Source organism: Prosopis cineraria, unplaced genomic scaffold (genome assembly GCF_029017545.1).
Source record: "Prosopis cineraria cultivar Desert tree isolate PC_DT_omini unplaced genomic scaffold, ASM2901754v1 PC1, whole genome shotgun sequence".
NCBI classification, from domain to species: domain Eukaryota; kingdom Viridiplantae; phylum Streptophyta; class Magnoliopsida; order Fabales; family Fabaceae; genus Prosopis; species Prosopis cineraria.
In genome coordinates this window covers 31,700,198-31,772,286 of record NW_026555332.1, presented here as the reverse complement: position 1 = coordinate 31,772,286, position 72,089 = coordinate 31,700,198, and the positions used below count along the sequence as shown (strand labels likewise).

Genomic DNA, 72,089 nt, shown 5'->3' with positions numbered 1-72,089 from the left:
ATGCAACCCGCTTTGCTTGAAGAGCAAATCTATGAACAAGAAACATTAAAGGACAACCTTCAACGACTTTTGAAAAGGGCTTCATAGCGATGAATTCAATTTTTTGCTTTCATACACGATATATATCCAGGTAGTCGTTTGTTATAGAAAGTAAATAAAAAGAAAAAAGATATAGAATTATAAAACTCTAAAAAATACAATCAAATCACATTTAAAATGTGTTTTTGTCAAATTTAATAAATAATTGAATATCTTAAATAGATTGTTATCACATATAAAATGAAAACCAAACACACACATAAATTGTGCTATGCCAGTTTGAATCAAATTTCCCATTCTAAATAACTTCAATATAATTAGAAATTAATAACAAGCTTCAAATATTTCCTTGAGCAAATAAATTAAAGATCTCATACTCATCCAGAATAAAATATTATATTCGTTGGCATCATTTTGACTTAGAATAGTTTCATAAAATTGGCATGAAATCTCATATCTCTAATCCCATATATATACTCCTTTTATTAAAAAATGCAAGGCATTTTTAACTAAATCTCATTTCCTAATAAAGTAATTACTTGTCTTCAAACTAATTCTATCTTTTCATATTAACTCCTATTTAATATGGTGTTTCGCCCTTAAAGAAACATAAAGTGATTTATTTAATAGGGATACTTTAAAAAAAACATAATAATTATACCTTAAAAGACTAAAAATGCCTTATATTTTTGAACATTCAACCTCACAAAAAATGCTTTATATTTTTTAATAGTGGGAGTATATATAACACATTAAAATTGAGACACTGCAACCACATAATTCAAACTAGGCTCTTATGCCACATATTAACATGATCTCAATAAATCAAATAAATAAAATGAGTAAAAGATTTAATCAATGTACCTATGAATCCATTGATCATCTAGAAGAAATAATGTAAGTAAAAATTTCCATTATTTTGAGAGCAAACATATTCACAACTTAGTAGATTCCCTTAGCCTTAAGGAGGTTTAGAGAAAATACAAGAGTGTAGAACATGATAAGTTGTGAATTTATGTGAAAACTAATGCTAGATGTGCTTATTGTAATACCACAGTAATATCTACCTGACATTACCCACACTATCACACATATCTCACAAAAACAATATTAGATGTCCGTCAAAGCTCTTTTAAATCATAACCAATAATTATATAATAAGGTAAATAAATGTTTAAAAATTGTTTGGGATCCTAAACCTTTTCCAAACCATTTGAAAACATTGAAATATAAAATATAATGCATAACAGAAGCTAATATGTTGCATACTTAGCCCTCAGTGCATAAAGTAGAGCCAAACAATCAATTTCAGGAGAGGGATCATGTGCCGTGGCATGTGTGACATGCACCGTGACATGTGGCCCCTCTCTATGTCATGCATCGTAGCACATATGACATATTTTCTACTGTCATGGTAGTTTATAAACGTGAAGACGTCTAATTGAAGTGATTCAAGCATCCACATAAAACATTAGATAGGCTATCTAATGAGATAAGTTTGGATACAATCCAACGGTTTGATCTCAGATTGGATACTCGAGTGTAAGACATCACTTTTCTTAAAAATTTAGGCACTCATGTGTTCAAACTATACACGTTATCTTATTGAATTATTTTATGCCTTGAACCAAGTCTAAAATGATCATTTACACCTAATTGAATAGTAATATCATCACAATTACACATGCGCACACATTTGACCATCAAATCATCCTTTTCACACTAGATGGCCCCTTTCACAAAATTCTTGTTTTCACAATGTTCTTGGTCAAATTTCTCACACATTCACAACTTTTTATACTCACCCATTTACAATATAATCACAGTTTTATCATATCAAATATATTTCACCACATATTATACACATTGGGCTAAGATATATAAAATTACCTTATATCATGTCAAATATATTAATGCATCCTACAACAACTTAATTCATTTACAAATTCACAACAAAGTAAACTCATTACACAATTTCTTTAGTCAAACGTCAGTAACATAATAATCGGGCTTAAGTTTTTTCCTTTGCCCTACTTACTATCAGAACCTATAAAAATATAATCATAAGGTAAGATAATAATTTCAGTAATAGAATAACTCGCATTTATTAATTAAAATGCATAATTATAAATAAGTAAAGATTATATAAATACATAGATATATATATATATATATATTTCCAACTTCAAGAAACCATTTTTCACATTAAATTATTTTCTCTAGCATGACCGTCTACCATTTGATCCTTTATATCACCCTGATTGAAACCATAGGCTCCATGAGGCCAATCACACTCAATGACCCAAGCACACCTTTAGTAATAGAATCACCTTGCCAAATGTGTTTTGTTTCATTTTTGAACTATGGTTTACCTTATCACTCACGATCGGGGCATCGTTACTCTAATACTACATCACACAGATGCTAAAGAGTAGAGATCTCCAATGCCATACCCCACATGGGTATTAAGGAGATAATATCCAACACCACATCTCACGAGGCACTGAGGAGATGAAATTCTCTAACACCACACCTCGTCGAGTACTAAGGAGAATAAATACCATATGAACTTTCACTGTTCTTCCCTACAGGTGAACTCCATCCCCTTATTTTTATCATGCCACATATAAACCACATGTTTGTAATCCTGACATTCCGATCCATTTTCATCCACTTATTGATATATTTTTATAAATTCATTTTCCTAAAACCATTTTCATGCACAAAACCAATCTCATAAACATGTGCAACTTTAAAACAATTACAACTAGTAAAGTAATTACTCCTAAACATTTAAGCTAGATAATTTAATAAAATAAGTTATTCGGTCAATTCAACCATTCTATCACCAAAATGATTACTCGTGAATTTTCTCTAATTGCTTTGTGTTACCACACACTTCCTTCTCCTCAAAATACACACACAACAAAACAATCTACACAAATTAACACTATTAGTCAAATAATCAAATTGACCACAAGTAGTAATTATCACTAGTGATCACCACTAACTATTATTTCCTTTCCCACAACCAACCTAAGTCTTATGCATCCCATTCAACCTTCCCAACTCATATGCATGTCCTAATATGATCCATACACAATTTCACCCCCTTTTCTCATATTAATTAAGACTAACTTAAACCTACCACTTCAAGGCTTTATTGTTAACTTTTAGACTAGTTATAAAACCTTAATTTGATTCCCGAGAATCTTTTTACTACTAAAAAGTATGAAACAAACCCCTTAAAACTTTTTGATTCAATTTTTCTAGCACTTACTAAGAAAAATTTAGGGTGGAATCGGTGTTAAAGGTGGCACGAAACTTACCATGTAAGTGACTAGTCGAAAATGTCTTCCAAACTTCTAGAAATCAAAGCCTTAACAAAGACTTAGCTTCTTCTCCTCCCTCTTGGGGTGTTTTCCTCTCCCTTCTAATGCACGAGCTAGTCCACATATTTATCAGCCAACATTTTATGTAATGCGCCATAATGCATGCTACGTATACTGCGGCGTATGACACTGTGAGAGAAATTTTCACCATGCTCGGATGCTTTGCTCCACAACACCATTTTTCCACTCAATCCTATTCATTCAATATCCTAAGAAATCAAAACATCAATTTATTATCCAAAATCCTAATCAGTCACTGATGTACTAATTTACCTGTAATTAGCAATTAATTTCAAAATTAAGAACTTAGGTTATTACAATTATAAAATATATGATTAATTAATTAATTTTAATGCTTTAAAATTCTATCAACATGGACTGGGGATCATCTTAGAAAATTTATGATTAATTATATATGTGTACCTTCCCTTGCTTACTAATTGTCAATGAGAAAACATGATGCAAGTGTTTTAGTTAAAATAATAAGTGGAAGAAGTAGATGTCATTTGGCTTGCCCACTAAGGATTTCTTTCATAAGAAAAGAAAAGGTTTGTCAGCTCAAACTAAATGGTAACTAATGATGTCACATATTATTATGTTTATCATTACTAGTTATAGGAGTAACTAATAACTTTTTTGATTGACAAATACCTATATAACCTATAATAGTATAAGCAAATATATAACATGTAACAAAACCACCAGTTGATCATTACTGCAAGTTGACAAACTTTTCTTTATTTTATTGATGAATACTTAGTTGGTAAGCCATGTGGCACCTTGAACATGATGCAACATGTTTTCATAAAGAAAATGGAGGCTCAGATTGTTCCTCATTATTGAACTTCAGGGCCAATTATTCATTTATGAATACTTTAAAGATAAAAATGCTATTTAACCCAAAGTTAATACAAAGTTAATGGTCATTGTCATTGTCCGTTATTCCATGGATAACATTGTAATAAGTTTTATATTTGAGGGGCGACATTACTCTAATGAATAGTTTAAAATAATCAATGCTTCAAGCAAAATAGTTTAATTAAGTAAAAACACTTTTTAGCCCTTATTCATTATACACTCATGCATTAATATATTAATCTCATTTATTTAAATTAAAATTTAACAAAAAATATTTTATTTTAATAATATATATAATGTAAATTTAAATTTTTTAAAAAATTAGCCAAAAGACATTGTCTCTACTATATATTGCATGTCTTGAAATGAAGACGGATCAACCTAGTTTTAATTGATGAAGTCACATGATGTTGAAGGGTGCAAATGCACTTCCTTACTTTGAGAAAAATTATAAGTAGGGTATTGTAACTTTGCATTATCTATTTTTGATATTTTGTATCATCTAAATTAAATAAAAATATTAATTTATTATTCTTTAAAAAATATTATTTTTATTAAATAATCTTGCACCCTTGGCTCCAAATCTTGACTAGAGGCATTTTTTTATATCAAGAGCTATTAGATTAAATTTGAGTATTATTTAACCTAATTAAGAACAACTTTTCTAAAGATATATTTTGTATCATTTGTATTCGAATTCAAAACCTCATATTTAAATGGTCATAGCCCCTTTAATATTATATATATATATATATATATGTTCGAGAATATTTTATATGTTAATAGATTAAAAATATGAGTAATTAATAACTAATGAAATAGTAAATGATGACCACCACATTTATGGGGAAAGGGTTAGACTCAATATGTTACTATAATGAAATAGTTTGAAATTTATAAAAGCATATTAGATATTAAAAATGGGATCAACGTACCCCTATTGGTTATGTGGGTGTGTGTATAGTTTATATCTAATTTGTTGATTCAAGTAAATCCTTGACCAGGTTGATTTAATTATGCATGGTACTGAACTAGGATCATTCACCGACACCGAACACTTTTTATTAACACGTGTGTCTGTATTCATCGCTTACGATTGTTTGGCTTGAGAGATTTGAAAAAGGGAATGATGCTAAAGGAAGGAAATTATCCCTCCAATCCCTTCCAACTCATCTTTCTCACTAATCTGAAAAAATAAGCAAAATTGAGGACATGGATGAAGCTAACCTCGCTATCCATGTGATAATTCCAAGATATCCTTAGCTCTAATATTTTTTACATTATAAACGAACAATTTAATTTCTACAATCTCCATTATTCTATGCAAAATATGAGTAGGTATAAATTTCCCATTCATCCAAGAAGCAAAGCATGCACCAATAGCTTGTCTATTTTCCTTTTTCTCTCATCACTAACCTTTCTATAGCTTGCTTCAATGGAGGTAGTTTCCATTGATACCCTCCTAGCCCTCATCCATATCCTTGAAATGGATGTGGTGTTTTATGCTTGGAGAATCATTCAGTTTCAACTCAGTCGAGACCTACTCCTCATTCTTAAGCAGAATTACGAGGAGATGATTTGGGCCCTCGAGGCTGTGGAGAAAGCAGTCTCTATGCCTAAGCTAGCATTCCTTCACACCTAAGTCTTAGTGTGTTACGGCATCATCAACCGCTATCGTAAGGAGCTCTCACTCCTTTTAAACTACTTGATAAATAATTTGTCTGTAAGGGATAAGTACCTCGCTGTTAAGGCCAAGATGATTGCTACCAATGATCTAGTCCAGGAGATTGCTCCTCTCCTGAATCATCTTCAGGCACTACAGGCTAAGGTGGTTGACTTGAGGCGTCAACAAGCAATTGTCGAGGAAAAGCTAGCACGGGCTGAAGTTAAAGAAGGTCTTGTGGAGTCTAAGCTAAAGGTGGCAAATAAAGCCTTGGACGACACACGGGCCATCTCGAATGAAAAGCTTCATTCAATGCTTGAATTCAAGATGGCCTTTAATCCACATTAGTCCCTATCTGCTGAGCTAGATACAACTTTAGCTACATAAAAGATCCTCTAAACTTATTGTAAATAGTAGACATATGAATTTTTTTCTTTATTCTTTTATTCTTTGACTTGTACTATATGTTCCTTGTAACATAATTCTTATGAATAAAAGAATAAAAATTATTTTCCACTTGTTGTATGGTTTGATTTATCTTGAGGCCATTCTAGGCCTCAGGTCTTTTTTTCTTTGCTTTTAGACTTTGTTATTGTGATGGCTCACATCTTTTTAAGTATTTTTCATTTATAGCCCATTTATGTGGAATCCTATCGAGGCTTGATAACCAATATGCATTTCCCTTAAGTATTTCACTAACTTTGAACGGTCCTTCCCAATTAGCGAGAATTTACCAAGCGTCCAGTCTTTAGAACTAGGTGGTAACACAAGTTTCCACACAAGCTTGCTCACTCAAAGCTATTTCTGTTTTATTCTTTTGTTATATATTCTTGAAACTTCTTTCTTCTGGATGATAATATGATCCAACACTTGTAAACATATTTCATCTAACTGAATGAACTCGTTCATCATAGCTTAATTGTAATCCTCAGATAATCTTTTTAAACTATTCGTAATGTGTAAGGAAAGGATTGCTATTTTCATATGTAATATGGCTTCGTGCCCATATATCAACACATATAGGCTCATGCCTATAGCATCTCTCTTTGACATCTAATATGCCCATAGTATCTCAAGAAGTTGTATGTACCATTCCTTAATGTTTTTCTAGACTATCTTCTTTAGAATTATAAGAATTATTTTGTTAGAAGCTTCAGCCTACCCATTTACCTAAGGGTAATATAGCGAAGATGTTAATAATTTAATCCCACTTTCCCTATATAGTAATAGGAGAAGGAACATGTGGGTATCCCTTAGTAACAACACTCTCACAAGGAGCTATTATCCTAGTCCTTGAATGAGGAGGTTCACCTTATACCTAACCTGACAAAATTAACCTCAACAATTTCCTTAATTCCCTCACTGACATCACCACCATCTTCCTTTGCCAAGCACTTCATATCTATTGATGGGATCCTCAATGGTTAGGCCCAAGCCTTAGGTAGAGGCTCAGTAATAAATGCTAGGTCTTACTTGCAAGTCGAGCCTTGGTTCGTGAGGGAAGTGAGCTGGGACGAAAGGCTTGTGAAGAAGTTGTATGAGTGGCTGGAGAAGATAGTAGCGATAGAGCCGATGGTGAGGCAATGGCAATCGACGATGAGAGATAGGTCGATGGAAGTAGGGAAGTTGTCTTATAATAGTTTTAGTTTTGATCATTTGGTTAGGACTAAAGTTGGAGGTACCATTTTTTATAACAAGAGCAATAAGCATACTGTTACTGATTTGTTAACTTGTGCTAATCCTAACTCTATTTCTGTTTACCTTCACGCTACTGTGCAAAGGATTCTATTTCAAAATGGTCTAGGTAATCATGATTCTTAATCTAAGTTGTTATTTGTTCTTACACGACACATGTTTGTTACTTGAATCAAAGTAGTTTAAATTTCAAAAGACATGAGCACCATCAACATGATGAGATCTCATGCGACCTTCCAATTTTAAAACTTTCTATTTTTTATTTTTATTTTTTATTAAAATAAAAATTATAAAAAAATTAATAACTCTACATTATCATCATCCTAAACAATGCATATTTAATCTGTATGATCTAATTAAATACTAAAATTTTTTAAAATATTTATAAATTGACTATCTAGATATTCTCTGGATAGCCTAGATTTAATATTAAAATTTTTTAGAATTTTATAAATTTTTATTTTGGTAAATATAATATTAAAAATAAAGATAATATCTAAATTAGCACTTTCAAAAAATACTTTTTTTAGAAAAAAGTTGAGAGTTAAAAATTTAAATCTAGACTATCTAGAGTATATTTAGGTAGTCAATTTATAAAAATTCTAAAATTTTTAATATTAAATTGGACAATCTAGATTAAAATTGCATTATTCAGATTAGTGATAAAATAGATTTATTAAAAATTTATAATTTTTATTTTAATAAAAGAAAATAAAATAATAATCCTTTATGTTGAAAGACTTTACTTTGGATGATTCAGATCTCATCATCTTGATTAGCTCCATGATATTCATTAGAGTGATGAGCAGTGACAACCATTCCCATTACCTCATCACGTTGATATTTTATAACTTCATGTTGAAAGAGTTTTCAAGGAAACGATGACTATAAAAGAAGTAACTTGTAGGTAGATTTATTCTTAAACATGACCACAAAAAAGTAATGTTTCAGGCGCAGAAAACATAAGGCCACAAGCGTATGGAGTAACATGTAAAGACAAGGACGAGATCTCACATCAAGCATACTTGAAAGGGAAGGGTGAGACAATATTGTTAGCTAGAACAATAGGAAGCTCACATATGCTAATGTTGAGTGGAATTGGGCCAGCCTAACATCTACAAGCCCATGGAATCAAAGTTGTGTTAGATCAGCCCATGGTAGGTCAAGGCATGGCTAATAACCCAATGAACATTTTGGTTGTGCCATCTCCTTTACCTAGTGAAGTCTCTCTGATCCAAATAGTGGGCATAACCAAGTTTATTTCTTACATTGAAACTACTAGTAGATTGAGCTTAGGCCTTTCTTGGCCCCAAAGGCTTCAAAGAATATATGAGATTGTTTCCAACTAGGTTAGTCTTATAGCATCTCATTTTTGGCTATAAGTTCAACAACTTTTAAAGCATTTTATTTGGATGAGGAAAAAATGGAGGGATAGGAAATAAAAAGGGGAGAAAAGCAGATAAATGTGAAAAAATAAAATAAAATGTAAGCCCACATTTTCTCCCTCCTCTTAGGAAATTTTGGAAGACATGTTTTTTCCATTAAAACCTCCATACTTTTTAGTAGGCAAAAACTTTGGAGAAAAAAACATGTGGTCTCTATATATATCCTTTTCTCATTTACTTTTATATCCCTCATTTTCCTCTTGCCTTGCAAATAGGGAAAAATTACTTTTCCCCGCTGATTTTTTTCTTCAAATTTTCCTATTTCTCTCTATCCATAAAATTTCACGGGTCATATAATGGTAAACATGGTCCAAATGGATTTGTTAGTAACCTCTCTCTCATTCTACACCTACACACAATAAGTGATCGATCTTGCTTTGCATGAGAAATCTAGAACTTTATCTTTGAAATGAGAGCTTAACTTATTTTTCTTTTAAGATCGGCCAACCATATACTTTTTCCCCCAAGGCAATTGTGAGCAAGTGGATGAAAAACATTAGATACTTTGCAAATCTAAGTCTTACAGAAGGAGTGATAATTCTCAATAGGTCATTTAGAACTCTTAACCATTAATCCAAATGACAATCCATCAGTCACATTCAACTATTTTAAGGAACATGAAGACCTTAAGGCTTGTGTGGAAGGCATGAGAATTATTATTGATGTGATAAATTCCAAGGCTTTCTTAAGGTTTTGATATAAATACATACTGATCCAAGTTCTAATTGACTTGGTCTTGAGCTTACCATTGAATTTGAGGTCAAGATATGTAAGCAATACCTTTTATTTGGAATAATATTGCATAGATGCTATCCTCACAATATGGCATTGCCATAGAGGTTGCCATGTTGGGAAGGTCATGGATCGTGATTATAAGGTTATAGATGCTGGTTCTTTGAGAGTTATTGATGGCTCAACCTTTTTTGGTTTGCCTAGGACCAATCCTCAAGTCCGTTGTTATGATGCTTGGAAGGTATATATGTAACTACACTAACATGCATTCATAGTCTTGTAAATTAAAAAAAAAATAGTCTTACTATCCATTAAAAACATATTCAATCATATATTGTTATGTTTTATTATTTTAACAATCTAATGACAAAATGGCTAAGGAACTTATCAATATTTTTGTTCATTTGAAAATTAACGGGTATATGAGACAATGGATTTTATTAGAAAGATTTCACCATAGAGGGTAGAAGAGATTTCTTTAGTCTCTTACTATGCTCTATATATATATATATTGTCACATCCCAGATTGCTTAATGTGTGTGCTTCCCATCTGAATAATTACTTAGAAATCAATAATGTTAAATTCATATATAAGATGTCTTAGGAAATTCTTTTGTTCCTAAAGAAATGTATTGGTTTTTTTTTAGGGCTAGGAAATGTATTGGTGTTAATTTGACAAATATACCATGAATCTTACAATCACAATTGCTGTAACATTCTAAAAATTTTAAGACTCAAATTTATTTTTTAAAAAATAAAATATCTATAATTAAATTAAAATTAAGAATAATTTGATAGAGATGCGGAGTTTGAATTTAACTCAGTAAAAGTTTAGTTTTATTTTATTTTTAACTATAAGAAAATTACCAAAGTTGACCTGAGCTTTTGTGCTATAATAAAAAAATATTGGGCTATTTTTTGTAATTTTTCCCAAAAATGTTTTAAGTTCAAGTATGAGGAAAACAACACGCAAAAATGAAAATGAAACAAAAAAAAGGAAAGAAAAAAATAAGACAACAAGATGAAGGAGAGGAAGAAAGAGAGTTAGACTTGAATTTAGGAGGTTTTACGACCGTTGCAAGTTCAGCTACACAGTAAGTAAACTCCCTACTTCAATCCTCTTCCTTCCTTCTTGGTTTTCTTCAATTTTTAGAAGAGAAAATTTCTAAAATTTGATCTAAAAGGTTTTATTCTTATAAGCTTTAGTTTTCTTAGGTCCTTAAGAGGTTGTTTTGAGTTTCTATATGATGCCCTAATGTCTTAAGCAGGTATTTGGATGAAAATAAAGTTTTAGGGCAAAAGTCAAACCCCAAGAAGTTGGGTTTTGCTCCTCAACGATTCAAGCCTATTGATTTAGTTATAATTTTGCTATTTGAACCCAATAAGATTTAAATTAAAGTTTGGTTTTCATTATAAAAGCTAATGATGAAACTTGGTGACACTAAATGAAGGTTTTTAATTGATTAAAAATTATATGAATTAAAAACTAGCCTAATAGTGGCTAGTAAATGGTTTTGGTGGTCAAGTGATACTATGTGAATGGTTGGTTTAATATATGAACCATTAGGATGGATTATGGCTCATTGATCCAAATTGTGTGATACGAGTTATAGTTTTCATTAGTGCTGCTTGTCATGAAAAGTGATATGGATCACTTATATGTTGAAGGGAATTATGGGTGGAACTTAATTGGAGGATAAAGAACAAGCTAAGTTTCATTCTGTACAAGGGGAAATTCTTTTAGTATAAAAGATTAAGGTAATAGGGAAATTTATATTTTTTATTGCTTTGTTGAGCTATTTTTGAATAAATATTACTAGCTATCATGCATTACATGTTTTAAATGATTAAATGCAATTAATTGTGTTTTATAAAGACTTATAGGAAATTACTTGGATAATAGTACATATATATTTTATATTCATTTAACAATATTGTTTTTATAGAAACGAGGTTGTTTGCATGCATTGAAATTATAGAGAATGGAAGTTGCATTTAAGGAAGTGTAATTGGGTTAGGTGCCTTAGAGAGGCTAAAGAACTATTTAAGGGAGGAGTGATATTTGTTATACTACCTTAGAGTATTGAAGTGGTTAGTACTTGGAAAAGGTAGATAAGAGTGAAAGGCATGATCTCGGTGGGAGTTCACTAATGGGGAGATGTGAACTTGTGATATTCTATGGTACACTGCCAGTACTCAGTGTTGCCTTTCGTATTGTAGGCTTAGTGTATTAAAGTGATTAGTAGATTGAGTGTTCAATACCTTTCAGTAGGGGAGGAAATCTGACATATGAAGTGTGAGGTTGAGTGCCTAGGCCAAGGTAGCCCTCACACAGAAAGTAAGTTAGGCTAGCTTTGGGAAGGAGTTAGCTTTGGCTACTCAGGATTCATGTTAAGGAGCACTGGTGATTAGGTAGATTCGATCATGCCTTAGATTATATTTTGTGCCTATAGAGGTACAAGTGGGTATAAGTTTACCTGCATGCTAAAGAGTGCCAGGGGACATGTTGTTGGTCAGGAAAGACCATACTGCCTATGTCATGTATTCATAGATTTGAAATGACTAAATGATATACCATGTTGAATCTATCATTCATTTATTCGATTATGGCTTACTTGGTAATAATTAATGTAGATTTCTCTATTACTGAGACTGTGGTTATCTTAACCTTTTCTTTTCAATATTTCTAAGTCTAGGCGAAGGAACCAGTGGTGAACAGGGAAAGGAACAGAGCTAAGGGTTATTTGTGGATTGTAAGAAACTACAACCCCTTTCTTTTGAGCAAATCTATTATGATGTATTTAGGATTAGGGTGCCAGTATGATGTGATTATGTATATATGTGTGTGAATATGTGTGAATTGTATGGTGTGCATATGAATTTTTGTCTGCTTGTAGACTTGTGGCTAGGAAACTTGGTTATCATGTATGGTTTTGATGGATTTATTTAGTAGACCAAGTTTCACTACAAGAAAATATTTATTTTGGTATATATATAATTCTATAAGTAAATGCAAAGTGGTTGCATATGGTGTTTGAATTGGTTTTTAGCTACTTTTGTGTGATTTGTGAATTTTGGGGACTTAGGATCTATTTTGGGAAATGGCACTCGGGCGGTCAAATTTTGGTATAAAGGATTTTTCTATCATTTAAATGTTCTATCAGGTGTTTTTAGTCCTATTTGATGTGTCCAAAGTGTTCCCACATGTTTATGCCCATTAGGATGAGATTTGGACAATTTTGAAAATGGTTTTTACCAAAAAGCTACACTTTTGCATCCGGGTGTACAAATTTCAATCTGACCACTGGATTTTTCTAAGATTTGGGTCACAAGTAAAAATTTTTATAATCTTTGTGTGGGCTTTAGAATCACCTTGCTCGGACATCGTATGGAGAAACGGTGTACTCAAAAAGTTGGTCCGAAGGTGTTGTTATGGCAGCTATTTAATGCTATCATAACAGCAAAGTTGCTAAATTTACAACATGCATAAATTTTGATCCAACCGTTAGATCTTTTTGAAATTTGATAAACTATAGTACCCTTTAAATGTGACATATGGGCTCTAAAATTGCTTTGATCGAAGGTTGAATGACAAAATGGTGCACTCCAAAATTCGATTTGAATGTGCTATCATGATAGCAAAAATGACAAACTTGTAATGTGTTCAATTTTTAATTTAACCGTTAGATCTTTTTTAAATTTAGTGTAATACTAGTAATCATTAAGAATGACGTGTGAGCTTTAAATTACTTTAATTAGAGGCCGGACGATGGAACGGCACCTCCCAGAAGTTGGCTCGAGAGGGCCATCATGACAACAATTTAATGCTGTCATGACAGCATCTTTTTACCCCACTTTCGCCTAGCTTGCTTCCATGTGCTATAGGTAGAATCTATAAATTTTTCTAAAGGTTTTAAATTTTTATTTTTTGATGGTGTATCTATTTAGTAATTTAAATAATCTGTTTCTTGAGTTAGTTTTAAGACCAACTCCTTAACCACACTTAGTTTATTTGAATTGTGTGATTTTTGGGTAACACTCAGGGAAAGTTTTATAATTGCCATGAAAAGTCATTGATAATAGTATGATTAATAAGATATGCCTATTGATGAATCATCTATTGGGTATGACTTTTTATTTATAATAGTTAAAAGGAAAATTTGATTCTTAAATTATAGGTCTAAGAGTGTCAGGACGTGAAACTCATTTTTTTAATAGGACATAGAGAAACCATACTAATGACGAGATGTTTCATGTCAGCATACAAAAGATTCTTACAACCAAGAGGTAAAGTATGAAAAATATGAACGTTTGGATTGTTGATAGGAGCTTGATGAGCTAATCAATTCACACATTTATTTACTTCCCTAAAAATGAGATCAAAAATAACCATCCAATCTTTCATAACAAGATCTCTAATTTTGTTGATAGTTGTAGTTAGATGGTGATTTATAGAAAACTTATTGTGTAGTAATGTAAGAGCTTCTGTAGAGTCAGAGTAGATAGTAACCTTGTCAAATTTTTCAACCCAACAAATGTTAAGTCTTTTCAAAATACATATAAGTTCTACTGCTATGTTTGGGTGATATCCAAGATGTTTGGAGAAGCCTTTAATCCAATTACCTTTTTCATCTCGAATGAGAATGCCACAAGAAGTTGCACCTTGATTATTGGCAAAGCCGTCTATATCAAATTTGACCGATCCATCTTTAAGAGAGAACCACATAGCTTTAGATCTATCAACCTGTTGAGTTAAAAAGTTGATTTTTGATTGGAGGAGTTGATCACTGAGAATATCCTAAATGCTAGTGAAAGCGGTTACTCTATCAGGAATGTCTTCCTTAGAATAAACTAGTTTTTTGTGCAATGTTCCTATTCAATTTCTGAAAATGGTATGATGGTTAACAAAAGTTAATTTTAATTGTTAGTTGACCCTCAAATTACATAGAAAACGACCACAAAAATTATATAAAAGGATAGAAAATATTACAAGAAAAGATCTAAAAATTACATAAAGGACACAAAAAATTACAAAAAAGGACCAAATTCTTTTTTTTAATTTTTTATGTCCCTTTCTATCATTTTTTAGTTCACTAATGATTAAAGTTAACTTTTAAGTTTAAAAAGTTGAAAGGAAACGTTATTGCATCAAAAATGAGTTTAGAGTCCCAAACGTTACTTGACCTATAGTTTAAAAGTTAAATTGCCATTTAATCATGATATAAATACTAAAAACTTGCATTTAGTAAAACTTACTAGTTTTTTTTTTCTATGCATGGACTCTGGACTCCTTGGTACAAGAAGTCCACTTGCAATCAGATTATTTTCATTACTTAAGAACCTTGAACCACCGTTTCATTCCTTAAGGCTAAGAATCATATATATAACCTCTAATAATTTCCATTATAGCTTGAAAATTACGACCTTTTTCAGGATAGATCAAGGACTTGACGCATGATATAACTCAATTTAAAAATAAAAATTACTTGAACTTCATAAAATATTAATGACAAGAAACTGACAAAATCATTGGCAAAAGACTTGGCCACTAAACACACTAGTCCCTTTGGACCAAAATATAAGGCATTAATAACTAATTTATGGTTGCAAAAAAATTAGTTGAAAATTTAATTTCTCAAAAAAAAATACATCTTTTCAATCACACTCATTAAATACCCTATTTAAAAGCCTTAATAATTGTAATTAAAATTCTAATGCATGGTTATTTCAAAGTAAGTAATTGTAATGCCTACACTGACATTACCATATGCTCGACTACAATCTTCCTAACTAATTCAAAATCATTCTTTAAAAACTTTAAAAATTTTGGGATCCCAATAAAAGATTTCTACAAAATCATTTACAAATTTCTTAAATCCTAAAATGTTACGCACAGCGGAAGCAACAAGTCTACGTGCATCAAAGACAAATCAAACATGTGCAATACATATAAACAAACTCAAATTTGGCACCGTGTGCTTTGGCTCTTGCCACATGTGCCATGGCATGTGGCACAGAGACCATAGCCATTCACTTTGTCGTGTGCCACAACGCACACACCTGATTTTGCTTTCATTTTGTAGCTTTCTGATACAAACTTCATATGTGCGCCATTTTCACATCTGATGTCCGATTGGGATGTTTCAAGTGCCCATACAAAGATTATTTTAAAATCTAACTAATGACACTAATTTCATTTTAATCCGATATTTCTATCAAAAATTGAACACCTGAGTGTATTTTGACCATTTTAAGTCAAAATTTGCCCCTCAAGCATCTCAATTCGAAACCAAACGTCATTAGCCACTTTTTGGGTCATAACCACATCTAAATGGATAATACACACTTGATTGACTATACACATGCACAATATGACGCAAACACACACATTTGGCCTGTAAACCACCTATTTGACACTTTTGGGCCAAAACTCATTTTTCCTTCTTTAATCTCATACAAGGTCAAATCATCACACATACTCTTCAAACATCTCATATTCACACACATATACATTCATCCACTAACCCATCTAGTCATTTCACCATTCACACATATACCAAGGGATAGGGAGCTTAAAATCACTAAACACAACATATTCCACAAATTATGCACATGTTTTGATTTCTAAGGCAACTTATACACATTCTTATCTAACAAATTACAAGATCATTACACCATTTCTTATAAAGGCTTAGGTGAGAGATGTCAACTCAACCTATGTTCTTTCCCTTTGACCTACTAGTGCTGAAACTTAAAAATTGTAAATAACCACGGGTGAGATAATAATTTCAGTAACCAATATAGTTCATTCAATGCCTATTACCATAAAGAACCATGCCAAAGTAAAAAAAATCATAACGTAGCATTTATATGTAGTATATCATAGCTAAATCATTACTTTCACATATAAATCATGTTTCAAATACTTTTACACTTTAGTATGATCATCTATCCACTGATCCTTTAAAGCTCCCCAACACGAAATCATAGGCTCTCCTGGATCAACCACTTATTGACCAAAGCATACTTTCGATGGTAGAAACACTTGGCCAAAGGTAATCTACCTCACCTATAGATTATGGTTTTCCTCTTCACACACTTGTGATAGAGACATCATTAACTCCTAACTGTACCCTAACAAGTACTAGGGAGATGCTAGATTGCTTAGATGTCTTATGGTAATAGTCCTATAGTATGCTGTACAGGATATCTCATAGTAATCACCTGTATAACGCTGCACCAGATGTCTCATGGTGCTAGCCCGACCATATAAATTTTTCACTCACTTTTTCACTCACACACATCCATACATATCTTAGGTGAACTCCTACCCCCTATGATCATGCTCTTTTAACAATTTCCATTATTCTTTCACATTTTCACATCATATACTTTTATACATAACATATATATATATATATATATATATATCAATTGAAACCCATAACCTTTCAAATTTCATTTCACAAATCAATTTTTCATGCTAAAACCATTTACAATGTCAAAACATGCATAAAAATCATAAAACAACAAATTCTCCATTTTGTATTTACTTTTACACAATTATAATAGTTAATAAACACTATAAACTATATGGTTACTTTAACCCTTCTGTCTAACAAAAAGGTTTACCTGTGTAATTTTCTTAATCAAATCTCTTTTCACTTATCTACTCATCACACAATAGAATCTACACAAAAATGGCATTTAAAGTCAATCTTACTATTGACAAAAGTCTCAATTATCGCCATTAAGCACCTAATCATTATCAATGTTACAATTCATACTCAATTAAGCGTATCACCACTGATTATCTCTTATTACCAACTTTAACCTTTTATAGCTAAATTTCTCTCAATACTCTCTCTCTAGATTGAGGCAAATCATGCCCACAGCTTCAAAGCTTTATTATTTTGACTCAAACTAGTGATAAAGTACTAATTTAATTCTGGAGAATCTTTCTATTACTATAGGATAAGAAATCAACTCTTTAAAACTTTTGAATTCAATTTCTTAATAGTTAAGACTAAGAGAAAACAGGGAAGAATTGGAGATTAAGGTAGTACGAGACTTACTCAATAAGTAATGGGTAAAAAATGTCATCCTTACTCCCAAAATCACTTCCCCTAATATAGCCTGGACTCTTCTCCACTCCAAACCCTCTCCCTCTCATTCTCCCTTTTGTTTTTCACGTGCTGGACACGTCCCACTTATCAAAATTCTATATCATGCACCATGGCACATCTACCCCCTACCGCAGTGCATGGCACAATGAGGAAAATCCTCACCATGCCCACACACTTTGCTTTAAGATTTCCCTCTTCCGCTTGCATTTGTTCATATAACATCTCAATGGATCAATACAACACTTCACCATTTAGAACCCTAATCCCACATTAAATCATTAATCATTCTTTAATCAGTCATTAACGCAGGATTAGAAATTTAGAATGTTACAGTAATAAATGAAGTAGGGATATAGTTGAAAAATTAATTATAAAAATTACCCAATACCCTATATTTTAAACTAAGCAAGACTTTTAAACCATACTTTATATTGTGACCTAGAAGGATTATACAACAACATTATATCATCTATATGAAACTCTCTAAGATGCTCTTATATTATGCATGTGTGGGAAACTAATATTGATATATTAATAAGCTATTAATTATGATATAAATTTTGTTAAATAACCTATTAAATACAATATGATGGTATTTTGGTATCAAACCAAAGGCAATAGCTAACTTATTTTCTAAGTTTCTTATAAACATTTAAATAACTTAATTTGAACTTGTGTATGCAAGGTTATGATGTTTTAAAGTTTAAAATTTTTTAGTAAATCTATCATTATATGTTGAATTAGCACTATATGCTATACTAGCCATGATCTATTAAATTTGTTAAACCTATCATCATGCAACATTAGCTATGGGGACACAAATGTGGGATTCAGCCCTTTATGTCATGAGCCATAATGCATGCCTTTTGTGTTGCCATGGTGGTGTAATACATATTAGTTGTGGTGAAAGTGCTACTTGTTCAAATTTACCTCTATTCAACGTTTTAATTGCTGAAAAGCCCTTTTTCACTATGTGTGCTTATTTAATAATGTTTTGGGACTATTTTAGCCCTAGGAACCTTACTTTGCTATGATTTGTAATTTATGAAAATACTTAGATTTACAAATGCTTATTTGAATATGGGATCCCATTTTTAGTGCTCTTGTATTACTTAGAAGATTTCTAATACCATAGTAGGTCTTATTTAGTAATATAAATTCTTTCTACCATGGTAGATGCTTTTTTATCATTGTAATCGATTTGACAATAATTTCAATTATTCAAAAAAATTATTTTCCACCATCGTAAGGATTTATAAATGTGGTTTTATTCTTTCTACTATAGTAAATCTTTTTCTACCATGGTAAGATTTTAATTAATTATTTTTAGTCTTAATCATCATAGTAGACACTCTATAGTGTAAATAATAATGGTTTGAAAAAGTAGAGTGTTACAAGCCTAGTAATAATTTTGAATAGCAACTTTTATGAACTTTGTTGGTGACAGTGGTGGGGGAACAGGCCTTCTTGTTGGAGTTGGATCTCCCATTTGCTGAAGTTCTTATTAGAAACTTCTACGAGAACAAATATTAGGTTAAAATTTGGCTATAAAATAGAAAAAAAGGGGGGCTAAACCCATAAAGCTACTTTAATTTGCTTCAATTTTTTGGCTCTTTAAAATCCCCAATTCAATCGAATTTGATCTACCTCTTGTAGATCACTCTTGTGCTCCATATCTTACACTCGCTCATCCTCCCAACGGTGAAAGAGATGAGTGAGAGATGGGTTAATGACAAGAAGTAATTGGTTAGAGTGGTGACGTGGAGGCAATAGCATATCAATGTCATGGTGGTGGTTCTAATCTTGATTCTTCTAGCTCGAAGCATATAGGCTAATAGTTGCATTTGAAAGATGAGTTTATGGCTAAGAAATATGAAAGATTGTTTTTTCCTAGATCGGTATTGATGTGGATACCACATAGATAACACGTGGGCCCTACTTAATGGACATTTCCCCCCTATTTTAACCTCAACAGACCCTTTTTAAAGATTTAAGGGAAAAAATAGAGCAAAATGGAGTTTACAATACTAGGTGCTTTTGAGGGTACAATTCAAAGGCAAAAATAAACTTTTAACTCTTTATTAAAAAAAAGACATGATTCAATCTTTCCACATTGATCAAAATAAAAATTGACATGGAAAGACTTTAATTTTTTAAAAAAAAATTGCTGCTTTTCTACATCAGTATATGAAAATACTAATGTTGAAAACCTTTTCCATGTCAGTTTACAAACAATTAACATGGAAAAGTTAAGAAAATTTTTAAATTTTTGTTTGGTTTTCCACATTAGTTTTCAATGCAACCGACATTAAAAAGCTTATAGCTAATTACCAAAAAGACATCATCTTTTTTCTACATTAGTTTTTTAAAATCGATGTAAATAAGTGACGTAAAAAGTATTTCCTACTATAGTGTAAGTACTATGAGTTTAATTTACATGTATCAAGCAAAAAAGTGGCTAATCTTAAACCACCTCTTAGGGTAAGACAAGTTGATTACTATTATGGTATTTTGCACCGTGACATATTATTCCTCTCAGATCGTGGTCCTCTATAATGTTTAGATTTAGTAGTTTTATCCAAATATTTAAGCCTTTTGGCACTTCTTCCAAATTTCCTTGACTCTTATTTTGTTGGAGGGAATGAAAGATCTTAATGATTTCAATTTAAAAGAGATGGATAGGTGGTGTTATAAGATTTTAATAATTAAAGAGAAGACATAGGATAAATTTTAACCCCACTACTTCAATTTTTTAAATAAAACTTATTAAAATCTCACATCTCCTCCTCTTTATTCTCATTCAACCAAACATATCATGGGTGTGTCTGGATAACCATAAATAATTAATTATGGAATCCTATATGAAGGTTTAGAAAAAAAAAATCCAAACATCTCAATTTTTTCCCAAATTCCATCTATCCTTTCAAACTCTATTCCTACATAAGCCATTTTTTTCTCCATATGAAAATTGATTGTTTGTTTGAGCACTTATTATCCTCAGATTGTTAGATAAAATTTAAAAATCCAATCCCACCCTCTCATAAACCCTTCAACCTTCAATATATCAAAGTTCTTCATTTTCAAGAGTCAACAACTTCTCCACAATCATGAGTTCTTTTACCTTAATCCCCTTCTTTTTTCTTCTAGCTCATCATTCTACTTTCTCCTCAATCTCCTTCCACATCATTCTCCTTCCTCCTTGATCTCCTGCCCCCAGTTGACCACCTCCAAGTTATTTTCTCATCATCAATCTAATTCCTCTGGTTCTTTTCCATCAAATATATGTTGACCTCTTCTTAATTAATATGGTCTCACTACTATATAATATGGCAAATATGACACACTATATTTAATGGTTACATGAGGAACTATCTTATATATATAACTAGGAAATAATATTTGATAGTTCTAGGAAGGACTATCAAACTTTATGTGTTTTTAAAACTAATAAGCTTGACTGTTGTCTTTGAAAACCATCAAACTTATGCACCACGCAATTTTAAAAAAAAAAAAGAGGAAACTTATTTGATGACTCCTTCACCAAACCATCAAACTTATCAAAATATAAGTTTGACGGTTAAGTAATGGAACCATCAAAGTTGGGGTATATATTTGATGGTTGCTTTGTCAAATATATTAATTTAAAAACCTTTTAGCTTTCCATTTTCCTCTTCAAACTTGTCATCTCGCCATCACATTTTCTCTCTAAAACTCTAAAACCACCATCGTCCTCCACTTGATTCCTTAAACCCACCATGATTTCACCCTTGCACCCTTGAATTCAGCTTCTCCTTAGAGTTTTTGACCTCTTACCTTTCTTCTCCACTATTCTCTTCCTCCATTTGAGCTTTCTCCAACATTTTTGGCATTCTCAATTTAGGTGAGTATGCAATCATTAGTTTTTTCTTATGGGTTTATTAATTAAGTATTTATTTAGTTTTTTTGAAGTTCCTATAATGTTTTAAAGCCTACCCCACGTTCATATTAGTTATGAATAATTTTCTTTCTCATTTGTGCTATTTAGGTTTAAGCTAAGGTGTTTTTGCTTGTGCTATAGGTTCAATTTCTGGTAAGTATTTGACTTACATTGTATACATTGTATTTTGTTATTGATAGTTTGAATTGGATGTTGAGAATTTGCAATTTCGCTTGATTATTCTGCCTATTATTACTTGTGGGTATTGTGAAGGTTAATAATTTGAATTTTTTGCCTTACTTGTTTGAATTAATAAATTTTTATTTCCTATTGTTACTTGTCGGTATTATGCATATTCAACCTTTAATGCTTTACTTAAGGAAGGATACTTAATTAAATGAAAATTAGGTTGGATTGAGTTATACAAGGATAAAATTTTATGTGAAGTAAAGGCAAAATTCCTGAGAAAAGTCTCATTTTTAAGTTGTTATGTTGCCCAATTATTTTTTGAAGTAATGAAATTTGACCTATCTTTAAATTGTTATAATTAGTTAGGTTGGATAATTATATTTGATTAGATTGAATAGGAATGAAATTAAGTATGAATAGAGGGCATATGATACAAAAAATCATAGTTTTAAGTTGTTATGTTATCAAATTTTTAATTAATACTTGCAATATACACTTAATTTTCCAAGAAATTAAGTATAGTTGCAAATATTTATGTTAATTTAGCTTAAAGAGGGATTATGTTGCAAGTGGCTTTTGACTCATGAATGAGTTTATATTCCTTATGTTGTTGTAACTCTTCTAATATGGTTGAGCCACTAATCACATTTCCTAAAATAATTTTTGATGGGTTGGAATTATGGATAAGATATGGAAGTCTGCAAATTGAGTGTCAAAGGAATATTTGAATAGGGTAAAAGAATTTATTAGGTTTGCACTCGAGCATCAAGAGGACCATAATAGTATTGTATGCTTTTGTGTAAGATGTAGTCTCTTGAGGTGGGTTAGTAGAAGTAAATTGGCAAACCATTTAGTGTATCACAAAATTGATCCAAACTTACAATTGTCAATATAAACATGGTGAGGCAAGGAATGTGACTAATAGTAGTCATAGTAAGTATATATGTCAAAGGTACTATGTCACATGATTTTGACACATAAAAGAGGTTCACTGAGTTGAAGAGAAAGCTAATGTGATTGAGGAGGAACTTGTGGATTGTTTTGAAATGCTTGAAAGGTTGAAAAGTGATGCATGAGCATCTTTTGTATAGTGGTTGTACTAAATTCTCAAAATTGATTACAGTGCTGAGTTTGTACAACTTGAAAGTGAGAGGTGGGTTGACTAATAGGATCTTTGTAGAATTTCTTTCACTTGTTCGTGAAATGCTACTAAAGGATAATAAGCTTTCAACCTAAACATATGATGCAAAACAAGTCTTGCAATATGTGGGCATAGGCTATGAGAAGATATATGTTTGTCCCAATAATTGTATTTTATTCAAGAATGAATTTGCATTGTTTTACTCAGTGTCATAAATGTAATGAATCATACTATAAGGATAACAGAAAGAGTTCAAGGAAGTCATTGTAGTACTTTCCCATAGTATCAAGATTTAGACATTTAATTTGATGTGGCATGCAAATGAGAAGATAAAGATGAGAAGCTTAGGCATCCTACTAACTCTTTTCAATGGGAAAAGATTGATTGTGAGTACCTTGAGTTTGAAAAGAAATCTAGGAACATACAGCTCACACTATCTACTGATAGAATGAATCCACACAGACTTCAAAATAGTACTCATAGCATGTGGTCAATTATTTTAGTCATTTATAACTTATCACCATGATTATGCATAAAGCAAAAGTATTTGATGATATCCATGCTAATTTCAAGGCTAAAACAATCAAGAAATAATATAGATGTATACTTGGTTCATCTAACTGAAGACCCAAAGTTATTGTGGAAAACATGTATTAAGGTGTATGATGGCTACAGGGAAGAAAAATTTAATTTGAAAGCATTGCTATTTGGTAAATAAATGACTTTCTGACCTACGATAATTTGTTAGGATATAGTATCAAAGGAAAATTTGGATGGCCTATTTATGAAGATAGCACACATTCAGTGAGGTTGGAACATGGTATGAAAAATGTCTATTTGGGACATCATATATGGTTTCATGAAAGATATTATTATCAAAGATTAAGAAAATCTTTCAATGAAAAATTAGAATAAAGTTAGATACCTCCATGGTTATCTAATGAAGAGTTAATTCAAAAAGTTAGGGATTTGAATATTAAGTTTGAAAGACCTTTTGCAAAGCATATTACAACTAATGGGTGGAAGATGTTTATTTTCTTAAAGTTATCATATTCAAGAACCTTGGATGTGAGACATTTTTTGATGTGATGTGCATTGAGAAAAATACATGTGACAATTTGTTAGAACATGGCTACATATTCCAAGAAAGATTGAAGATGGCATCAATGGGAAATTAGACATGATTTCTATAGGAATAAGAGAAGACTTGGCACTAGAGGACAAGAGAAGTCACACATTTCTTTGTCTAGTAAGTCAAGCGCTGTCTAGGGAAGAAAAGAAGTCTATTTATGAGTTTCTCGCTATAGTTAAAATTCTAGAGGGATACTCATCCAACATTAAAAACATTGTATTACTGAAAGATTTAACGCTGAAGGGTTAAAAATCACATGATTGTCGTGTATTAATGGAGAATTTTATTCTAGTGACCTTACATATAATTTTTCTTGATAAGATGTGAACCTTAATCACTAAATTATGCTTGCTATTCAAGTCTATTTATAGAAAAGTTATTAACCCTCTCAACTTATAGAGGCTGTAAGGCTAAATAATAAGAAAATTGTGTGAGCTTAAGATTTTTTTTCCCACCTTCATTCTTTAACATAATGGTTCACCTAACTATTCACTTGGTTAAGGAGGTCAAAACATGTAACCCAACTTATTTAAGATGAATGTGTTCTATTAAGTGTTATACGAAGGTACTAAAAGGGCATGTAAAAATAAAATTTGACTTGGGAGTTCTATAGTTGAATGTTACCTTTGTGAAGAAGTGGTAAAATTTTGTCAAGAGTACTCAAGAAATGGAAATTATGTTGGTCTTCCAATTTCTTGGCATATGGGAAGGGAAGATAGGGAAGGAATAAAAGGGAGTAAGTTAAGCACACAGTGGGAACAAGCACACTTATATGCACTGCACAATAATAAAGAGATTCAAGAGTATATAGATAAGCACAAGGATGACTTAAAGAAGGATAATCTTGGTAGACTAGAAAGTTAGTATGAGAAAGCACACAATAAGAATTTCACTAGTTGGATAAAAGCACATTCCTAACAAGCATAATGTAGATCACAATTCAATTTCTAAAAGAGTAAGATGGTTGGCTCAAGAGTTCAAGTATACAAGTCATCTCATACTATAGCTATGTAATCAACATATACACATTCTACACCAAAGAGCAAGATGATTGGAGCACAATGTGAAAATAGTGGTGTGACTCTTGTATCTTGATTAATGTATATATCTAGTGTTAAAGATAAAAATCCTGTATATGCACAAATGTCACATTTCAAAGTAATTAAGCACATCTAGGAGTTAGATTATATCAAACTCCAGCTTCTAGTTTTCAATTGTAAGTGGGTTGATAATAATAGTGGCTTAAAGATTGATGACACATATTCAAGTAAAGCTTAATAGAGAATGATATAAAGATGAGCCTTTCTTTCCACCATCACAAGCTTAATAAGTGTTCTATATCACTCATCTTGCTAAATTGAGTTTGTTTATTATTTTATTGGCAAACAAATAAATTAGAGAGGTGAATGATGCTAAAGATACTATTCTTGAGGATGATCTATTTGAAGGAACATCACTTGAGAATAATTTGATTGAACATGGTGACAATTATATAAGATATGACCACAATAAAGGTATTTGAATTTCAAATAGAATAAATAAAATTCAAGAAAAGATTAAGAAAGTCAATACCAAGGTGAAAAAGATGAGAAAAATAAATCGATCAACTTAAGAATGTGTTTTTTTATTTACTTAATTTGTAGTTGTGACTTGTGTGTTTTTTTTATTTACTTATTTTGTAGTTATGATTTGTGTGTTTTTATAATTTATTTTGTACTTGTGAGTTGTATGTTTTTATATGTAACTGGTGAATTGTAACATTTCCAGTTTTAATCCCCTCATTAATTAAACTTAATTAGGATAATTAAGTAAGTTGAAGTAGTGTGTGTGGCCAGAGAGGTCTAATAATCATATTTAATGGAATTTTAGCCCTAGTTGTGGGTTCGGTATTAAGGCGAGCCACCCGGGAGTCAAAAGGAGAAGAAAAGGAAGAGTTGATATTATTGTGCCACATGCTGCAGTGTAGATCATCTGCCATAGCGCACAGATATTTTTGAATGGGGGAGGACCTCTTTGTGCCATATGTCATGATGCATTATGCATCTGCCACAGTGCATGGCCATTTTCTGCAGTTTACCAGACACGAAATGAGACATAAATAGAGAGAAAGAGAGAAAATGGAAAGGCACGCCAATGCTCTGCTAGGATTTACTTGTGGATGACATTGGGAGTATTTTGAAGGCTATAAATACCTACGGTAAGTATCATACTCATTAATCTCTCCATTTTTTCCACATTTATGAGTATATAGTTAGGGTTTAAAAGTGGAAGTGAAATTTTGGTCCATATAGGTTATGGGCCTGAATTTATTTACTCAAATAGAGTTAATGAGAGTAGATTAGAGTATCTAAACTTAGATATAATGAGTTTTAATGTCTTGAGTTATTAGGCACCATTAATGTCTGAAAATCTCATTTATTATGGGTGGTTGGAAGATTGTGATGCCATTAATGGGAATTTAATGGCTCATTAATGTTATTAGGGACTAAGTAATTATTAAACCCAATAAATAGGCTCCAACTCATGTAGAGTGAATGTTAGGAAATTTAAAAGTGGAAATTGTGGATTTAAATGCTTGATATGGCAATGTTGATGAAATTCAACTTAGTTGATTATAGTTTTGACTCTTAGTCATCTATTTGGCTTGAGAATTCAAACTTGGAAGCTACTAGATTCAAGGGTAAACCTTTGACCTCTTAAAGGTTTGAGGTAATTAGGAAAACTCTACTTTAGGTAGTTATATATTAATTGATTATAAATTAATTTCTATTGTGAGTGTGGCATGCATGGGTTGATTTTTAATGTGAAAAGCATGTCCTAGTTTTGATGAGCATATAGGAAATTGAATGTGCATAAAGTTATTTTGATTTGAAATGCCAATGCCTAATTAAGATGTTTTTGAATATGAACATACATATGTCTTTAGAAAAAAATGAATGTGATAATTCTGTGAGATAGATATGTGTTAGTGAGAATAATGTTAAGAAGATGATGAGAATATACACTTGGGTAGCACATGGTCATGAGCCCAACGTAATTGTTATGAAAATGAGTAAACAAAAATACAAAAGTGAAAATAAGTGAGTATTAATTATGGCATGATCAGTGGCAGGAGTTCGCCTAAGGATTGGGAGTAGAGCAACACACCACAATACAACATGCACAGCTACGATGCATTGCCCTATTTCATAGTACATGTCTTGTTTTTCAACCGTTTTTGACCTTTTCACTTCTTTGAGGTATCTCATGCTTCTGTAACTTATTTTTACTCTGATATGAAAGATTTTAATTGATTTAAACTCATGTTTTATTTAGAAAACTTGGGATCCCTTGCTTTTAAATTAAACTTGGTAATCATCCTTTTAAGTTAAGTCTCTGATTACTAGGTGTTATATTGGTTAATTATGTTTAATGGAGTGAGAATGTTTTATGAATGGTTTTGAAAATGACTCCAAAAGAAATGTGCTCGATGCCCCTACTAGTAGTAGGCCCAATTCCACTACTAGAAGTATGCCTAATGAGCCTATCCTTACTATTGATTTCTTGGTTGATCCCCTTCTTCCATCAGTGATCACACAATACCCAATGCTCCTATAAGTAAAGATGCTCAACAAGTTGAGACAAGGGCAATTAAGAAAGGATTAGTACTTATAGAGGAGGTGACTAGAAAAAGGTTGGTTGAAAAGAAATATGAGCTTCAATGAAATGTTAATGAACAATTGATTAATACTAACATAAATAAGTTCACAAGTTATATTGGTGTAATGCTAGAGCGAATCTAGAATTATCAATTCGTAGTTGGCACAATACGGATGAAGCTTTGAGGAATTTTATTCGGGAACAAGTACAGATAATATATATATATATATATACTTATCAACAAATTATATTATATTGTATTCATGTTATTGATAAGTTGATTGTGTTATTGTGCAATCAACATTCAATATTGATAGTAGTCAAAGGTACTATGTCACATACGTAGTTGTGAGGGCATTATAATCTTTTTTATATTTCATAAGAATGACATACATACAAAAAGCCAAGGGAAACATTAATACTATGGTCGTCATAGTGGCCTTTGGTGTGGTCACCATCAGTTCGATCCCGATTGAAATTAGTCCTCCAGTCCTTGTTGTTGCTATCCGTTTGGTCCCAGTGGAAGTCTGCCATCCAATCCCTATTGTCATGTCATTCTTGTCTCGATGGAAGTCAGCCGTCCCTTTCCAATCATCGCTAGCGCTGCAATCCCAATTGGCTTTGACTATTTGATCCCAGTGGAAGTCAGCCAATCGATTGTCGACTTTGACCAGTCATCCAAGTTTCTTTTAAAGTCAATTATAGAATTTGAAATTTAATTTTTTTTAGATCCAAACAAAGAATTTTAAAATTATAATTTGAAGTTTTTTATATCATCCAAATAAAAAATTTAGAATCTATGAATTTCAAATGTGGCATTTCAAATATGAGATTTTAAATTCAAATTTTCAACTTTTTCATGTAGGTAATGAATTTAGTTTCAAAACCACTTATTTGTTACATTATAAAAAATATGACTTTTGGCGACAACTTTTAGTGGTGACTAAAAAAGTCGCCGCTAGAAGTAGACTTTTGGCAGTGACAATTTCTCGCCACTAAAAGTCGCCACCAAAACTATATTTTTAAAGGTGACAAATCAAAGTCGTTGCTAAAAGTCCGTCACCGCTAAAAGTATTTTTATAAAAAATAATTTAAAAATTAAAAATAATTAATCTAATTTACTTTTTATCGCTGCCAAAAATATTTTTATAAAAAATAATTTAAAAATTTAAAATAATTAATATAATTTACTTTTGGCGGTGACATTTGTCGCCCCCAAAAGTATTTTTATAAAAAATAATTTAAAAATTAAAAAAATAATTAATATAATTTATTTTTGGCAACGACATTTTTTGCCACCAAAAGTATTTTTATAAAAAATAATTTATATAATTTACTTTTGATGGCAATATTTGTAAAATTATAATTTAGTTTTTAAAAAAAATTATGAATTTTTTTAAAAATTTGAAATTAAATAAAATTATTCAAAATATATTTATGAAATTAAATTTTTTTATTTCATGTATAGAATTAAAAATAAATTATATATAGAAACGTGAAACAAAAAAATAATAGTCAAAGTATGCTAAGTTTAATTATTAAATTTTTTCTAATTTTATATTATTCATAATCATTTTTTAGACATATATAACCCATACTTTTTTAAAAAAATTATGTCATTAAGCTAGTATTTTAATATGATAAATTAAAATCTTAATGGGTTATTACTTCAATTATAATTAGGTTAAGTTATACATAAATTATTACTTACAATCAAATATATAAATAGCATTGAGAAGTTAAAGTTGTACAAACATCGTAAGATACAAATGATATTATAGGCTACTTAGCATATTACACACTTTATGCTTAGCTTGATATACATATAGTATTTACTTATTCTACTGAGCTCTAATGACTTTTGAATAAGGATTTCATGTAATTGCTCCTAGTGTATTTAGGTTTTCATTGCTATAATAACATTTTATAACTAATTATTAATAAGAATAATATGAATAACAACTCAAATCTACCTTGCTATGAGATTGAAGATGATTAGATGTTAACTAGATTGATCAAATATGAGATTCTTATAATTATCATATATTGTAAAAGTTATTAGTATTTATTTTCAAAATTATTCAAAATGACTATTAACAAAATTTATGTGGTTAAAATTAATTTTTTAAGATATTAAAAAATTATCTATAAAATATATTTTTATTAAAAGAGGGGGAAACATTTAGCTATTTTGAGAGAAGATAAAAATTTAATCATTTAGTTTATCAATTTTTGAAAAAAAAATGGAGAAGCAACAGTAAAAGATATTTAACATAAAATAATATAATACATATTTATAAATAAATTATATACTTGATAATTTTCATTTAAAAAATAAAAATATAATTTAAAAATTTATTAAAATGTATAAAAGAATAATATTTAATATTTAAAAATTGTTTATTTTAAGTTCATTTTCCTAAAAAATAATATTTACTGGTAAAAAATAATATTTTATTAAACTTATAATTTAAATATTCATATAAATCATTTTTTCATATTAATAATTGAAAATAAAATAAAATAAAATATATGTATATCTTTTTAATAATATATTATTTGATATATGTGTATGCAGTTACATAATATATATTTAATTTCGCATATAATAACTGTAAGTGCATTTCAATTCAACTAGGAAAGAAGGGAGGCGTAAAACTTGGAGAAGCGAGAGTTAAGGATTCAAACCTTGGCTTTGCCATATTTTGCAATAAATATGTGACGTGGCATGTGGTGGTGACATGGCACATGAGGTAGTTTGAGAAGGTACACACGTGACGGGTGATGTGGCACGAGATGGTGGCGTGGCACATGAGGTAGCTTGAGGGGGCACACATGTGGCAAATGACGTGGCACGAGATGGTGGCATGACACATGAGGTGGCTTGAGGAAGTGCACATGTGTCCTGTGATATGGCATAAGATGGATAGGTGATGTGGCATTATCTATTGAACACGTGGATTGTGATGTGGCACAAGATGGCAAGTGACGTGACATCATCTGTTGTATATATGGTACGTGACGTGGTATCACTTAATGCACACATGGCAGAGTGATGTGGTATGAGATAAATTATTATTTCTAAAAAAAAAGTTTTGGTGGCGATAAATTGTTGCCGCTAAAAGTCTTTTTGGCGGTGACATTTGTGGCACTAAAAAGACTTTTACCAACAAAAAGACTTTTGGTGGCAACAAATTTCGCCGCTAAAATTATACGTTTGGCAGCGACAATATTTGTCATTGCCAAAAACTATTAGCGATGATTGTTATAGCGATGGCTTTTAACAGTGAAAAGTCACCGCTAAAAACTTTTAGCGGCGACTTTATCTATTTTTTTTTCTTGTGTTATAGCATGATGGTAATTTGTTAATTCTTAAACAACACTTGTTATTTTTCAAACTTTATTTGTAAATCTGATATGGGTAATTACAAATTGAGAGATTTAAAAATTTATGTATTTTACATAATGTTGACTTGTTAATTCATGATTAGCATTTTTTTTTTCTAAGTTTACTTGTTAATGAATGTTTAAGCCTCCCAATTTGTAATTGGTTATATGAGATTAATAAGTAAAATTAGGAAAATAATATGTGCTATTCGAAAATAAACAAGACATCATTGTACTATAACAAACAAGTGGCTTGGAAATTAAATTTATTACCTATTTAATAACATTTAAATCTTAATTTAAAATAGAAATTTGTAAAATGCATGAATTTTCAAACCTTTCAATTTGTAATTGACTGTCAGAATAACAAGTAAACATAGTAAAATAAATAATAACTTCTGTTCATGAATTAACAAGTCAACATTCTGTTATAACCTTAAAGTAGTTTGAAAACTTAGATTACTACATACATTTTTTTTTTCCAAATATGATTAAATAGTTTTGTGGCTTGATAGTAACTATGGAAAGTTAAGGGGTCATGAGTTTAAATCCCCTCTAGACCACTTTTCCTACCAATTAATCAATTGGTCACTATTGCCAGAGCTTTGATGATGGTGGGATTAACTTTTTAAAAAAAAACAAAGAAATATGAAGGTATTTTTATCATTTCATGCTCAGAATCATTTATCCTTTAGCCTTTTAGTTTTGCAGTGTCAAATTAGAATGTTTTGGTCCTGCTTGTGAAAAAGTTGCTCAAGAAATCCATGACCGTGATTTTCCCATTGTTTTTCTTTCAACATATTTTCTGTACTTATCTTTTTTATTTTGTGAAATAATAAAGGTTGTTTAACTGTGACTACTAACATTTTAAAATATTTTAATACTATACTTTTATAATATCATATTATCATGTTATATATACATAGTTTTAAAATTACTTTTTTAATTTTTTAGTGGGTAATAAGTTCAAAAATAAAATAAAGTATTTATATTTTAGGTATGCACAAAAATAATTTTTTTTTGCAAAACACGACAATTTTTTATTACTTACATGTATCCTATAATTGGAGAAAATTATATTCGAACCATAGTTAAGTATTAAATACTGACAACTCTTATAGAAAGAATTCAAATCTTAATTTAGGGATTAATTTTCTTTTTTTATCCTTAATTTTATGGTCAAAGTTATTAAAAGTGTTTTTCAATATAGCCATGCTAAATTATTATTTTGATAGTGCCTTCTTTTTATGATTTCTGGAGCAAAAAATAAAGATGTTTTTTTTTAGCCTTTTGCAATGACAATATATGAAATTATTTGTTAACTTTAAAAGAAAATAAACTATTAGATAAATGTAAATGTATGTTGAAAATGATTTAAATTTATAGGGGTGCAAAATTTTATAATCAGGGGGAGCAAAATTCAAAAAAATTATATTACTTTCATATCATTTTCACCACAATGAGGGTGCACATGCATCCCTCAAATATGTGACTTCACCATTGGACCTAAATAATATCTAAAGACAAAACAAAAAAACAATTGGATAAAAGAAATAAGTGAATTTCTCTCTAATCCCGTGTATTTCATGAAGCAATCTTTTAGTTAACTATTAGAATCTGAACTATAACTTATCAAATTTTCAATTATGACAAATTTTGAATTATATATAACTTATGATGGGAGAGTTTCAAAGTCAAATAACTTGTTCAAGCACAACTTGTCATTTTGTCTTTTTATATAAGTAAGGGGTATTTTTATCATTTTGCATTCAAACTTATTAGTCATTTTCAATTTGGTTATCAGGTCTACCAAAGTAAGGTTCATAATGCTTCGCTTCTTTAATGCAAATAACTACTCTCCCAGTAGACGTCCTTGCATATGTTCCCAATTTGCTGATTTATTGAGCAATAATTTCAAACTAAATACGGTCCATTTAATTTGGACAGTTGGAGGATAGGATGATAAGACCCTACTGGAATCCATTATGCACAAATCAAATCTCTGAAGAACAGAAGCGCTAGCTAGTGGCTTTATATGTTACATTAACTTCATTGAAGCTCTTGCCATTTCGATACACCACAAAAGCACGTAGTTTAGACTTTAGAGCTTCATTTCTGTGAAAAAATTGTTGTTCTTGATTTCCTGAATCATCATCAGAAGAGACGACAAATAAATCTCATTAGATGGGTTGGACTTGGAGATTGCTGCAACTTATTTGGCCATTTCTTGCCGGAAGCTTCTTGTTCTTTGATAATGGCTTTTCTTATTCCGAAAAGGGTACGTCTATATTTTTCACCAAGTGAATCATGCTCATCATGTGTGTTCCTTTTTCAACCCCGCTTTTACTTGCATTCTAAGATCCCTTTACCTTTTTTGTGTTGAATCTATTGCTCTCTACTCCACTGGAATCATTCATAGAATGGAGAGATTAATTTTTATTATATTTATAGGACATTTTATTATGTTTTATATTTATATTTATTTTTTATTCTTATTAAATGTTTAGAAAAATTATTAAAATTAAGTATTTTTATTCTTGTTATGGGTAGATATGAAAACTTATTAAATCTTAAGAAAAAATAATAAGGTTTAAATTTTTTTTTAATTTTGATGAAACATATTAAAAATAATTTATAAATAAGACCAAATGAGTTTATTGTCATCTCCCGGAAAGTAAGTGTACCTTGAACAATAAATAATCTTCCAAGTTTAATATATATGAGTTTGAGATGCCGTCTTGGTTTTAAAATTATAAAATATTTTTAACCAAATTATACCTCAATAAGTTAGTTAATTATTTTTCAACCAACACAATCTTTTCATATTTGCATTTAATTATTTAATATAGGATATCTCACTTAAAGGTGAATGGTAGTGGTTTATTTATTAAAAATATATTTGAGAACAAACTCATTAATTATACTTTAAAAATTAAAAATTTATTATATTTTTTAATATCCAATCTCAAAAAAAATGTCTCATATTTTTTAACCAAGAGAATAACTTTATGTAGACCAAGATTTTAAATATAAGACAATTTTGAATTTAATGTCCTAAAATATAGATAATTTAATCAAAATAATTTTTCATTAAATATACTTTTTTAATATTATTTATCCCTCCTTATTATATTCTCTCTCTTTAAAATTTTATTCAAAATTATCTTGTAAATTGAAAAAGAGTAAATTTTAAAGATAAAAGAAGTTAGATAAATTCGTGACAGTAAAAAAAAAAAAACAAAAAGGCTAATGATTTTACTTTTATGGGGCATGAATGGGTTGGACTTAGACGCCCTTATCCTCTCCCTCTCTTCCTCAACGTATTTCTCTCTCTTATCTGCTTCTTATATATAATATTTTCTATTTTAATTTATAAAATATTTTTTAAAAATTATCATTTTAAAAAAATATAAAGCATTTTGATAAAAAAAATAAAATTTCATTACTTATTATATTTTCTCTCAATTTAAAAATAAGATTCCAATGATTCACTAAAAAAAAGATTCCAATATTATTTTTATTTAAAAATAAAGTTATATTAACTGAAGTGTGCTTTTAAACATTTATATTTTTACTTTAAAAAATAAAATTATAAAGTAAATTTAATAAATTTTAGATTTAAGGTACAATTTTACTCCTAAACTATTCTTAAAAAAGTAATGTTATTCCTAAATTACTCATCATAGTAATATTATCTCTAAACATATTAAATTGAAGCAATGTTGCACCGTTCATTTGAAAATCATAAACATTGGTTAACTATAGTTAGTGAGACCCACTTTTCATGGATTAAGGTGCAATTTTTGTCCCCAAAATATTCTTAGAGACACAACATTACCCTCATCATTTAAAAATCATAAACGTCCATTAACTATAGCTAGTGAGATCTAATTGTCATTATCTCTCTCTAATTAACATTGAATCAGGTCAAGATTTTAACTAGATTGTAGCATTTCAATTGTTGAATTGGTTTTTGGATAACTACATGATCAATGTATAGGCTTTTTTGTTTATAATACATATGAGAGAGTTTATTTATTTAAGATAGTTAATTTTGTAGGTTGATGCACTCAAGACAATAAGAAGCAACATTTTTAACATGAAAATGTAGAGCTCTTTTTATAGTGTTGTCAATGTGAATTTATACTTTAACTATTGTAATCTTTGTTACTGAAAAAAATTAGTACAAAAATTAAGTATCTTCTCAATGTAAAGTTTATAACTCGTTAGAATATTAGTGAAGAATATCATGACACAAATAAATATTTTCACATAAATATTGGATATTAGAAAAGATGTGAATGAAATGAAACTATTACAAAAAGTATTTTTCATTATCTCCCTATAATTAATGGATGTTTATTATTTCTAAACTATGGGGGCATCATTGCTCTGATTTAATTAGTTTATGAAACATATTACTCCGTTGAAAATAATTTAAAGATAAAATTGTACCTTAACTTATAAAAAATGAGTCCTATTAATTACAATTAACGAACATTTTTAATTTTTAAATGGTGAGAGCAACATTATTTTGATTTAATTAGTTTAGGGGGCTCCTTTGAAAATAATTTGGAAGTAAAATTCTACCTTAATTCTAAATTTTATTAGTATATATAATCTTATTGAAAAATGTCTTATAAATTAAAATAAAAGGGCAGATAAAATAATACCAACACATATAATTGCGCATACTATTCATTGGTGAAGCGCATTAAATATAAAAAATGGGCTCAACCCCCTGATCGGTTGTGTGTGAATGTATGTGCCTGTGTATCAGGCAGATATAGCATGTGGGACTGAAAAAAGGATTCGAGATCATGTTTGATTTTTATTTTTAACGATTTTTTATTTTAAAAAATAAAAAATAAAAAGTTTCATTTGAACAAATATAATATAAATAATTTAGAGCTTGTTTTTTCCTTTTAAATACACACTATATTTTTTTTATGAAAATTAGATTTAACTATTACAAAGTACTATTAGTTGTAACCAACTACCATCATAAACCACTTTTATTAACAACTGGGACCACTGCAGTTGGCCGATTTTTCCAATCAAAAGTTGATTTCAAATTAACATAATCAAACACATTTTAAAAAATGATTTTAAAAAGTAATTTATAAAATAATTTTAAAATAAGAAAACGTGAACAAACTCAAACAATCTCTAATTCACCAGTTGAAAAAAAAGAGAGGGGATTATGCTAAAAGAAGGAAATTATCCCTTACCTTTCAACCGGTCTCTCCCTCCCTCTCTCTCTCACATCCCAAAAATAAGGAGATTTGAAGGAGATGGGTAAATTAAAGCCAACCTCATTTTTTCATGCGATAATTCCAAAATTATCCTTGGTAGTATTTTGACATTCCATGCGAATCATTTAGTTTTCTACAATCTCCATTCTTTGCAATGTACGCAGGCCCAAACTTCACATTCATCAAAGATGCAAAGTCTGCACCAGAAGTGTTAGTATATGACTACATAGTAATAGGAGGAGGAACATGTGGGTGTCCCTTAGCAGCAACACTCTCACAAGGAGCCAATGTCCTAGTCCTTGAACGAGGAGGCTCACCTTACACCCAACCTGGCAAAATTAACCTCAAAAACTTCCTTAATTCCCTCACTGACATCACCCCATCTTCCTTTGCCCAACAATTCATATCTACTGATGGAGTCCTCAATGCTCGTGCTCGAGCCCTTGGCGGTGGCTCAGTAATAAACGCTGGGTTTTACTCACGAGCTGAGCTTGCATTCATGAGAGAAGCAGGCTGGGATGAGAGGCTGGTGAAGGAGTCATATGAGTGGGTGGAGAAGGTAGTGGCGTTGAAGCCGACAGTGAGGCAATGGCAATTGGCGATGAGAGATGGGCTAAAGGAAGTGGGAGTGTTGCCTTATAATGGTTTTAGTTTTGATCATTTGGCTGGGACTAAAGTTGGAGGCACTATTTTTGATGACAAGGGAAATAGGCATACTGCTGTTGATTTGTTAACATATGCTAATGCTAACTCCATTTCTATTTACCTTCATGCCACTGTGCAAAGAATTTTGTTTCAAGATGGTCCAGGTAATTATGATTCTTAATCAAGTTGTTCTCTATTCTTATATAATACATGTTTGTTGCTTAAATCAAAACAGTTTAAGTTGCAAGATACATTCTTGTTTCAGGCATAGAGAATAAGAAGCCACAAGCCTATGGAGTCACATTTAAAGACAAGGATGGGATCATGCATCAAGCATACCTAAAAGGGAAAGGTGAGATAATATTGTCAGCGGGTGCAATAGGAAGCCCACAAATGTTGATGTTGAGTGGTATTGGGCCGGCTCAACACCTTCAGGCCTACGGAATCAAAGTGGTGTTGGATCAGCCCATGGTAGGTCAAGACATGGCTGATAACCCAATGAATGCTTTATTGGTACCATCTCCTCTACCTGTTGAACTCTCTCTTGTCCAAATAGTGGGCATCACTAGGTTTGGGAGCTACATTGAAGCTGGCAGTGGATTGGGCTTAGACGTTCCGTGGGCTCAAGCTCTTCAAAGGATTTCTAAAACTGTATCCAATCAGGTTAGTAACACCTCATCTCACAATGTTAGCTTACAATTTTTGTTTTTATTTTTTTATCAATACACATCTATTTTAATATTCTCATTTCAACTTTTTTAATTATTTTGCTCTTGTTGTTACTCCAATGCCAATATTCACTACTCCTTTTAGTCCTATTTATAAGTTATTTTTATTAATCTTATCAATATCAATATAATAAAAGTATAATTAATAAAAATAAATGAAGTTCCAAACATAACATTCAAGTAAATAATAAAAAGTAAACAAATCATATAATATTATTTTTTTCTATCTTTCTCTTTCTTATTTTTTAAAGGTAGTTTGAGAATTTTAATTTAAAATAAAACAATCCTATAAACTAATGGCTTATAAAGTATATTAGACCGTGTTTTTAAAAGGTGCCTGATATATAGGATCGGAGGATCATTGTATAACATTGTTGTTCTTATTGTAGTTTAATAAGACTTACCTTTCAGCTTAACAATTACATACTTTGTCGTCACATATGCATTTCCCTATTTCAACTATTCGTCTTGTATCCCATGCAGACATATATATTAATTTCGCTTTCATTTTGTAATCTCACTTTCATATACCTAAACTTCGACACTTATAGCACGGAGACATAAACAATACGAACAAGCTTAAATAATTTTGATGATATAGACAAGCCTAAGTACAAGTTTATATGAAAGAGTAACACAATAAATCTTTTTCTGTGGGGATATTTTTTTAAATATCACTACTTTGTGCTGAAACCAAAATTACAAAATTTTGTTCGGGGTGGGCCCAAATTCCAAAACGAAGGTGTATCCTTGAATGCGTTGAATTTTCTTGATATGGACACAAGTTTTAAAGCTGAGCACTTCTCATGACAAAATACATGGGCCATGTAGTGCTTGGTCCAAATCCGTTCACTACTTTCAAACCTTGATTAATGGGTGTAAATTATTTCTGGCCGCTAAATGTAAATTAAATTGGTTTAGACTTGGTCCATCAATAAATTTATCACTTATTATTCTATCAAGAAAAATATATCGCCCGCCAACCAAAAAGTTTGAATCTCTACCAAAAGATGTGACCATATTTAGTGTTTAACAGTATCTTAAATAGAATTGTTTTTCAATAAAATGATGCTTGCAGGTAATCAAAAAGGGAAAAAAAAAAAAGAAAAGAAAAATACATCACTTAGGTCTCATTTGATTACTAGAAAAGAATAGAATGAAATATATTTAAAAAATTAATATAAAAATAAATTAAATCACCCTTCTCTCTCATGGCAAGTATGATAAAACTCATTAATATATATTATAAATGTAAGAATCATCACACCCTCTAAAAATCTTATGAATTATTATTTTTAATATCATGAACTAAATTATCCTTCTTCCTTATGAATATAATTTATCATATCTTTAATAATCTTATTTGTACCTTTATTTTTTCAATCCATTTCATTAATAACCAAATAGGACCTTATTATTTTTATTCTATGTATCCTCTTTTATCATGAATTATTTTTTTCTTCACTTTCACAGTTTGATTGTTTTGATAAAGTATGCGAGAGAATTTAACTTGATTTTTATTTGAAGATGGGCCAACCCTCCATGTATTTCTCTCAAGCAAATGTAAGTACGCGGACAAAAACCTTTGGATCTCTTGCTAGTGTAAATCTTAAAGGAGGAATCATAGTTCAAAAAGTCAAAGGACCACTCTCAAAGGGCCATCTTAAGCTCTTACCACTGATCCAAATGACAACCCATTAGTCACATTCAACTACTTCAAGGAACCAAAAGACCTCAAGATCTGTGTTGAAGGCATGAAAATCATTATAGATGTAATAAACTCCAAGGCTTTCTCAAAGTTCCGATATAAGAACGTCCCAATCCAAGCCCTGATTGACTTGGTCTTGAGCTTACCAGTGAACTTGAGGCCAAAACATGCAAATGCTGCTTTCTCTTTGGAACAGTATTGTATCGACACTGTTCTCACAATCTATCACTATCATGGAGGTTGCCATGTTGGTAAAGTAGTAGATCGAGATTATAAGGTTATGGGTGTGGATTCTTTAAGAGTTATCGATAGTTCAACCTTTTTTAGCTCACCTGGGACCAATCCTCAAGCCACTGTTATGATGCTCGGAAGGTAATAATAATCAATTAATCATTTAGGTGTTTACTATTCAATAAAATTAAACATCATAGGTCGATTTTCTTCTCTTTCTTTCTTTTATTTCCCTTTTCTATGGTTAAAGCTGAGCATCATATGATCAGGTTTTTCAAAAATATTTTTCGTGCAGAGAATCAATGAACAAAATGGCTAATAAGAAACTTCATCTATACTTTGTTCATTCGAGATGTGATTGGAGTTTAATTATTAAATGACTTTGTTTTTTACTCCTTTGATGCAGGTACATGGGGCAGATGATTTTAAGAGAGAGGCAGTAATCAAGAGATTACCTGAGTAAGTTTTTTACGACTTTGATGCAGGTACATGGGGCAGATGATTTTAAGAGAGAGGCAGTGATCAAGAGATTACCTGAGTCATTGCTTAATGTTCTTTCACTTTGCAGCTTGCTTACTGTGCGTGTTATATCTTAGTAATAAAAAAAAATCAATGATATCTTTCTCACAATATGGTGTTTTAAACTTGAAATCACCTTTACTTTTATTTAATATTTAAAATTGATCCATTTCCAGAATTTAATTGTAATTCCAAGTCTCTAATTATCAAAACTGTTATACAAACATACTTAACAGTGGTGGAGCCACGTGGTGAGGAAGGCAATGTATCTTTCATTTTAAGGAAAATTATGAATTTTGTATATAAGTTTTAATTTTGAACTACTACCCTTAAATTTTAATATTTTATATACCTACCGTTGAATTTTCAGATTTTGCGTACCCTTCACTCAAGAGTCTTGGCTCCGTCATTGATTTCTCATATAACTTAATCCAAACTTTGAACTGGCTTGTTCTCCTTGGTCATTATCTTATATCATCATTATAATGTTTGGAAAAACCAAAGAATTACAAAAGCACCTTGAAGTTAAGCTTCGTGAGCGACTCACTTGAAGCAAAGTAAGAATGAGAGAGAGAGGCTCAAAATTAAAAAAAAAAAAACTTTCAAAATATATAAATTGAATGATAATACAACTTTCAGGTTTTTTTCAATTCTAAATATAACATCGAAAGTTCAAAACTAATCCAAACATAATAAAAACAAAAAGTAAAAGCCAGCGATTATTGTTTTTTTCAGTTTTCTTAAAACTACATATATTTTCTATCTGTTTTCAAAATTTATGCATTAGATTAATTTTTAACAATATTAAGAATATTCTATCAAAGATTCTACAACCACAATACTTAGTTTTATTAATTGAAAGTATGTTAAAAATATAAAAATTATTAATTCATCCTACTTTCTCTCTCCAATTTAATGAACTTTAAATAATTAATTGTGTTAATATTTAAATAACATTTTAAAAACATTATAATAAAATTAATAAATTTAGAATAAAATAAAGTATTAAATGTAAATTGGTCCTTAAATCATAGGTCCAAGAACGTTTGGAACCGTAAACTCATTTTTTATGCAATATTCCCCCTTAACTTTTAAAAATAGTATAATTTAATCTTTACTATTAATAAAAATTAACTTTGACCATTAATTCACTTAAAGACATAAGATTATGTTTTTCTTTTAGCACAATAGCACTACTACAAAAAAGCATTTCTACTACCCTAATTTACGTCCCATTTTAAAAGTTAGATTTAGAAAGAACACAATTCATGTCACCCAAGTAAAAAGAGGACGTAGATTGAAAAAAATTTATTTTAACAAAATAATTTTAATAATCCACATCTCATTAATTCTTGAGGGGACGTGGCTTTATAAGAGTACTTCATAATCCACGTCCCTCCTTTAAGATAGCACCAGCTGGCTTCTGCAGAAGCTGCAGAAGCCACGTCCCCCTTGAAAGGGGGACGTAGCTTCATGTAGAAGCCACCTCTGCTCTCTGGGGGACATAAGAAGCCACGTCCCCTAGGGAGCAGAGGGACGTGGCTTCTTGAGAATACACGTCCCCCAGAGAGGAGAGGGACGTAGATTCTCAAATCCACGTCCCCCTCCTCTCTGGGGGACGTGTACTCTCCTTCCCACTCAATTTTTGAGCCCCGCGCCAGTCAAGTTTTTCAAAAGAACACTCAAAGTTTGCTGTGCCTGCCCTTATCTCCAATCAGAGTATCATCTTTCTGCTTCTCAGTCTCAGCCAAGCTTCTTCATCTGGTCTTTCTACTGCTCAGCCATGCTTCTCGGTCTCATTTTTCTGCTGGCTCTGTGATCGTCTCTCTCAGCTTCTCATTTTCTCTCGGTCTTATCTTACTGATCGCCTCTCGGTGCTTCTCAGCTTCTTGGCCAGCAGGAACAGTTGCTCTGCTTCTCGGTGCTTCTCATTTCTCACTAATATTTTGGTTAGTGCTTCTCATGAATTTTCCAGCTAACCCACCGTTCTGTTTTGTTAGAAAAGGAAGTCTGTAGGACAATCAAATTTTTCAGACTTCCTATGTTTGCTTTTAAATCGTGAGTATCAATAGAATTTTATCCTTGTACAAATATTATTATTCAAGCTTAACTTGGACATCTTTATGCCTACATTCATGTGTGTGTGTGTGTGTGTATTCTGGTTTCATTTTCTACCATAAGCTAGAAAATGGTCTCCCTTCGTTGTTGGGGTTTGTCTGCAAGTGAAACCGAATATATGCATGATTGTCTGCTTTAATGGTTTACTTTAATAGACCTGTCACATGTTTGAATATCAAATTAACTTCAGATTGTCTTAACATAAAAAACAAAAACATGGAAAGATTAGGAAATGCTTTTAATGATTGTGCGCTTTCTAGTTACATTTTCACTAGCCAAATTCATGAGTCTGTTCAATTTGCTAGCTTTTTTTTTTTTCTGCTCTACTCAAATTCACAGTCATTTCTTATGGAGTTATAGAATGAATTCAACTCCCAAGGTCTATATTTCTCAAGCATGGCTGAAACAATATTGGTCTAGACTTGAGATCTTGCTAAACTGAATATGGAAATAGAAAATGCTATCATATGCTAGCAAAAAAAGAAAAAGGGAGTATAAAAGAGTGAATGATATTTTTGCTCATTATATATAAAACGTTATAATATATATATATATATATATATATAAGATAGTATTATATATAATATTTGTATATAATTTATATATTTATAATATTTTTTGTAAAATATTTTACTGGATTTTTTATTATTTAGGAAGGAAAACTTTTGATTTTCTTGTATTTCCTTACTACCTTTATTAAATGTTGGTCTAAGAAGTAGAATTGATTTGTTTGACATTTTTCTTCTAAATCTATGTGTTAGTGTATTTATTTTAAAGTAGAAGGGATAGGAGCCATTGCTAATTTTATTTTCAAGAAAATGTTCCCTTTGGTGATAAAACTTTTTGTTTGGCCCAAGTTAGTGAATAATAGTTACCGATATAATCTATGATTTATATAATATTTCATTAATATATAAAATACATAAGAAAACTTAAATAATAATAGGAAAAATGACAATTAAGTCCCAAAAGATCAATTTTATACCATTTAAGTCCCAACAAATTCTAAAAGGCCAATCAAGTCCCATGTTATTTTTCCCCAATTAGAATTACGAAGGAAATGATGAAAATGCCCCTATGAGTAAATATAACATGTACACTCATCATCTCCAACATTTCCCTCTCGATTTGTCTCTTTCCCGCCATTAATGAGAGGTGCATGTAAGAGGTGGAGCTATACGTTGAAGAGTACCCATTCCTGAAACAGAGTTATGCTTGAAAGAGGTGGAGTTGCCTTAATTATTGACTCAAGGAAGCTTAAGGTTTTGTGCTGGTGCGTGTAGACAGGTATTTTTTTTTTTTTGCAAATCCTTTCATTTGAACAAAAAGGTTTACTCCATGAAGGTCTAATTTCTTACAAAATGGCTTTCGTAAGGAAAAAGATGTAACGGTTTTCTACAACTGAACATGAAAGAATTTTTTTTATTTGACATTATAAAATATTTGGCATGAAGATTCAACATTTTGCAACTGAAAGTGTAAGAAATTATCATCGAGTGTCCATATTTTAAGATGGAATGCTGTCATTGTTTGACTGATGCGAAAATCACTTATGTCAAAAGTAACTTGTTTCTAAGTAATATATTATTACATTTTATTTTGTTTCTTGTAGGTTGATATTATTGGGTACGATGGAAAGTAGTTGTGTAAAGGAAATTTTTTGTTATTTTCATTTTGGTGGAGATATTGTAAAAGATATGCATGGGACAATGCGTTATAATGGGGGGAGCTGTAATGGAAGAATGATTAGAGAAGGAATGTCTCTTGAAGGACTTGTTAGATTGATTTCATCATGCTTAAATTGTGATTTAAATGGAATAGAGTTGAAGTACAAAGTAAAATTTGATTGCAATGCTCTTTTAGACCTTAAAGATGATGAAGGGATAAATCAATTAATGAAATTGAATGATAATTTTGCTCATGTGTACATAATTGGGAAGATATAGCAAAGTACAGAGGCAACAAGAGATTCAATTGATGGGTAAGTTTTTTTTATAGTTGCATAATTAATATTATGCTAATATAAATATGGATGGTAGTAATAAACATGATTTAAATGAAAATGTAGAGTAGGATGTTCAGCTGAGAATTCACATGCTACACAAGATCTTGAAGTTCTACCATGTGCAATACAAAGTATCCCAACACCAATGCCTAAGCTAAATGCAATAAAGTGGAAGGATTTGCTAGTAGGACCTGGGCAAATTTTTGCAAGTGCTGATAATTGTAGACAAGCAATCTACAAGTATAGTATTGCACACAGGTTTGAATATAAATTTGTGAAGAACAACACAAATAAAATAATTTCATTTTGCAAGGCAAAAGGATGTCAATGGAAGATAACAACATATTCATTAAGGAAGTCTATGCCCTTACTTCATGTAACAACTTTCAAGAATGAGCACTTACATTCTGCCTAAGAAGACCTTGAAGTTTCTTACAGTACAAGGTGCACACTGACTTCGTCTATAATTGATGACGTAGTAAGGTCTAATGTGGAAAAAGGACCCAATGAAATCAAAGCTGACATATATAGAGACTATGGCATAAGTCTAACTTATCGTCAAGCTTTAAGAGCGAAAGAGAGGGCATTGGTGGAAACAAATGGGCTTCTTGACCAATCATATATGCTTGTTCCTTAGTTATGTAATAGACTAATGGAGACTGATGCTGACACTGTAGCAAAATGGGTGGCTTCTGAGAACAATAGATTTGAACGTTTATTTATTGCATATGGTTATTCCATTAAAGGATTCTTTCTTGGGGCTAGGCCTATTTTATATATGGATGGATATTTCCTCAGTGGTCCTTATTAAGGCACCTTATTGGCAGCTTCAACATACGATGCCGATAATGAGTTGTTTCCATTAGCTTTTGCAATACTTGGGAGTAAAACTCATGATGATTGGACTTGGTTTCTTCAAAATATTAAAGATATCCTTGGTTTGTTACAGGTAACTATTGTTTCTGATAGAAATAATGCTATTATTGGTGCTGTTAGAGCCATATTTGATGGTGATAGACATGCATTTTGCTATCGACATGTTAAGGAGAATTTTAGCTCTGAGTTTAATAAAGTTTGTAGGTGAATGGGAAGGAACAGCAAAGAAGAGGCACTAAAGTTGCTTGATTACATTGCCTATGTAAGGCATGAGCACGAATTTCATATAGCCATGGGAAATTTGAGGATGTTCTTTCCACAATTAGCAAGATGGGTTGAAAATCAAGGCGATGTTGATCGGTGGGCACTATCATTGTTCCTATTTTGAAGATGGGATAAGATAACAACCAACTTGGCCAAATCATTCAATGCATAGATTCTTGAGGAGAGGAGGCATAATATATGTGTTCTTATAAATGAGCATAGAGACAAGTTGAGCAAGAAATTTTTTGCAAGTAAGGCAGCCATGAGTAAGTGAAAAAGTATAGTTGGTCCTAATGTTGAAGCAAAGTTGAAGGAAAATATTTTTAGGGTAGAAGTTATGATAGTTCAGTTGCATGGCTCACATATTGCATTGGTTCGGACACCGTGTGGAGATGTATGTGTGAATCTGATACTAAGGGAATGCACATGCAAAGTTTGGCAAATGTCTGGCATTCCTTGCCCACATGCTTGTGCAGCCATTAACGAAGTGCATGGTAATGTGTATAGCTATGTTGAGGAATGTTATCTTCGTAGCTCACAAGAGAAAATATATAATGGCATTATGCATCCTGTTGAGACCCATGACATGCTAAAGCCAAATACGTTGATAGTGTCTCAGCTCATGAACCAAACCTTTTTGCTGCCTCCTAGAACATCTCGACCAGCTGGCAGACCTCGTCATGTGAGGATCGAGTCTCAACATTAACAAAAGAAGGTTTATCATTGTTCTCGCTGCCATGAGGCAGGTCATACAAGGAAGAGGTGTAGAAATCCAAATCCAAGTTGATGTTATTGTAAATGGGTTACTGATAGGAAATTAGTCGCTTATCCTCAAAATTACACTAAAGCTAACCTTAATGCAATATAAGGCTAACCCTAGGTCATCTCCTAAGGAATGGTTTTAAGTCTAATTGAAAGTTATCTAGTGAAATAAATCAACCAAAGTTTGTAGGAATTTAGTTACCTAGCTAATTACCTAATGTGCAAGTAATTAAAATGCTACTGAAAGTGAGTGAAATGAACTTCCCTTTTCATAATAATGGAACCCTAGAGATTAGTTGATTTTGGACTCATTATCTTCTCATGATTAGGCTAAGTTTAGCTTCCCTTTCCTTTTGACTAAAGTTGTCATGACTTAAGAAAGTTATCCTAAGCCAATTAACCTAATTAGCTAACCTCCCTAGGTCTTAAATTAAAGTCCCTAGTTCAATTAACCAATTGGTGAAGACATTAGCCAAGTGATTCACTCAAAATCCTCTCTCAACAGCTATGGTCAAACACATAAATTGAGCAACCACAAGATTATGTCAAGCTACTCAACAACACAAGCATTAACACCACAAGATTATGCAATATTAACACAAGATATTCACTAATTGAAAAACACAAGATTATGTGCCAAACAAAGAGTGGCAAAATTCAGTCATGGCTGTCCAAGGAAGAAATTAAATGAAACAATCCTCTCTCTTTACATCAACATCAAATTCAAATTAGAATTTATAAGCTAAGATGATTAAACCCTAGATTAAGGAATCTAACCATCTAGTAAAAAGAGAAGAGGATAGGAAACAAAAGAACTTAGCCAATTTGAAGCTCAAGACTCATTCTCCATCTTCATCTCTCTAGGATTCCATAAAGAAACTTAGCCAATCTTCATCTTCAAGAACCCTAGTGATTGCTTGTGAAGGCCAAATTCCATAGCTCTTGAATGATGGAAATGAGCTTCAATCCTTGTGAAAATGGAAGGGATGGAATGAAAATAAAGAGAGGAGAAGAATGGTATGAGTTTTGTGGAGGTTTGGTGGCTGAAAATGGAGGTTAGGGTGCTGGAAAATGAAGAACAAAAGAGAGAAAATGAAGAATACTATGAACAAGAGAGAGAGAATGTGGAAGATGAATGAGATATGTGTTGGATCCATTTGGGGCTTAAAATGGCGTGCTCCTTGGTGTCTCCCATCACCTGAAGCTTAATTAAAATAAGAAAAAAGAAATTAAAATGTAAATGGGAGCCTTGTCACACTTGCAAGGTGGCAACTTCCTATTGGTTTGTAGATGATTCCAATGTGTGCCTAATTTCTCATGTGTCATCCACATTATTTTAGCTGATCTAATCCCTCAAAATAATCATAATTCATGTGCAAACTATCAGCCATTGACCTCAAGGAGTGTTGACCTCAATTGCCCAATTGATGCACAAGTCACATGCCACCTATGTCACATAAATCACATAATTTAATTAAATAGCATATGATATAATAAAATCTAATTCATGTCCAGAATTAAATTCATAATTATAAGGGAGAATTTATTAAATTAACCAAGTTTTAGACTGCACAAAATTATATAAAAATTTTCACACAAAGGCAAACCAAAAACTAGGACAAACTAAAACACTTAAAAAAGTGTTGACTTTTTTATTTAATTACTCCCAAACTAAAATGAATTTTAAAAATATAATTTCACCATTCATCAACTGGACATAAAATGCACTTTTTCAATTTTTCTTGTACATTTTCTCAAAAGTTCATTTTTTAGACCAAAATGCCCCTAGTGCACTGAACCTAGAAACTTAGGCAAAGTTCCAAATCTAATGCAATGTGTGCACTTGAAGGTGATAAATCATTAATAAAATGGTCCTAATTGACAAATAAAAGTGGGTAACAAATGTGTTCTATCAGTTACCACATGAACTTGGATTTGGGTGACATAAACATAATGGTTGTTTTAGGGGTTTTTTTGGCATGTAGCAGCCCCTGTTTTGTAAATCCAAGTTGAAGTTTCTATAACATGAGACTAGATCAACTTGGATTTGGTTGACATGTATAGGTTTATGTAGATATATATTGGTAGTGTTAGGGGTTTTTTTGGCACATAGCAACCCTTCATTTGTAAATCCAAGTTCATGTCTTTATATATGTGGACAGCTGATATGTGCAGATGCATTAGATGAATTAATACATGTTTCTTACATGAACAGTTCATATCTTCTAGTTTGACGATCTAAGATTTCATGTACGAGTTGCCAATTTTTCGTAAGGAATTTGCAAAATTTAGTGTCTAAATTGCAAAATACTTCCACGAATTCAATAGTTCTTCGATCCAAAATTTCGAGTAGTAGTTGCAAATTGTTTCTAAGGACATTGTAAAATTTGGATTCTCACTTGCAAATTACTGGAGCTTTGTCCTAAAGGATTTAACTCTCCAACGAATTTAATAGTTCTTCGTTCTAAAATGTAGAGTACCAGTTGCAAATTGTTTCTAAGGGCATTGCAAAATTTAGTTTCTCACTTGCAAATTACTGAAGCTTTGTCCTAAAGGATTTAACTCTTCAACAAATTTAATAGTTCTTCAATCCAAAATTTGGAGTACCAGTTGCAAATTGTTTCTAAGGGCATTGCAAAATTTGGTTTCTCACTTGCAAATTACTGGAGCTTTGTCCTAAACGAGTTAACTCTTCAATGAATTTAATAGTTCTTTGATCAAAAATTTGGAGTACCAGTTGCAAATTGTTTCTAAGGGCATTGAAAAATTTGGTTTCTCACTTGTAAATTACTGGAGCTTTGTCCTAAAGGATTTAACTCTTCAACAAATTTAATAGTTCTTCGATCCAAAATTTGGAGTACCAGTTGCAAATTGTTTCTAAGGGCATTGCAAAATTTGGTTTCTCACTTGTAAATTACTGGAGCTTTGTCCTAAAGGATTTAACTCTCCAACGAATTTAATAGTTCTTCGTTCTAAAATGTAGAGTACCAGTTGCAAATTGTTTCTAAGGGCATTGCAAAATTTGGTTTCTCACTTGTAAATTACTGGAGCTTTGTCCTAAAGGATTTAACTCTCCAACGAATTTAATAGTTCTTCTTTCTAAAATGTAGAGTACCAGTTGCAAATTGTTTCTAAGGGCATTGCAAAATTTGGATTCTCACTTGCAAATTACTGGAGCTTTGTCCTAAAGGATTTAACTCTCCAATGAATTTAATAGTTCTTCGATTCAAAATTTAAAGTACCAGTTGCAAATTGTTTCTAAGGGCATTGCAAAATTTGGTTTCTCACTTGCAAACTATTGGAGCTTTGTCTTAAAGGATTTAACTCTTCAACGAATTTAATAGTTCTTCGATCCAAAATTTGGAGTATCAATTGTAAATTGTTTCTAAGGGCATTGCAAAATTTGGATTCTCACTTGCAAATTACCGGAGCTTTGTCCTAAAGGAGTTAACTCTTCAATGAATTTAATAGTTCTTCGATTCAAAATTTGGAGTACCAGTTGCAAATTATTTCTAAGGGTATTACAAAATTTGGTTTCTCACTTGCAAATTATTGGAGCTTTGTCCTAAAATAATTACTTTGTTGAGAATTCATTACTTACCCCACCCAAAATTTTGACACACAGTTGTGACATTGACTATATATAATTGATTTGGTTGCTTGTTCAGCTTGCTTGATAGTCATACCGAGTGTTTTATTTAGAAAATTGCATGATTCATTTGTTACATTGAATTGGATCACCATATGATTAAAGTAATATAAATAGTAGCCCAGCTGTATCAATTGGCAGGAAATACATGTTATTTTAATTTGTTGAAAATAATAAGTATTAATTAGTACCTGTGATATAAAATCCAAATAGAGGTGTTGGCAATCTTGTTTACACAAAATCATAATTCAGTTAGGTAAAATACATGTATGTGACCAAATTTTAATCAAATAACATGTTTGGATACAAAATTAATCAAGCATATCCCACAAAGGCCAGCCTAATTTTGTAGCCAAAAATTCTATTCTTATACGCCCTGTAATATATTGGTAAAAATATTCTTATAAGCCCTAAAATTTGGATACAGCTTCAAATTCAATTCAGCATGTCCTCACTTGTACAAATTACATAGTCAACCTTCAGCTAAAACACGTGAGGGAAAAAATTGTAAAAGAGGTAATTTCTACAAAATCAGAATGGTGAAAACATGTCACAGACTAAAAATTCATCTACACTCCTTTCCTGCCCTCTTTGGTCGATTAGCTGCTGAGACAGAGGCAAATACTTCATTTCTTACTTCATTTCTCGTGTGATTTACCAGCCACCACACCACATCCACCCTAAACTGTCTCAGTTGTTTCTAAAAAAACATAAAGAAAGTTTAAGTTTCACATTGATGATTGGAAGAAAAAAATTAAAAAGATTATGGATCACATATACATACGTTTGAAAAGTCCTCCATGGTCAGTCCTCCTTTTCTTCTTCTACCATCCCATTCTGTACAGTACTTTATGACATATACCCCACAATCATCTCTACAAATATAAGTAATTAAGGTAAGGCAAATTGTCTACTAGAAATGAATACATTAAAAGGTACTTGTTTTCATAGATAGTTACTTACACATTACTCTGTTTGGGAAGTTCTTCAAATATCATCTCCATCTGAAAATCCTCTCCATATTTCTCCGGGTCACATACTTATAACAACTCAATTATGCTAGTTCTCTACAAATAGTTCCAGAGTTAGATAACCATTCCCATGTAAAAATTTAAGTCACCTAAAGTAGTTATGCAAAAGCACTAATAAAGCATACCATAAATCTGGCCATCATCTTCTTCTCTTTAAATAACTTCCCTGCCAATGAATCAAGGATGAAAAATTTGTCATTTTTCAAATCAGCACAATACCAAAACCAGTGATTGAACACAAGCATGGGCAAGAAGAGGTAATCACAATTTCCAAGGTTATATCCAAGTTGATCGGGCATGAGCATCTTTGCATCCTCAAAGATAGACCATCTTAACTTTTTATCCCTTAGGGTGGCCATAAATTCTGAATCAAATATGTACCTCTGTACCTTCCCTTCACGAAGTTGCTCACAACCATTACTTTTGCGACCATGCTCATGACCTATAAGGATCACATCCAACACTCAATGTGCTATCCAATTAAGCAACTAATGAATTAAAACTATTAGACATACCGCTCTACTTATCCATTTTTTAGGACCAAGACTTTGGTATTCGGCCCTAGTTAAGTAGTAATCGTACATCTCAACGACACACCTACCAAAAAATGTGTTATTATATCAATCATAATGCACCATGATTATCGAAAAGTAATATCACATTACTTACTCTTCACCTTTTGCTTGATTGGTCCGCCTAGTGCAATATTCATATATTTATTGTTCTTTTGTAATTCTCCCTTATATTGGTTCTTTCAAAAAAGGTGACAAATTTACCTCAACCCTTTTCCTCTCAGACCTTCAAACCATTGGGCTTTCATCTGTTCTCCTCCTCTTCTTACCATCTTGTCTTTCATCACTTTCTTCCTTACTATTAGAGCCTTCATCTTCATCTTCTTTAGATCCAGCTCCAGCTGTAGTTTCATGTCCATCGTCATCCTCATCCTCATCCCCATCTTCATCCCCAGATTCATGTGCATCTTTAGCTTCATCTTCACCCTTATCTCTATCTTCATCATCTTCTTCAGCTTCATTTTTATCTCCATAGTCTTCTTCCTCTACTTCTTCTTCGCTTGGTTCGCCAACTCGCATGATAGCTTTACTATCAGATATTTGAAGCTGGTTAAGACTTTGTTGCAACTTCAGCACTTTACTTGCAAATGTATTAGCATATTGCAAAAAGTCTTCATATATCTCCCTCACACCCTAACCAAGTTTCAATACCAAGCTTATTAAGTAAGTGAAAACCAAAACATAGATAATAAAGTATAAACATTTATATACCGGGTGAGTTATCATTGCAAGTGGAGGTAAAACTTCAGACACTTCATTAGCCTGACCACCGTAAAGAATACCGTGGATGCTTTCTTTTTCCAGCTTAACCTATTTTTGCACCATGTGTTGGTTCCACAAAGGCATCACAGGCAATCCACCATCTATTGACGGTGTTGGGCCTAATGGAAAGTGGTGCATGTAAAATATCTGTACCACAAGGATAATTATAATCTAATCAATAACAAATAAACTGGAATAAAATATAGAAGGATTTCAAATAGACTATACCAGTAAGAAAAATAAGCATCCTCCTACATTCTTCTTCTTTCATCCACTCCTTAATGCTGTCTTATAAGTCAAAATTTTTCTAATAAGCTCCGACAACACAAAAGATGACCAGTCATATTCTTGAACATTTTTCTTCCCACTCAAACTTTTAATACTCCTCATACTAATAGTTGTACTTGTTGTGGGATAAAGAAATGTTCCTAAAGTGAATAACAAAAACACCATTTCAAAATTTTTTTCAGCCTTGCCGGATATTACCAGACTCTTCAACTCAGTGAAGGGTTTGCCAAGATAATTCTTCTTTAATGCTTGACATGCTTCGCTGTCATCATCTAAAAAACAGCTTTCCCACCATAAGGCACACCTAAGATAGTGTGCACATCCTTTCCATCAACACTTAATTTCTTCCCTCTAATTCCATGTGTTAAGGTTGGTATGTCAAAAGCAGCAATTACTTGTTCACATAACTCTCTAGGTAGTTTATTAAATTTAAAATCCAAGAGAGATTGGAACCCCATTTTCTTAACCTTAGTGCATAACCTTTTATGTTTGGATATGTATTCCATAATTTCCTTGAACTGGCTAGGAGAGCAATGCGTGTTAAATGAAACCTACAAATCAAGAAGAATAATATAACACCATACAATGCATAACAATCATACAAAAAAGCCTCATTAATTTAAAATAAATACAAGTTAGTGATACCATTGCCATGGAACAAGATGCTGATTCCTTGCCTCGTCCATCTAACAAAGTCATGTTTCTATATCTTTCTTGTTCAGCATTTGATAATTTTCGCCAACTTTCTCTCATTGAGTCATTGGCTTCTATAAGACCACTGAATCGTCCTTCATTTTTTTTAAGAAACTCTTTCTTAAAGTTATCGTATCTAGACTTCTTTTTTGTTATAGCTTTCTTGTTGTCCATAGTTTCTTAGTTCTTTGTGCCCTAACAAACAAGCTTCCCACCTAATTATCACCGATGCAAGTCCCAAAAAAAACACTGGTTAAAATTAAATCAATAAATTGAAAGAAAGTAAGCAGAAACAAGTAGAATTTCATTAATAAAGCCTAACAACTTTGCTCATGGTCAAAGGGCACAACAAACATGTATGTCCACAAGAAGAGAAAAGCTAAACTTTTGCAGACAAGTTTTGGGCAATAAAGATTGCACTAACAAAACCTAGAAAATTACCTTCTTTTCTTTGACAGCTAAAAAAATGTCTCTTTTTGCAATAAATTCCCAAAACTATTTCTTTTTGCATTAAATTCCTAATCCAAAAAAGGATCTTCAGTAGGATAAACACTCATAGGAAACAGGCATAAAAAACGCACCTTAAGTTACAGGGAGTGGGGTTTTTTTATGTTGGTGGGGGGAGAGGTTGGGTTTAGGAAGAAAGATGAAGATAAATTCACTGAACTACTCATGAAAAAACAAAACAGATTAATACAGATACATCTGTATGAAATTGCCTAGAAGAAGTGAAGCAGATTGAAAATTTATTTCCACCCATTGAACATTAAAATATTTGCATGCATTGGTGAAGAGAACTTAAATATTGTCAGCATTTCCATTGATTGAAAAATTATTTGCAAAGAAGAAGCACAATAGATTTGCACAGCCAAGCATCAGTAAATTGTACACTGAAATGAAAATCATTGCTCCACACAAATGTAATATCCAAAGAGAACAACTATAATCATGTCATTCAGCCCATTGTGCCCAATTCCTTCAAATATCATTGAGGATTCATACTACCCAAAGTTTACTCAGATCAGGTAAATTTCTTCATGGTCAAATCGATAGAACGGAAGTTTCTTTTCTTGATCATCCCCATAGGCATTCGATTTCTAAGGGTGTGTGAAGACAGATTCAAAAAGAGACCTAAGAGATGTGTGTATATTTTTCTTTCATTTTAAAATTGAACTTTTGCTCAGAAAAATTTAGAACTTGAATCCTTAAGAAAATTCTGAACATAAATTCTTATAAATTGCCCCCTTCTACTTGTTATAAAACTTATTCAAATAAAATTTTTATTGCAAGAAAATTTTATTCAATTTAAAAGTTTGGGGTCATTACATTCTTGCTTACTCCAATGGTACTTCAAATTAATCTAGCATATAAACCAACACATTTATGTCATTATAAATTTTCTTTCTTATAATAAACCAAATATCGATATTCAAAATCTTTGTTAATTCCTGAAATTTTCCATTAATCCCTTAATCTTCAATAACCCTTCTACAACTTCTACCAAATAATCAACAACACTAGTAAGCATTTAACCACCATCATTAACACAACTCTTCTTACAAACTTTAAAAAAAATCTTAATTATCATTTTGTCTAACAATTTCCCTTTAGATGTTGCACAATTTTAATAGGTAGATCAACTTTACAATTTATGTACAAACATAAACTTTCTTAGGTAGCATAGATAACTCCTCAAGGTTCTACTATGAAAATTAAACAATCTCATTTTCATCAACTTCTTTCAAGCCTTCCTACAAGCCTTCCTACAAATACCTTGAGAGCATTTATCATTGACAAATTTGTGAGATGAACAACTAAGCAATTCCAACAACTCTTAAGCTTTTACTTTTATTAACCAAATTTAGTTCACTATCATGATAGAATAACATCAAAGATTAACACTAGTAAGCTTTTACCATTCATTCTGCAGTCTCTATTGTCGTCTGTAGATCAAATGAGAGGTCTAAATATTCTAAACTTAGCTGCACTGGAATAGACTCGTTTACTTGCAAGTGCATTGGCACAAAATAGTGACCCTAAATTTCAGGTTTACCTGCTTCTCATGACTTCAATATTTTAGTATTTCTTGGGCATGTAAAACATGTCAATGGAAATATTCAGAGTCAGACAGCCATTGATTCTAAATTTATGTCAAATTGAAAAAGTTTATCTTAAATAAATGTCGTAGGCAGCGTTGTCTTGTTCTTGATAATAGTTAAAGGTACAGTCCGTGTTTTCATTGTCATTGACCATTTGTTTGCCAAGCTCTTGCAATTTAATTCATCAAACAGTGTTCAATATCTTATGCAAGATTAAGATAACACGATTGTGGATCAGCAAGTGGCTTACGATGAAGGGGAAGAGGAGAGCTTCAATCTTTTACATACATGAGAAGAAAGCAGACCAAACTTTTAGCCAATCAGCCAATACACATACACAAGCAGGACTTCAACAACTGAAAAGGAAGGAAAAAAGAAAAACTGAATATGCATATACACATACCTCTAATAGCGTGAAACAGAGCAGGAAAGAGAGAGGGATTCAGCTGCTTCCACCAGAAAAAAATGAACACCCAGCTCAGGGATCTAGGTCCTCAAGTCCCAACAAACAATAAAGGCAAAAAAAATACAATTTAGGCATATAAATTCGAACCTTAACAGAAAAGACCTCGCCCCTGGCTCTCCGTTATCGTTATCACCAAAATCTTGGCCCTCGCCACCGATTTTCCCTCACCTCTATCACTACCGCCAACGTTTCCCTCTTCTCCTTCAAGTATTCAACTCTTAGTTGCCGGCTACGTGTGCTGCCCCTAGAAAAATCACTCTCCCCTGGCCTAACCAAGCCCTCGTTCACCGTATGGATCAAAGAATGCAGACCTAGAGAATAGAGCTTCGCGTCGCACAGAGACTTGTTCGGGCAGAGAAGAAAATGAGCTTTTACTTGAAGAAGGGTGTTTCGGTCTTTTCCTGTGACATCAAAATACCACTTAAGGACCTTGGGACTTGATTGGCCTTTTAAAATTTGTTAGGACTTAACTGGTATAAAATTGATATTTTGGGACTTTATTATCATTTTCCCATAATAATACCCTCAAATTATATGAATTTTAATTCATTTCAGGGTGTGTAGACCCTAGGATTGTCTTTGAAGTAAAGTCTTCCCATATAAATAAATCATTTACTTTCATTAATTTTTATTTATTTATTATTATTTGCATGTGATTATAATAGAAAATTAAAGTATAGTAAAAGGTTAATTTAATCTTATGCACTAAATGGGTGTTGTAAGTGTCTGACATTTTCTCCATATACAATCAATTTCCCAAACTCTTTTACAGATCATTATAATTTTGTTTTAATGATTTTTCAAGGTTCGTTGAAAACTTTGGGCACTTTTATTTCCGTCGTTATTGATTTCCCTCTCGAATTGATGATGATGAGCCAGTTTTAAGCACATAACAACCTGTCCAATACCTTCATAAGATCCAAATGGCATGAACCACAATATTCCTGCTACAGTGAGAATACACACTCATGCCTGTATTCTTTCTGGTTTTTACGATGACAAATTTTGAAAATATTGTTTTATCTTTAATATACAAGAAAGTTAAAGTAATTAATATCTTTTTAAATTTTACCCCTCGCTTATTTATTATGATTATTAATTAGAAAGAAGAATAAAATTAAAAAAATATATAATTTTAATAATTTTAATGATATAACTATCATTTTTTTAATGAATGTGAAATTGAAAAAAATGAGTCTAATTGAAGTACAAGTAAGATAGTGAATTGTTAATTTGATAGATTTTGTGATGATTTATTAGGTAAAAAAAGAATGGATCGTAGTTGGATGAATGCTAGTTGAATGACTGAGGAGTATGAGAATGGTGTGGACCAATTTCTTGAATTTGCTAGGAAAAATGTTCCTTGCAAAAATGGAAAGTATTGTTGTCCTTGTGTCAACTGCATGAATAAGATTGAATTGGGTATTGATGAAATAAAAGAGCATTTAATTTGTGATGGGATAAATTTGAGGTATACAAGATGGGTATGGCATGGGGAGGCAGGAACAACTTCTATGTCCCAAAGTGAGCGAATTGTGAATGACTGGGATGATAGAATAGAGGATATGATTCGTGATGTTGGGATGACGTCATTTGCACAATCACATGCATATGACAACTTGCATAGTGATGTAGAGAAACCCTTATACCCGGGGTGTACTAATTTTACGCTCTTGCTAGCTGTGTTGGGATTGGTGAATTTAAAGTCAAGAAGTGGGTAGACCGATTCAAGTTTTACAGAGTTACTTGAATTCTTGAGTAAAATGCTTCCAGCCTATAATTTACTTCCAAAACGTATGTATGAGGCAAAGAAAATCCTGTGTCCAATAGGTATGGATTATAAGAGGATACATGCTTGTCCTAATGACTGCATACTATATAGAAATGAGTATGAAGGGCTACACAAGTGTCCCAAATATGGGACTTTGTGGTACAAAGTAAAGAAGACCGATGATATTGATCATGGTAATGAGATCATAACTAAAGGGCCTCTTGCGAAGGTGATGTGGTATCTTCTAATAATACCATGGTTTCAACATTTGTTTGCTAATCCAATAGAAGTAAAGAATTTGAGATGGCATTTTGATGAGAAACTATCTGATGGGAAACTTCAACACTCGACTGATTCTCCTCAATTGAAGGCAATAGATCACATATTTCCTCAATTTGGAAGTGATTCGAGAAACCTTTGGCTTGGACTCTGTACGGATAGAATCAACCCATATGGCAATCTTAGTAGCACACACAGTGCATGGCCAGTTTTATTAGTTATTTACAACCTACCTCCCTGGTTGTGTATGAAGCGTAAGTACATAATGTTGTCTTTGATGATTTCGGGACCAAAACAGCCAGGCAACAATATTGATATTTTCTTGGCCCCTTTGATTGAGGATTTAAAAATGCTATGGGAGGAAGGTGTAGATGTATTTGATACTTATAAGCAAGAGCACTTCAAGTTACGTGCCATGATTTTTATAACAATAAATGACTTTCCTACATATGGAAACTTGTCAGGATATAGTGTTAAAGGCCATAATGCATGTCCTATATGTGAAGAAGGCACACACTACCACCAACTTAAGCATGGAAGAAAAACAATCTACCTTGGTCATCGAAGATTTCTTGATCGGTATAGGCTTTTAATGGCTCACAGGAGTATGAAATGGCTCTAAAAGCCTTAACTGGAGACTAAGTTTATCAGTGTATGGAAGGAATCAATGTCATTTTCAGTAAGAATAAAAGGAATGTAAGTGAGAAGAATCTGTGGAAAAAGAGGTCCATTTTTTTTTATCTTCCATATTGGTGGAGTTTAGATGTGAGCCATAGTCTTGACGTGATGCATTTGGAGAAAAATGTGTGTGATAGTCTTATTGGTACGCTTTTACACATAAGTGGCAAGACTAAGGATGAAATAAATGCCAGACTTAGTTTAGCTGAAATGGGAACAAGAAAATGCTTACATGCACAACAAAATGAGGGGAAGAAAGCTTATTTACCCCCAGCAACGCACACATTATCTAAAGAGGAGAAAAAAGTTTATGTGGATGTTTGCATGCTATTAAAGTGCCACAAAAGTATTCTTCTAATGTTAGAAAACTTGTTTTGATAAGTGATTTGAAGTTACTAGGCATGAAGTCTCATGACTGCTATGTGTTGATGCAGCAACTTTTACCAGTGGCTATTCGAGGGATTATGAAAGATGATGTGAGACACACAATAACTAGATTGTGTATGTTCTTCAATGCTATATGCAGTAAAGTTATAGATCTTGACAAGTTGGATGAATTAGAAAATGAGGGTTATATTATTTTATGTCAATTAAAAATGCACTTTGCTCCAGTATTTTTTAACATTATAGTTTATTTAATAGTTCATTTAGTTAGAGAAGTAAGACTTTGTGGTCCTGTTTATCTCAGATGGATATACCTATTCGAGCGATACATGAAAATCCTAAAAGGGTATTCTAAAAACCTATACAGGCTTGAAGCATCAATTGTTGAAAGATATGTGGTGGAAGAGGTTGTTGAATTTTGTACTACATATCTAAAAGGATTAAAGGCTGTTGGGGTCCCTTAAACTCGGCATGAGGGGACAAGACTTGCTGGTAAGGGAACATGGGGGGTTAGAGTGAAGTGTATGTCTCATGAAGAAGTCTTGCAAGCACATTTGTATATCTTGAATAACATGAAAGAAGTTCAACCTTATTTAGATGCTCATAAAAAGTTGTTGAAAGACAAATACCCAAGAAAGAATGAAATGCAACTAGCTAATGACCACAACAAGACTTTCAAAAAATGGTTCAAGGAAAAAGTTATGAATGAGACTAGTGTGTCTGATACAATAATGTGGTTAGCTGATGGACCTCATTTTGAGATCGTGTGTTGGGGTGGGTACGATATAAATGGATATTCTTTCTATACAAAAGCCCAAGATGATAAAAGTACAATGTAAAATAGTGGGGTAATGGTAGAAGCGGAAGCCCAGCATTTTTCTAGTTCAAAAGATAATAACCCGTTATTGGCTCGCATAAACCATTATAGAGTGGTTGATGAGATATGGGAGGTGAATTATACTAAATTCAAAATACCTGTTTTCAAATGCAGGTGGGTTCACTTTAATGCTATTGAAGTAGATAAGGAATTTGGGTTTATTTTAGTTGATCTCAAAAGGCTTGGTTTTAAAGAGGAGCCCTTCATTTTAGCAAGTCAGGCAAAACAAGTGTTTTATATCATTGATCCAGCGAATAAATAGTGTTTTATTGTATTACTAGGCAAAAAACAAATTATTGATGTAAAGGATGATAACTCAACTTTTAACCTTGATGAAACCTCGCCTTTCACTACAAATCTACCTAGATCAACTGAAGTAGATTTAGTTGATGATGAATATGCAATTAGAGATTATCATTGTGAAGGAATTTGGGAGAATGAATAAAGTAAGAATTACTTAATAAAACATTGAATTAATTGATTCTTTATATTCATATATTTGTTTCATTTATTTATTTTTATTTATTTAATTATAATGCAAGTTACTTGTATTATTTTCTAATCTTAACAGGCACATGGAGGGTTCTAATGAAGATGTAGTTGACACATCCAGCGCAACTTACAAGAAAATAGGTAGAGGAAGTACAAAATTAAAGGAGCTTGCACTACGTCAGGGCACTACAGAGAGAGTGCATTTAGAGTTTGGTGGTGGTAAAAGACCACTTGGTCCAGAAGGGGACAAGTTTATAAGTTACATAGGTCTCATAACTTGGAGTAAAGTTGGGATCTTGTATCATAATTGGCAAGAAGTACCAGAAGCTATAAAGGACATGATTTGGAGTGATATTTTGGTATGCATATCTTTCTATTTTTTTATTGTTTTAATTATATTAGATACCATTATCTTACTTTATAATTATGACATATTGCAGTTTACTTATGATATCCCTCCTACCGATGAGATGAAGAGGTACTGGCTTCAACAAGTTCATGATCGGTGGAAAGATTTCAAGTCATCACTTTCTAGGGAATACATTCGAGGAGCAAAAAAGAAGAACAATCCATGTTTGGAATATAATTTCATTGATAAAGACACTTCGAGAGAATTTGTGAGGTCACGAGATGATCCTAAATTTCAGGTAAATTTTGATATAATTAATAACTTAGTTTATTTTTGTTTAGTTTACAACTAACTTTATTTTTATTTTATTTTAGGAATTAAGTACTACAAATAAAGAGAGACAGTCTAAAAATAAATATCAGCATTACTTGTCTTGGGGGGGATATAGGAAGCTGGACCAAAAACTTAGGGAAGTTGATTTGAAGCAATTGGAGGAAGCTACGAGTTCTGACCCCAGTATTATTGTTCATCCCCCAGCTCCTCCAAATCGGCAGAGGAAATGGAAAGAAGCTAGAATCAAGAAATGCCAATATATTACTCCGGAGGCTGTTGAAGTTGCTCAATAGATTGTAAGTAATTATACTAACTAGATTCAATTTTAGATTTCCTATCTTTTAAGATAAATTCATTTATTAAATATTGCAGGATTCACTTGAGGAACAAGCTTCCTAAGGATCATTTCAATCCACTGGAAGAATAGATATCTTGGCATCAGCAATTGGAACGCTAGATTATTCTGGTCGTGTTAAGGGGGGTAGGAAAAGAAGTTAGTCTGAAGGAGTATTTCGGACCAATTTCATGAGGCTTATCAGGAGTTGTATCAAGAGTTGAGCTTGATGACCTTCTGGCAAAGGTTAAATATGAATGTGCTCGAAAGTATGAGCAGGATAATTTGCTACTCTGTGAGTAGATTCTTCAAGAGGTTAGATCCATGGTCACCAACATGGGAACCACACAAGATAGTGGACAGGGAATTGGGCAGTAGGAACTCCAGGTTTTCATTACCTTTAATTAGTTTAATTATTCAATTTTGTTTATTTTATTTTATTTTCTTTCATTGTGTTTACTTATTTTTCCAGACTTCTCCCGTGCTTCAAAGTACTAAAGATAGCTGTAATCCACCTGAGATGGCACTACATGCCTCTAGTCCCTTAGTAGAAGAGGAACAAGTTTGTTTTCTTTATTTGGATAATCCTTGGAAGAGGATTGTTGGTTCAGCACGGCTATATATGCTCACAGAAACAATCCATAACATGAGTATTTTGGATGATCAAGTGAAGGTGACGGTTGAGGTTGTTCTTGAGCCAAACGTGAATGTGCCATTCCCTACTGATGAGGTTGAAAAATTAGGTGAAGTATTGGGACAATTCATTTTATGGCATAAAAGACTTGTTGACACAGAGATGACAATTCCAATGGTAGAAAAACTCTTCATTATTCTTTGATTATCTCTTTTGATTTTACTTATATAACTTTTATTCATTTCATATTTTATTAGGATTTTGATGAGGGTGAGGACTGTTCTGCTCTATTACAATACATGAATTTTTTAAGGCAATGACAAAGCCTATCAATTTGACAATGCCTAAAGGAATTGTGGGTATAGACAAGTCATATCATTTTGCAATGGACAAGAAAGACATCTTGGAATTCTTGTTGCTGAGGGAGTTGGATATCTCATAGGCTATGCTATCTATCTTGTAATTTTATTACCTCTATTCTATCTCATTTATATTTATTTTAATTTATATGCAATAACTTTCGTGTCATTCTATTAATAGGTTTCTTAGTAGTTTTTGTACTGGACCACGGAAAGGTCAATTTGGATTTTTGTGTCCAGCTTCTTTGACATCGGCCCACAATGATATCAGTGATAGGATGAGATACGTGGGCAATACTATTTCAGAAACAAAATTGCCCTGTTATCTAGCTCCAATTCTTGAGGGGTAAGTTCTTTTATATTCATTTATATATATATTTATTTTGATAATCTTTTTTATGCTTTCATGTATTGATTTCTTTTGTCTCTTTGTAGTTACCATTGGTCCCTTTATGTTATATGCCCATATTTGCATGAGATCTATTAGTTTTGTTCCATGGGCAAGCAATCGAGTACTGAAACTAAAAATATATTCAACATGTAAGTTAAGATTATTTTTATAAATGTTAGATATTTATTTTGTTTTAATACTTTATACTTTATTTAAATATCATGATAGAGCATTGAAGATATATTATATGACTGAGGGAAAGCGACGCCCAGTAAAAAATACATCTAAAAAAAATCCCTCACCGACTTGGATTTTTCCAAACGTAAGTAATTTTAATTCAATACTTGTTATTCACAACTTTTTTATATATATTTTTGTTTATACTTATTATCTGATTCTTAACTTTCAGTGCCATCGCCAGATAGGGAGTACAGAGTGTGGATATTATATTATTCGTTATATGTATGAGATTATTCAATCCGAAACTAACGAAAATTTACACATGGTAAGTTACATTATTATTTATTTTAATAATATTAGTTTCGCAAGGCTTTAGAATTTGGATATCTAATGAACATTCGATAAAAATTTGCAGCTTTTTGACAGTAGGTACCCTTATACCAGTGAATACATAACTGACATTCGAAATAATTTAGCAAGTTATCTTCTTCAAGAGATATTTACATAGTATGATTTTATAGTTTATCCATATAGTTAGATAGAAGGATATAAACCTTAATGTGTTCAAGTAGTTTATTGGAATTTGGCTGTAAATATTGACACTTGAATGGGTGACAATAGTTTTGTCATTCCAATGCACTTGGTATATTTTGTTGTGATAATTTATGAATGGCTGTAAATGAGTTTCTATTTGCTGAACTTTTGTTGTATGAATTTGGCTATTTTTGTGGCATACTTTCACAAATTCTATTTTGGTTGTCAAGCAAATACAAATTGTATATAAAAAAATTACAAAAACCACGTCACATTATTAAAAGGAGGGACGTAGCTAGATGTGTGCTTGGGAACAAACCGCGTCCCCTATTATAGAGGGGGACGTGGTTTCTCAAAGAAACCACTTCCTCCTCATGAATGAGGGACGTTGTTTCTCCTATAAACCATGTCCCTCTTACTTGGGGGGGACATGGTTTCTCTGACATTTTGAGTAGCCACGTCCCCCTTATTTGGGGGGACGTGGTTTATATGGAAATCATGTCCCTTTCTAGTAAAATGGGGATATGAATTATGTAGAAACGACCTCTCTTTTAATATTAAAAGGGACATGGTTTATTCTTTTCCACGTCTCCATTATTTGTGACGTAGATGAGCTATTATTTTAAGTCGCCCAGTATGATGTCCCCTACAGTTGTGACGTGGAAAAGCCTACAAATGCGACGTGAAAAGTCTATTTTGTAGTAGTGTAGGCAAGTTGAAGCTTGAGGTAAAAAGTCTAAGCTAAACCAAGACTTTGAGCTAAGAGCAAATCAGTGCAAAAAGCAGGGCAAGAATGAAGAAAGCGAAGTCCGGCCTCTTGACTGTGAGTTTTGCAGTGGAATCAAAGCAGATTTTGTGAGGTACATGATCTATTGTGATAATCCAATCTATGTGAATCATTCCCCGAATCTCTTGAATCATATTGCAGAAAATGACTAAAAATTTACAAAAAAAGATTTCAAAAAAATTGCAGATAAAGATTCAAAAAATTATAGAAAATGAACAAAAAAATTTATTGATTTTTTTTAAATTTTTAAGATCATTTTCTATCATTTTTATGTTAACTAATGGTCAAAAGTTAAAACGGAACATTGTATCAAAAATACATTTAAAATCTTTAGACACTCTTGAACCTATAGTTTAGGAGGCCAATTTATTTTGTTATCCTAAAATGAATATAAATTATATAAACTAATTTAATATTCCTAAGTTGATTATGTGATGATGACATTAAAAATGTTTGGGCGAATGATATTTGAGGACTATATAAGAATATTAATTATAAATAAAGACCTTAAATTTTTTGGAATTTTGAAAAAGATCATGGCCCTTGGTTTGAATTAAAAAAAAATTAGTTGATTTTTCCATTACTCTTGTGTTTTTTATTTTTTTCCCCCCGGGTTATGGAAGGAGAAAAGGCCATTAAGCCAAAATACCACGAAGTCTTGGTGTGACTAAGCTGACAGCATCCTTTTGCAGAAACCGTCAAAGGTCATCAAGTGGTTGGTGCATGACAAGAAGCCTCATATTCAGCGTCAAAACATATGAAGCCAGAAAAACTACACTCTTGTTACCTTCTTGATAAATATGAGAGATTTCAACTTGCCAATGCCTCTCAAGAAGATGGTTGATTTGAGAGATGAGTCTATAGTTGGCATTTACCATGTTAGTATCTTAAGAGCGAAGTTGCATCGCTAGGAGACAGTCTACCTCCAGTTTGATCTTCCTATAACCATGATCTCAAGCCATCTTCAAGTCACCAATCATTGCTCATTGTTCAGCATGTAGAGCAATGCAATTACCAATTTTATGGTAGCAACCAATTAACCAAACTACATCACACTATAAAAAAAACAAGTCGCTGCTAAGAGTAGACCTTCGGCGGCGATATTATATTGCCACTAAAAGTCACTGCCAAAAGCAAATTTTTGGCTACAACTTTTAATTGTGGCGGCCAAAAATTAATAAAAATAAAAATAAAAATAATTTATATAATTGTAGCTTCCAAAAGTATTTTTATAAAAAAAATTAAAAAATATAAAATAATTTATATAATTGCTGTAGCCGCCAAAAGTATTTTTTATAAAAATAATTTATATAATTACTTTCTAGCGGTGATAGACGGTCATTGCCAAAAGATATTTTTATAAAAAATAATTAAAAAATTAAAAGTTATTGTAAAATATAGTTAATATGAAGAGTAAAGAAGAACATAACAATACAAGAAAAGGAGAGAAAACAATGGGGGAAAATTTTTATTCACTAATGTATATATGCTTTGGACATGGCCTTTATTTATAGGCCTCCAACCACTCAAGTCCTATCCTAATGTTACAATGATATAAAGAAGTATATAATGATACATTATGTAACCTTTAAAGGTTATAAGATGTTAAGATCAAGAAACTCCTTCCATGCCATTTATGAGGACATTAAGGATAAAGAAATCTAAAGAGATATGAGTTATGGACATCCATAATATATTTATAATAATCCCACTTGGATGTCCATAACAAACACTATGCCTAATTAAAACCTTACTAAGAAAAACCTAATGGGATAAAAACTTAATGAAAGGAAAAGAGTACACAATATTTTTAAACACTCACTTATGTTGCCTAATTAAAAACCTTTCTAGGAAAATCTAGTAGGACAAAACCTTGGAAAGGAAAAAAAGTGCAACATAATATTTATGTCTCTGAGTCTTCACATTCCAATTCCATATATTAACTTCTCAAAGTCGAAGTTGGCAGTGTCTTAGTAAATAAATATGCAAGATTGTCACATGAGTGAATTTGCTGAACATCTATATCACTGCTTTTCAAAAGGTCATGAGTGAAATTTTTTTTTCGAGAAATATGTTTTGGTCTATCTCCTTTGATGTATCCTCCTTTCAGTTGAGCTATGCATGTTGTGTTATCTTCATATAATATTGTTAGAGTCCTTTTTTCCAACAATAAACTACACATCTTTTGGATATGATGGATCACTGACCTTAGCCAAATACATTCTCTACTTGTCTGATGAATTGAATTAGTCCTGCATGATTTGATGAAGGAGCAACTAAAGTTTGTTTTGTTAAATGCTAGGATATTGCTGTACCCCCATAAGTAAATAAATATCCAGTTTGTGATCTACCTTTATGTGGCTCTAATTGAAATCCTGCATTTGCATAACCAATAAGTTGTGATCCAAATTTATTAGAATAAAATAATCTCATATCAGTTGTCCCTTGGAGATATTGAAATAAGTGTTCAATGCCATTCCAATGCTTTTTGTTGGGGAAGAATTAAATCTTGCTAATAAATTTACAACAAATGCAATATCAGGTCTTGTTGAATTAGTAAGATATATTAGTGCACCTATATAAATGAAATATGAAGACCAAGAAGTTTTTCATCTTTCTCTTAAGGGTGAAAATGATCTTTTTCCTCATCAAGAGATCTTACAACCATCATAATAGTTAATGGGTGTGCTTTGTCCATGTAAAATTGCTTTAATATTTTTTCAATGTAAGTTAATTAATGAAGAAAAATTCCATTTGCTAAGTGCTCGATTTGTAAACCAAGCAAAATTTTGTTCTTCCTAGATCTTTCATTTCAAATTCTTTCTTTAAACAATTAACTGCCTTTTGGAGCTATTCAGGAGTTCCAATTATATTTAAATCATCCATATAGACAACAATTATAACAAACTCTAACCCATTTCTCTTTATAAAAAACATGGAGAGATTGGATCGTTTTATAACCTTTATTTAAAAATATTCACTGAGACAATTATATCACATCCTTCTAAATTGTTTTAGTCCATACAAAGATTTATGCAAACGAATTGCATATTTTTCTAGAGAATCTTTACATGTTTCTGACAATTTAAATCTTTTAGGGATTTTCATATAAATTTATATATCTAAAGAGCCATATAGATAGGTTGTAGCAACATCCATTAGGCACATATCAAGTTTTCTATGCACTGCCAAACTAATTAGATATCTTAAAGTGATTCCATCCACCACAGGAGAATATGTCTCTTCATAATCAATACCAAGTTTTTGTGAAAATCTTTGTGCTACTAGTTGTGCTTTATATCTAATGACTTCATTTTTCTCATTTCATTTTTGCAAAAATACCCATTTATACCCAACTAACTCTATACCATTAGGTATTTGAATTGTAGGTCTAAAAATTTCACGTTTTGAAGGTGAATTTAACTCTGGTTGAATTATATCTTTTCATTTTAGCCAATCATTTCTACGTCTACATTCTTCAACTAATTTCAATTCTCGATCCTCATTTTAATTCATTATTTCTACAATAGCATCATATGAAAATATGTCGTCGATGACTATATTTTTCTAGTTCCATCTTTTTCCTATGGTGATATAACTTATCAAGATCTCTTCATTATCTTCAAATACTTGGACCTCTTTTGGGGTCTTTTAATTAGTTATGTCTCCATACCCTTCTAAAGTACCAACCTCCTCTACTATGCCATCTTTATTTTATGCTCCTTTCTTCTTTTTAGGAATTTTATCTTAGGAACCAATTGGTCTACCACATTTTAGATATGTCTTAGATTCATTTGCACTTTCTAATTGTCCTACTAGAACATGAATTCTAGGAACATTTTCAGCTGAAATATGAGACTTAGCAATTATTTTAAGGTCAGTAAATGCATTTGCAATGATTTGCAATATTTTGCAGATGAATTATTCTTTTAACTTCAAGTTCACATTGCTTTATACAAGGATCTAGATGAGATAATGATAATACATTCTATGTAATTTATTTTTCCAATTGCTTATTTTCTCCCCCTAATGTTGGGAAAATTGTTTTGTCAAAATGAAAATCATCAAAATGTGCTATGAATAAATCTCTAGTTAATAATTCTAAATACTTGATTTTAGAAGGAGATTCAAAACCAACATATATTCTTGACCTTCTTTGAGATCCCATCTTTGTGCCTTGTGGTGGAGTAATAGGAACAAATATCGCACATTCAAAAATTCTAAGATGGGAGATATTTGGCTCCTAACTAAAGCCAATTGTAACAAGAAAAATTTATGATAACTTGTTGGCCTAATGTGTATAAGTGCTGCTGCATGTAAAATTGCATGTCCCCATGCTAAAATAGGAAGTTCTGTCTATAAGAGCATTAGTTTAGCTATCAATTAGAGGCATTTAATAAATGATTTTGCTAAACCATTTTGAGCGCGGACATGAGCAATAGATTTTTCAACTGTTATTTCAGTTGATATGAAATACTCATAAAAGATTTGCAATGAAAATTCACTCACATTATCAAGATGAATTGTCTTAATTGCTTGATCTAGAAACTGTGCTCTTAATCGAATTATCTGGGCAAATAACCTAACAAATGCTAAATTATGTGTTGATAACACACAGTGGCCATCTTGCAGGTGCATATATTAAAATCATAAAATACTTGAATGGTCCACATGGTGGATGGATAGGCTCACATATATCCCTTTGGATATGTTCAAGAAAAATAGGAGATTCAATTTCCACTTTTGCAATTGAAGGTCTTTTAATTAATTTTCCTTAAGAACAATCAACACACGAAAAATCTTAAATTGAAGAATCTTCTAGTTCCTCAATCGATGTCCATGTTAATTTTCAATAATTTTTGCATCATAGTTGACCCAGGATGGCTAATTAGTCATGCCAAACAATAAATGTATCTTGATTAGTAAACTTTTTGTTGACTATTTCATTTATTTCAATTGTATTAATAGTTGTGTAGTACAAACCAGAAGATAACATAGATAATTTCTCTAGGACACATTTCTTTCCATATTTAAAATCTATAACATGCAAATATTGAATATCTTTCTCATTTGTAGTCTCAATATGATATTCATTTTGGCATATATCTTTAAAACTTAACAAATTTCTTTGAGACTTAGATAAACATAATGCATCATCTATAATAATTTTTGTTCTTTTGAGTAATATTATAATTGCTCTTTCAGAGCCATCAATTAATTTAGTATTACCTGCTGTGGTATATATTGATGCTTCTATCTCTTATTGTTAAATATGTGAAATATTTTTTATCTTTAAATATAGTGTGCATTATAGCATTATGCGCGAGACATATATCTTCATTCTTGTGTCCAATGAAAGAAAAGTGAATAACCATATTCTTCAATAAAAGAAAGAGAATGTATTAAAATAAATACTTAATAAAATGAAATTTATTCAAAGCAATAATGCTTTTATTATAAGAAAACAAGAAAGCTAAATGAAACATAATCTAAATTACAAGAAAACAAGAGAAATAAATGGAACATAATTCAAATTATTCAAATTATTTTTTAACCAAACTTGTCTAATCCTAATTTTTAAAGAAATCAGCCACCTCTAAATGTGTCATAACATCAAGGCCATTAATATCATCTGACTCATTGATATCATTATTTTTGTATGCAAAATTTTTCTCTACATCATCATTTTGAAAAGTGAAATTTGATTTGACATTATTTGAATTTCTTTTGATAGAGACTTGATAAAGCTTTGCTAGATGCTCAGGTGTATGACAAGTATATGACCAATTCCCTTCATACCACACCGATAGCACTAATTTTCAATAGCTTTTAAAGGACCTCTCTTTTCTCTTTTTTGCCTTTCATTATTTCTCTTCTTTTGGTGGGTATTGGGATTATAACTAGTACCATCACCACCACTACTATTATAATGATAATTAGCATGTCCCCTATCATGACCACATCCACGGCCACGACCGCGACTGCAACCGCGACTACTACCATGGTAATTACTATGCATAGTCATATTCGTTTCAAGGAATGGAGCTAAAACAATGGGACATATTTCATAATTTTTTATCAGTAGCTCATTATTTTGTTCAATCACGAGAAAACATGAAATTAATTTATAAAACTTTTCAAAACCATTTTCACGATATTGTTGCTACAGGAGCACATTGAAAAGCACATTGAAAAGTTAAAAATGTCTTCTCTAATAAGCCCTCATTATTTATTTTTTCAGCACATAGTTTCAATTGAGAACTTATTTTAAAAACTATTGAATTATATTCACTTAGAGTTTTTAAAATCTTGCAACCTCAAATGTATCCATTCATATCAAACTTTAGGTAAAATTACTGTTTTCTGGTGGTCGTACCTTTCTTTAAAGTTAATTTACAGTTTCAGAAGATCTTTTATTGTAAGGTACTCAGCTTTTAGCCCTTCATGAAGATGATGATGAAGAAATATCATTGCCTTGACCTTATCTTGACTACTTGCTTAATTTTCAAGTAAAATTGCATTTCCTAGACCTTTTGCATCTAGGTGAATTTCAGCATTTAGCACTCATGATAGATAATTCTTTCCCATAATATCAAAAGCCATAAGTTCAAGTTTGGTAAGATTTTCCATGATTCAAACTAAAATAATAATAACAATTAGAATTATGAAAAAAAATTAATAAATAAAACATAATAAATAAATAATATAGTAAAAAAGTCATTCACGAAAACATGCTAAAATGATAAATAACCATAAATAGATTATAAAATATAATTTATAATAAAACACAATATAAAGAGGCACAATATAAGGAAACACAAATATAAATAACCAAACTTACTAAACAAATAAAGCATAATAAAGATAACGAAAGGCAATGAAGCAAATAAATTGATGGATAAAGCAAATAATTCATATGATATTAAATAAAACAAATTATATTAACAACATACATTGATCAACACACACACATAAACAAATACAAAATGTATAATATGTATATATAGTATTAATTTAATGGAGGACTAAAATAATAATTAATAAATAAATAATAAAGCAATGAATAATAATGATGATGATGATGATGATGATGACATCTAATACATAAATATAAAGAAAGAAAAATAAGTATATCAATCTTTATAAAAATATAGAATAACAAATAATAAAAATAAAGCAATGGATGGCAAATGAGACTTGATTAAATTAAATCACTAATCACATCATTATTTTTAGATAAATAAAATGGAGAAATGTAAAATTACTTTGTAACTAAGAAAATGAAATGATGGGAAAAAAATAAAATATAAGAACAATATAATCATGAATGTTAATAGAACAATAATATAAGATATAATTATATATATATATATATATATATAATACACACACACACATTAATCTAACTAAAAGCTCATACCTTATTTTTGGAGCCAATTCATGCTGATAATGTATTGTAAAATATAGTTAATATGAAGAATAGAGAAGAACAAGATAATATAAGAAATGGATTGAATACAATGGGGAGAAAATTCTTATTTACTAGTGTACATATGCTTTGAACATGGTCTCTATTTATAGACCTCCAACTATTCAAGTCCCATCCTAATGTTACAAAGATATAAAGAGGTATATAATGATGTATTATGTAACCTTTGAAGGTTATAAGCTATTAAGATTAA

At 31.5% G+C, this 72,089-nt stretch overlaps 2 pseudogenes; both read left to right on the top strand.

Annotated features, from left to right (window-relative positions):
* The first annotated feature begins 7,172 nt into the window (after positions 1–7,172).
* Positions 7,173–9,322, top strand: LOC129287988 (protein HOTHEAD-like; annotated as a pseudogene).
* A 24,010-nt stretch (positions 9,323–33,332) lies between these two features.
* Positions 33,333–40,551, top strand: LOC129309355 (protein HOTHEAD-like; annotated as a pseudogene).
* Positions 40,552–72,089: the final 31,538 nt, after the last annotated feature.